The 72,089-nt window shown below is 36.6% G+C and overlaps 1 long non-coding RNA gene across 1 annotated transcript; it reads left to right on the top strand.

The window, feature by feature from the left end:
- The first annotated feature begins 34,240 nt into the window (after positions 1-34,240).
- Positions 34,241-55,931, top strand: LOC145292835 (uncharacterized). The gene is made up of 2 exons (XR_013869604.1): positions 34,241-34,371; positions 54,890-55,931. It is a non-coding gene; the product is annotated as an uncharacterized LOC145292835 (long non-coding RNA).
- The last annotated feature ends 16,158 nt before the right edge of the window (positions 55,932-72,089 follow it).

Below are 72,089 nucleotides of genomic sequence, written 5' to 3'. Positions count from 1 at the left end.
AGAACTCTTCTCAGTCTGTGGGAGACTGGTGGGACACTATCCAATCGCCGGCTGGCTCAGGATAGCAGGCAGCTTTATTAAACGAAAAATGAGCACTAATGGCTGGGAGGGCCGTGTGACGAAGAAGGTCACGAACATACTACAAGAAATTATCACAATAGTGATGAAAGAAGACCCAGTGAAGGGGGAATGATATTTTTATTTTTATTTTTTTTTTTTTTACACAGTGATCACCACTTATCAAGGCCCGGAAGCCACTCAGGGATAAGGGTTATTGTAAGTACATCACGTTAGTGAGGAGATTTAATGAAGTGTTTAATTAGGGGGGCGGTTCATTAGGAATTTGTTAACATTAGACTTGAAGACATCAAAGTTGTAGTCCGGAGGGAAGCAGGCAGACGGAACAGAGTTCCACAGGCGTGCAGTTCTAAGAAAGAAGATTTGCTCATGAAATCCGCGTTTTGATTTAGGCACAGATATAGAGTGGGGGAAATTTTTCACAGTGGATTCAGCTAGACGGGTGTTTTTCGTGAAAGATTGGCGAGGGGGGACCAGGGATTGGAGTTCAGACGAGCACCTGCCATGAAAATAACGATAAAACAACAGTGGAGACACGGGGGGGGGATGATTTGGTGCGATGCCAGCAGTTTGACATTGGGCATCGTATTAGAGGTGGGAGGTGTAACTGTGGAAAATGTGGGATGGCTAAGAAAGAAAAATGACTAATCCCATATCAACATAACCGAACTGGAGGCCATTATGAAAGGAATCAATCTGGCCCTGAAGTGGGGATTGAAAACAATTGAAATCAAATCCAATTCGGCAACAGTAGTTTCATGGATCAGGTCAGCAGTAACTGGCGATAAGAGAGTTAGGACCAGAGGTGCTGCAGAAATGCTGATCAAGTATAGGCTCGGAGCACTCACAAATTTAATAGTGGAATTCCAGTTGAGGGCATCTGTAGTACTGGTCCCATCGGAAAAGAACAAGGCAGATTCGATGACATGGGTAAAGAAGGCCTGGTTGCAAAAGGGAAAGGAGGTTTCCTCGGTATGCTGTAAAGGGGAGTAAGTTAAAGAGTTACATGAAATGCACCACTTTAGTCGAGAATGGACGTTATTCCTAGCAAGAGAGGTTTACCCAGAAACCACCAATGAGGAGGTCAAGGAGGTAGTGGAACACTGTCAGGAGTGCCAATCAATAGACTCCCGAACCGTCCAGACACAAAGCAAGAGAGTTACACATTGTGGAGGACTGGAAGCGATTGGCCATTGATGTGACCCATTATCGCCATAAGCTGTATCTGTCAATGGTCGACTGTAGACCGGGAAAGTTTGCCATCTGGAGGGAGATCAGGGTAGAAGCTGCATGGGCGATCGGAGGGGTCATCGAAGAAATATTTTTGAAGAGAGGGCCAGTGTAGGAACTGTTAATGGACAATGGCCCCGCTTTCTGATCAGAAGCCTTTAAAGAGGTGTGTGATAAGTGGGGAGTAAGCCAATTTTTTAGGGCAGTGTATCGGCCGAGTGGCAATGGGATAGTAGAGAGGAATCATTGCACCATGAAAGCTGCTGCAGAAAAAAAGCAACATTTCACCCATGGATGCGGTGTTTTGGTACAACATCTCACCGAAAACCAGACAAGATGAGACAACTGTGCCTCATAGAGCCATCTTCACATATAAATGGTGGCATCCATGCAACAAAACAGTAGGAATTGAAGGTGAAGAAGCTACCATTAAAGTGGGTGAGGTGCAGGTGAAGCCCCCAATGCAAAACGTACCACTCACTGGGGGAGGTGGGATTGTAACGGGAATGCAGTTGAAGAACAAAATGATGCTGAATGGCGTTCCCCGGCATATTCTAGACCTGCATCGTGTGACTCTGCTGGTGGGCAGTGATGGCAGTGAAGAGGAGGAAGTTGAGATCCACTGAGAAGCTAATGATGTACCCCAATTAAACAGCCTCACATTGCAGTTCTTTATAACTGGACGAGAATGTCTGTAGTGAACCTGAAAACGTCAACCCCCAAGAAGTTGTCCCCCAGAGGCCTCAACGTGAGAGGAGAAGGCCTGCTTGGATGAAGGATTATGAAGTGTCTAATTGATCTCGAAGATCAGGGGGACATATGAGGTATATGCAAAAGGAAAAAAAAGGTACCGTTTAAGGCTAGGTTATGGTTAGAAACAAAAACAAAACAAAAAAATAAGTAATATACGACATACCGGGCCTATCTGCATCACTCTTTGGGAAAGAAGGAAAGGATGGCTAGCTCATTTCTATATTTGAAGGGCATGATGGGAAAAGCTATTTTTGTTTCTTGTCTCTTCCTTTTTTTTTTGATAGGAGGATATAAAAGCTGGGAAAAATTCTCTGGAAGTCAAAAAAGAAAAGAGTTGTGAACATCTTCTCTTGAAAAGTATTTTGTGTTGCTGACGTTCAGATTGTGTGGTGTGACATTAGTGGCGAGAGGCCAGGTGTGGTTGATTGGAAAAGAAGAGGGCAGAAATGTGCTGTTGTCGAGCGAGTGACTCACGTCTTCCTGAACCCCAGAACCGAATCCTGATTGTAACCTTAGATATTTACAAATGTTTTTTTAAACCTGCATATAATGTGTTCTTGTAACAACTAAATTTTACAGAATAAAAAAAAATGTTTACATGTTTTCTATAAACAAACAGGAAAAAAACATTTTATTTTGAAAATACATTTTAGTTAGAAATCTTTTTAACTTTTTAGAGATAAAAAATAGCATTTCTTTGCCTCTCATGTGGACAATGTTAAAAGTTTTACATTTTGAAAAAGCTTTTTTTTTTATTAAAATGTGTTTGTAAGTAAGAGACTGTTTTTATAATTCTACATTTTAAAAATTCACATTAAATTTATTAGCAGATGGGGCAGATAATACGCATTAAAAGAATTAAGTAATAAGAAATCCTTCTGAGGCAATTTTAATTTTTGTTGTTGTTGTATTATTCGGTTTTATTTGTTAGGACGAATAAGTAAATATAAAGGAGAGATCACGACAAGATGTCTTTAGAGCAGAAGAAGCCATTTTTATTATATTCCAAGGGACGTAACTCGTACAGTTAAAATTACAAAACAAGATGAGATAACCTATATCTTGACACTTCCTTCCCTCTCTTGATCGCTGTACTCTGAACAAGACTGGTGCATGTCCCACAGCTCTACACAAGTGCACCTCCTACTAGATAATGCATAACAAGAACTACTACACGCATCGTTTCCCAGCACACACACATTTCTGAACTAAATGCAAGGTATGGACAAACTTTATAAACTTGTATTTCTCTCCTGTAAATAAATGTATATAACTACAAATCTCATAACTCGGCGATTTCCTGTGTATTATTTCACTGTAGGACGCTTGTCACCAGTGTCCCCTACACGTAAATATGCAGCAACTGTGATTTCAAAAAGGGTCTGCCATGACCTTTCAGTGGTTCCATTTTAGGGCAGTAAATTAGACGCTGATTTTTTTGTTTAATTCTATGGTTAATTAATAAAATTCCAAAGTTTTTATTAGTAAATTCCGTTCACTTGTCTAAGCAAATACATTTTACTGTTCCATAAGGGGCGATATCAGCTGTATTTTAGTTGCTAGCAGAGTATAAAACAGATAATTATTAAACCAGAATAATGGTCTACAAAATTCAATGCATACCTGAAGTTTTCTCTGCCCATCACTCGCATGGGACCATTTAAGTTACAAGGCACTAGTGAGCAGATTTTTGTAGCCTTTTTCTGGCATCTTATTTTGATACTTCACCATTTTTCTTGTATACAAACAATTCACAGTTTTTTAAGCATTTAGACATTTTCATTCCGTCAACCACTTTCAGTAAGTTTGTGATATCTGGAATATTGAAGTGTTTAAGGATTTTACACCGAGTTTCTAAATCGCCTCTCTTCAAACAATATCTTTTACTGCCATCGCATTATTCCACAAAGTGACTGAGGATTAAAGCTTGAATAAAAATGTATAAAATGATTGCATGTGCAGTGGTCCCACAATCGACCAGTAAGTTCTTACTGTTCGTTGAAGTGTCAAATATACATTACAATAAAAATGTATATTTACTAGTGTAGCTCTCCACATTTTTGATGAAGTCCCCTTTAAAAATTTTATCTACATTTGAACTCTTGTGGTTGAGTTACCCACAATAATCATTGTATGTTGAAGGGGACAAATCCCGGTATTTAGAGAAAACAGTAATTAGGGGCGAATATAATTATTATTAAAAGAGAATGCTGGAATTATCAAAAGTTAAGATGTATACATTATTGTTATTTAGATACGATTCCAGGAATGCAATGAATTATCCATTGTAGTTAGAAATAACTATACAACAAAGTTAGGTCAGAGCAAGAATAATGGGATAATGAAATTAAGGAATGTCCTTTGTGATGCCAGGATGCATGTTGGAAGCATATGCATGTACATGAGCATCCCATGAATATATTTGGCTACGTTCTGACGTTACAAAGAAATATAGAATCAATATATACAGTTAAGCTTGACTATAGTTCAGTCAGAGTTGAGTTCGAATTCAGTTAGAGTTGAGTTGGCAAGAGAGTTAACCTAAGCTCTTTTAGGAAGTGAAGGAGGGGGGATGAGACAATTTAGCCAGGCATTGAAATCTAATTCTCATCACTAGCTGGAAAATAAATGTCTTCATATTGTTATGCAAGCCGTTGTCTTCATTCATCATTTCAGCCAAGGTAATGTGTTTTCTACTTTTAAGTTTATATGTATCATCATGCAGTCCCATTGTATTTTAAAATGAACGATATGTGATGCCCCTTCCAAAGTGTTGACTATATCCCCCTTCAATAATGCACTTCACCCCTGTTAAAAAGAACTATTCATTAACACTTCTCTCTTACATCTCTCAAACTTCTATTATAATCATCTTGTCCTTATGAACTCACCATCCTCGCAGTATGACATAATAGCAAATAATGTTCGCCTATTTCTGGAAAAGTTACAGTTTTTATTTGTGGTAAAGGTATAAATTGATTTTGTTAGTTTTTGGTGGGCACTTTTTAATTTCATACTTGTCAATTCCTTATTTTCACTTATCATTTTTCCACTTCTTCGTAGCTTTTACATCTATTTTGAGTCGATCTAATTTCAGGTTGTGTCTGAATCATGAGCATGAATAAATAGTGGAAAATGTTTCGGATAATTAATCCAATGAGGTATTTTCATATTTTATTGATAATATACGAACATGTAAACTCTATCTAATTATTAGCAATTCTATACATACACAGCTGATGAGCAGATATGTGTTAAGACATCTTGTATTATTATAAGTCTGCATGGTCTAAATGAAATCTCTCCTGTGGTTAATATGATTTCTTTATAATTTACATTGATATCCTTAATTTAAGGATTGGTGTTATTCTCTTTAAATCTATAATTTACTAAGTTCTAAGACATGAAGTAACCCTCTCAACTTAATTTTGTATAGTTTACATGTCAAGGTACTTTTTGATGTGTTTAGTATAGCAATTACTTCTTTGACAACTGATATATTTTTAATTCTCTCCTTTTTGTGATTGCATATTTTTTGTGGAAAAGTTTTGTGGCATATCTACAAAATCAAAAATTTATCTGTTCACTTTTCTGTTGCTAGTAGTCTTTTACAATTTAATGTCTGAGTCAGTATATATGTTCATTCGGTAAAATGAAAGAGAACATCCAATCATCCTAGAGGTGATGGATGACACACGCTGGTAGTTTGTTTAAAGTTAAGCTACTTTGCGCAGAATCAATCACACCCTTGCATCAAAACCAGCCTGATCCAGTTGCAGGACAGGCACAAAATGTTGATGTCCTCTTGCATAGAATGCATCATATTCCCAAGTGGTCACCCATCTTGTACTTTCTTAATTTTGGTGATCTAATAAGAATTGGTGTATAAATATATTGTATGCCAGAGTATAGCCATGCCTATCAGCACACATTTCAATAATGTGGTTTAGCTAATGTGTGCATTTATACATAAAAAAATTATATGAAAATGCAATTCGGTAAAATTCCTGTTACAATGTAAAGTAATGCTTAAGAAATTTTATTCTTTATCATTTTTGCTTTGTTATCTTTCACAGATGAAGGCGTCTCTCTATTATGCTGATACTTGATTTCCTTCAGTTATCTTTATCTGATGCTAATACATTAAGGAAATCTAAGAATTTTGAATATTCAGTAAAAGTTAACTTTTAGGGTGAGATATTCACAACAGGGTCCCCTAATAATATCTCTGTGCAAAAAGACCATGATGTTCAGTATGCAATTTTCATTCCTGTGTGTTTGTAATATTTTAGGTGTGTATTTTGCATAAATGCATCTCCACAGACAAGACCGCATATGACTTTCTATATTTTCTTCCAGTTATTTTTCCAATTAAGGCGCATTTTCCTTATACTTACTCGAAATATGATGTTTAAATTTACACTCCATGAAAATGCAGATAAAAAACATGGCAAAAATTTATTTTTCTCTTGGTTTTAAGCATTTTAATCAGTTATTCTGAAGCTAAGATTTGATTCTGCTAAGCATTTTAATTATACCTGAGGACTTTTTTGAGAAAAGAGGAGGGCTGCTATAAATACTTGACTGCAGCTCAGTCTTTCAATGATTCCTTCTAAATATTTTTATATTTCATTTCATTAAACCAGTTGCCCTCTCACAACCGGTATAATGATTTTCTCTCAATAACAATGCTATTTTTAAGTCATTAAGCTCTATTAATGAGATTTTTATGCAGTAAGCTCTATTAATGGCATAGTCATTCGGGATGATGAAGGCAGCCTTTTAGATTTATGGCAGATGACAATATTAGACCTATGTGTGCATTTATGGATACAATTCTAAAATGCAAATCAATAAAATCGAGATTATAGTTTTCTTTTAGATAAAGATTTTCTTTTTTTAGTGCTAATACTTGATTTCGCCATAGTTAATGCAAAACAATATCGATATCTTATTTTGGCTTCAAACTCAGAGAGACCAAGGACAATAGTGTCTAGTATGCAATCAATTCTTCTTGTGTGTTCTCACATGAAATTTTCAATGAGAATTATGTGCAAAAGCAGATCCTCAATCTTGACAAGATTATGAGTGTTAAGCTGGGTTTGTTTGCATGGTCAGAATTCTATGAAAATGCTGATGGATATTCTATAAGTAATGTATCTGACATTATTTTATTCTGTGTCATCTGAAGTTTCCAATGTGTATTTCTGTGTGTTTTTCAAACTGTACTTCCATGAAGACGTATATCCACAAAATATATGACTATTATTTTTCTCTTTTATGTTTTAATTTTCTTATCACTTTGTATTTACAGGAAATGGGCATTCTACCGGATGCCAGACACTCACCCATTAATTTAGTTACTTCAACTGAGAGATCATTTTAAGATTTTAACCATTCCGTTAAGTGTAATTGTTTGTATTTCTCTTGCACTTGGTTCACCGGGTATATTCGCCAGATCGTTCAGTGTGTGTTAGCATATGGTTTTGAAGATTGGTTCGATTTGGAAATGCAGAACCACATACTTCACAAGAATATGGTTTTTCTCCTGTGTGAATTCGCATGTGTATTTTTAGATTACCATTTTGTGAAAAAGAAATCCCACAAATCTGACAAGAATGTGGTTTCTCTCCTGTATGTTTTCGCATGTGATGTTTTAGGGAATAATTCCCTGAAAATGCAGATCCACAAACTTGACAAATATATGGTTTCTCGCCTGTGTGTGTTCGCACATGAGTCTTTAGGGCAGAATTCTGTGAAAATGCTAACCCACATTTCTGACAAGAATATGGTCGCTCACCTGTGTGTGTTCTCATGTGATATTTTAGATGAGTTGAATTTTGAAATGCAAATTGGCAAACTTGACAAACATATGGTTTCTCGCCTGTGTGTGTTCGCACATGAGTTTTTAGGGCATAATTCTGTGAAAATGCTGACCCACAAATCTGACAAGAATATGGTCGCTCACCTGTGTGTGTTCTCATGTGATCTTTTAGATGAGTTGAATTTTGAAATGCAAATTTACAAATTTGACAATTATAGTGTCTCTCTGAAGTATGGCTTCTTATGTGTCTTCTCAGGTTAGAATTATCTGTAAATGCTGCTCCACAAATCTGACAAGAATATGGTTTTTCTCCTGTATGTATCCGTTCATGAATTTTTAAGACAGAATTACGAGAAAAAGAAGCTCCACAAATTTGACAAGAATATGGTTTTTCGCCGGTGTGTATTCGGTTGTGACTTTTGAGATGACCCTTTTGTGAAAAAGTAGCACCACAAATTTGACAATAATATGATTTTTCAACCGTATATTTTTCCATGTTTATATTAAGCTTATTAGTTGCAAAAATGGGGATTCGACACTTACAACAATAAGCATACTCTCTTCTCTGTTTGAATGTAGGTTTAAAGATTTTTTTACAATAGTCAGTAAAACTTTTAAACTATATTTTGTCTTCTATACGTTTCATAATTAGAAAACAAATTCTATGGCTTCATTGCAGCAACTGAGCAATGTTTTTCACAGAAAAATTATCTAAAATAGATCCTAATCTTTTTCTAATCTTTGTATCCATATAAACTCATTTGCTATCAGAGTTTCTGTCTGCAAATAAAGAAAAAGAAATATATTGTAAACAGAAATACAAATAAAAAATGATACTATAAACAAGAATGCAAATAAAGAAAGATGTTATAAACAGTAATATAAATAAAGAAAAAGAAAGGTGCTTTAAATTAATACAAATAAAGAAAAAAGTGCTATAAATAGAAATGCAAATAAAGAAAATTATTTTATTTTTAGTAAATTGTGAACAATGTCATAGATTATATAGTTTATGATAGATAAATTGTACACTTACAATAATATAGAATAAATATTTTCCAAATGTATGTCGTATGTTAACATATATAATGTGGCTTTTCTTTATTGTGAAAGCAAATGCTATGGAAAAAATGAAATCATGGTAAGATGAGTTTCTTTGGTAAAATTTAAAAAGTTATGTAATAATCCAAATAAAAATACAAAATTAATACATTTATTATTTCGCATTTTATGTCACAAGAAATAAAAAAAATACATATAATGTTCGCAATTAATCTGTAAATAATATCTATAAAACAAAATCTTAAACATTGTTTACTTTTCATCTTAAAATTAAACAAGATTGTAGTAATGTTCCAATGTTTATCTACTGTGAATAAACAGCACACTTATATTTCGTTTCTTGACACATAAAGTGAGAAGAAATAAAATATCCTCATAAAATCACGGCCTGAATTAAAGCAAGTATATGAAAAAGGTCAACTCGTACAAGCTCAAACAGATATTAATTAAGTAATTCGCAAATGTATTTTTCTGTCCCCACAGTAATATTTTACAAAGGTTTAAAATTATCAATTTTAAAACATTTTATTGTCTAACTACATCTTTCGATCACATAAATGATAATCGTTTACAATGATTAACTACAGGAGTATATTGTCAATATTTTTAGGACAGAACCTAGCAGAGTTTACCTCTTACAAAGAAATGCCGAAAGTCCAAGATGGCAGTATAAAAAGACATATTTTGTTTGACAGAATTCTTTTGGTTTTGGGATTCTGACGTGTTTACATGTGATTTCATTGTTGTTTAGAAAAAAAAAGGGGGACTGCCCCATGCTGCTGCTTCAGTGTTTATCATGGCAAAAAGAAAGAACAAAAAAATCTAAGTCGAGTGTTTTCTTTTTAACTCTAAAGATTTTATTGCTTAACGAGCAAGTAAATTATAATCTTTCATAATGATTATTCACTTCCAGTTAAGATAGAGTTTTTAAATACATATAACCATTTTTGAAGGGAATAAATTTAGTGTGTGTATTACAGTTTTTGGACGGAGTAAAATTATTGGTCAAATTTTTATGCTGAAATGTAGCATGTATCAAATATCTTACTTTTGATCACTTAAACAAGTAGATATTATTATAAAAATATTATTTTACCAAAGATAAACAACAAAAGACAATAAAAAGAATAGGTGTGTCTATACATTCAAAACAACATGCATGTCAAGACTAAAATTTTAAAAATAGATTTTTATTAAGAATAGCATTTATTTTTTTATTTGAAAATAATTAAAAAAATATTTATACTCTTCCTCAGTCCTAAGTCCATCCGGCAATACAAAAATTAAATTTACAAAGATGGAAAAATTTTGCATTAAATTTATATGCAAGATTTATTATCAACTTTAAAGTGTGAAGCATTTTTTGTGTTTATTGATTTTCACCAACAAATTCTTTAACTTGATGGCATGTAACTAACCATCTTTATAAAAAGCAGAATCTTATATTTCTTTCCCCCTTATTATGCTAAATAAGTAGGTGGGTGCCCGACCTTGCCGGTCATAAAATATACTTTGATATATTTTAATTCATCCAGACTTTGTATTTATTATTACAGATACAATTCCTTATTGAATATATATATATATATATATATATATATATATATATATATATATATATATATTCCAATCCAATTATTAATACTTTTCTAAATTACGGATTTCAATATAATTACTGATTTCGATTCTAATAACAAAAGTGCCCCCCCAAAAAAATACACACCTACAGCATACGTATTATAGACCCCCACTGCCTCTATCGAAAGAGTTCATTAAATGGCATCAATTTAACTTGGTTTATAAAAAAATGTTCCGATATTTGGAGCTTTACTTATAAATAAACAATGAGTTTAAGAGATAAATATACCAAATTTATTTTTTAAATATCAAACAATTTTTTTTTTACATCTGTTATTTTCTTTCTCTAAGCCACTCAGGGATAAGGGTTATTTCAAGTACATTACGTTAGTGCGGAGATTTGATGAAGTGTTTACTTAAGGGGGCGGTTCATTAGGAATTTGTTAACGTTGGACTTGAAGACATCCAAGTTGTAGTCTGATGGGAAGCAGGCAGACGGAACAGAGTTCCATGGGCATGCAGTTCTAAGAAAGAAGCTTTATTCATGGAATCCGCATTTTGATTTAGGCACAGATATAGAGTAGGGGAAATTTTCACAGTGGATTCAGCTAGACGGGTGTTTTTCGTGAAAGATTGGCGAGGGGGGACAAGAGATTGGAGTTCAGACGAGTACCTGCCATGGAAATAACGATAAAACAAGGATATGCTCGCAATGTCTCTTCTGTGGGAGAGAGATTGCAAGGTAGAGAAAAGGGCATCCCCCACTAAGCCACGAAGTCTATTTTGTACTCTGTCAAGGCAGGATAGGCTGTTTTTAGCAGCTCCTGCCCAGATATGGCAACAGTATTCCATCCTTGGACGTACTTGGCTTTTATATAGATAGAGAATTGCATCAGTAGTGAGATATCTTCTGGAGCGGTAGAAGGATCCCACCATCTTTCCAGCGACCTTGGCAACAGACTTTATATACGTGTTCCATTTCAGATCAAGAGTAAAGGTCAAAACCAGAAGCTTGTCAAAACACGGGGCCTCACCCAGACAAGAGCCATCCATCACAATTGATGCCAGATGGGGATCAGAGCGTTGATGATGTAAGGATAGGTGCTTGGTTTTAGATGCATTAAAGGTAACCAGCCACGTCTTCCCCCACTGAACCACGCGCTCGAAATCAGAGGAGAGAGAATCAGAGAGAACTTTGTCATTTACAGCCTTTGATGTGTTGCCGTAGATGGTCGTGTCATCAGCATAGATGCCAATGAATGATTTAAGTATGTGTTTAGGGAGGTCATTGATGTAGATCAGAAAGAGAGTTGGGCCCAGGATTGACACCTGAGGGACTCCAGCATTTATATTGCAGGTCTCCGATTTTTGTCCATCTACCACTACTCTTATGAGCCTATCGGAGAGAAATGATTTAATGATTGAGAAAACATTTCCAGTTATACCATAGCTGGAAATCTTGTGAAGTAGATCCTTATGCCATACCTTGTCGAAGGCCTTTGATATGTCAAGAGCAGTGCCCTAGAAAGGAAGCCTTTGTCAAGAGATTCACTAATCCTGTGGGATATAACCGTCAGCACATCTGCTGTTGATCTTGCAGAGCGGAAACCATATTGTGTGCACTAAGAAGGTTGTTCCTGCTGAGGTGGTTGACTATTTCTCTATTTAATATGGATTCCAGCAACTTACTCATAACACACAGGAGACTTATTGGTCTGTACTGAGAGGGAGATGACTTATCACCTGAATTCTTAAATACAGGGCAAACTGATGAGGTCTTCCCTTTATATAGGCCTGGATGTAACTTTTCCGCCTAGCTCTCATGCTAAATAAACGTCAATTTACTCGCTCCTCGGTTCGGCTCTACTTCCTATAAATAGCACTCCAATAAGTAACACTCCATGGTGGCTAGCGGTGGGATTAAATAGCCATAAATAAATATATACAGAAAGAACAGCACTATGAAGGCAACAAAGAAAGTGGACTCACTGACAAGGAAAAGAAGCCACCGGAACACCTGTGGAATTTCTTCAAAAGTCAACTCCAGGTGAATGTAAACTTCTGAATTCACAGATTCCATCTAATGCAGTACTGTCAGAAACAAAACGAGATGCTGAACAACTTCGTTCCACGAGCCTGAACCATAGCACATAAATGTGATTTTACAGACAAGGAGCTGAGCGAGAGATTAATAGAGCCCATTATTTTCCCAACAGCATACGAAGCCTTCAGAAATGAGCTCTATAGCAAAGCAAAGGGTTATAGAATAGCCAACGTGCTAACCGAAGGCTGGAAGCCCTCACCACTGGGAATGAGCAACTAAACCAAGGGACATTGGGCAAGATGCTGCAGAAAGGCAGAAACCAAAGCTCACAGAACAAAAGGCAAGCATCGCAGCAATTCTCGCAGACACCGAAACCAAACCCCAAAGAGAACCAAAGGCAGGGCATATGGGAAAAGTTTTGATCATATAGATACCGGCAGTGATGATGATGCTTACCTGCAGCACTTCCACTCCATCACCATTAGTGCAAAATGCATGGACAGCATCATTAAGAGACCTAGGGATGAGGCCTGCACAACCCTGAACATCAGGTCACCCCACCTAAAGTGTAAAATGCACCACACCCTACAAATAAAAACCAACTCTGGGGCATCAGGCAACACTCTGCCACTCCAAACTCTCCAGCAAATGTATGGCAAATCTCAAGAAGCCCTGTCTATCTTAAAACCCTGTCCACATGTTAAACTGACCTCATACGGAGGCGAGCACATCCAATGCCTGGGAACTATTAGCTTTCCATGTCAACACAAGGACTCGGAGTGGATGAACACATTGTTCTACATTGTAGAAGTATCAGGATCTGCAGTTGTGGGGCTCCCAACATGTGAAAGGCTGAGGCTTACCACAATTCATGTCGACACCCTCAAAAGATACCCAGCTGCACCCATCATGTCCATCACCCAACTGATGTCCAATTTCCCAAATCAGTTTAACAGGATAGAAAATTTTAGTGGGACTGCTAAACTCCTACTGAAGGAAGGTGCCGAGCATTTCATTGACCCTCCACGGAAATGCAGCATCCACCTCAAAGATAAAATAAAGGAGGAAATCATTGAGAAAGATGTGTTCATGAAGGTCGAAGAACACACAGATTGGTGCTGCAGCCTCGTGTAGAGCACAAAGAAAGATGGGTCGCTCCAAATATGCATGGATCCACAGAAGCTTAACGCAAGTCTCAAGAGGTGCCTACTCATAATACGCACCATGGACGAACTGAACCCAGCTTTTGCAAAAGCCAAAATATTCAGCAAACTCGATGCTAAGGCTGGATACTGGTTGATACACCTGGATGAAGAGTCACAGCTCTTGATAACCTGCAGGACACCTTTTGGACAGGTATGCTGGAAACACTTACCATTTGGCCTTAACATCTACCAGGATATTTTCCAAGCAAAAATGGACCAAATCCAGTATTGCTGATGATGTGGCAGTATTTGGCCAGAACGACAAAGACCACGATATCAATCTACGCAAACGCATGACCGAAGCAGCCGAAACGGATCTCGTTTTTAACAACCAGAAATGCTTTATAAAACAGCCCACCATATCTTTTTTGGGGAACATCTACATCCCTAATGGAATAAAGCCAGACCCAGACAAGGTACATGATATAAAGAAGATGCCAAACCCACAAAACAAGGGGGAACTGCAACGCTTCTTGGATATGTTGAACTACTACTTATTCCCATACATTCCCAACTATGTTGAGAAGGCACACCCACTGCACTGTCTTCTTAAATCCCAAGCACCATGGGTTTGGGACCTTGGACACCAAAGGTGCTACGACCAGCTTAATAAGATGATCTCCCAGGACACATGCCTGTTGTAATACAATCAGGCCAAGCCTATAACGCTCGAGGTGGACGCTTCGCAGAAGGGCCTGGGAGGAGCCCTGATCCAGAATGACAAACCAATTGCATTTGGATCAAAGACGCTTACCAATGCCCAAACCCGGTACAGAAACATTGAACAAGAAATATTGGCCATGGTGCATGGTATTCAATGGTACCATACATACCTTCACGGTAAAGCCTTTTCTGTCATCACGGACCATAAGCCACTAGTAACAATCTGCGCCAAGCCACTGCATTCAGCGCCACATCAGTTACAGCGCATGCTGCTAAATATCCAGGGGTGCAGCTACAACATCATGTATAGACCGGGCAGTGAAGTGATCCTCGCTGACACCCTAAGCCGGCTACCCAACCCTGACAACAACAAACCAATTGAGCTGGACGAGAAGGTTGACAACCTAAACACAGAGGTCACCAAAGACCAAACCATCTAAACCATCAACTTCCCACAGGAAAAGCAGAAGATGCTACGGATGGAAACTATCAGAGACCCAACCATGAATCTCATCAAGGAGGTCATACACCAAGGATGGCCTGACAACATCCGTGATTTACCTACAGGGATCCACCCATACTGGTCTTTCCGTGATGCACTTGTTGTCAAATCGGGAATTTTATTTAAAGGCAGACAAGTTCTCATCCCAGAAACCATGAGAGGAGACATTCTCCACCAGCTCCACCAAGGCATTGAAAAAACATGCCGATTTGCCAGAGAATGTGTGTACTGGATCAATATCAATAAGGACATTAAAAGGATGTGCAGATCATGCACACTATGCCAAGAGTACCAGGATGCACACAGGCACGAACCACTGCTCCCACATGCACACAAATATACACAATGAACTAAACAGGGGAATGTTGTAATAATACACTAAACCAATTACCTCCCTTTGTATAGGCCCGGACGTAACTTTACCAGCTTAGCTCTCATGCTAAATAAACGTTGATTTACTCGCTCCTCTGTTCGGCTCTATTTCTTATAAATAGCACTCCAATAAGTAACACTTCAGTACCTGTGACGGAAAGAAAATATTGTACACAGAAAATTACGTTAATTGATTAAGTAGTGTTATTTTCATTTTATTTAATTTTTTTTTATAAAAAAAAATCATTTTTAAGCGAATCGGTATTTTCCAATATCTCCTTGTGTAAAGAATAATTTTATAAAATATAGTAGGTTTGCATTATTTAAAATTATATACCTTGTTCCTTCAATTTGTTTCAAAATAGCGTCCTAGACAATCGCTCCTTGATTAGATATAAAATTTAATTTTTTATTTGAAAAGAAAAACTACTTGAGAAATTTAAGTGATTTTTGGAAGATGATATTTTCTTTCTCTCACGTATATGTATATCATACAAATCTTTCTTTTTTTACGCGAGAAATGGATTCAGGACAAGTACTTTTTTTTTTATGGTGGCTGCTCCTATTACATGTCATCCACATTGACTATTTTATTTTAATAGATAGTATGATAAGAGTAGGCACCACAAAAAATGGCCGAAAAATCAAGTTGTTGTTGTTTTTTAAAACGAAATTACGTTTATTAAAATCCATTATTTCTGAGTAACTTTTTTTTTCCAGAAAGATAAAACCCTGAATTTTATCATATAGAAAACAGAATAATGTAAAACTTTTTCTACTATTTTTAATTAAATTTTAAATGTTAAATTTTCCCAAAAAGTTAACAATTGACATTTTTATCTTGCACAAAAAAACGTACATAAATATTAAAAAAAAAAAAAGAAGGTTTTTGAAATAATTAATTTATTTATTTGTTGTCTAACTAAGATTTAGGATGATTTTCTAAGAGAATATGCAAAAATATTATAATATAAGTACCCGGATTTCAAATAATTCCATTTATTCATATAGGCAACCAGTTATTTCGCGTCGAGTCTAGATCGACACTGTTTACGTTTGCATTTGATAAAAAGCAAACTATGGAAGACCAAAACGGCCAAAAAAAACTTATTTTTCAGTGACGAAACTTTCAATGTATTATTAAGCTGAGGCTGGCCAGTACCAAATGGGTGACCATTTGCATGAGTTTGGTTTTTAATGTGTATGTGTGTGGGGGCCAGGCTCCCCAAAATGGGGGGGGGCAATTTAAAGCAGAATAAAAAAAATTATTTCAGCACGTTTGGTCCACCGTAGTCGAAAGGCGGCAAACGTTTTCATACGGGATCGAAAAAAATGATGCTATTTTTAACACAAAGGGCACAATATTTATCAAATTTTTTTTTTGTATCGATTCTTCAAAGCATGCCCTGTTTAATAATGGTCATGCATTATTCGGCTCGCTAAAAAAAAATTGTTAATTTATTTATCAAAGATTTTAAAATGGCTTTTTTCGTATAAATATTAAAAAAAAAATTTTTTTGTTTTGCTTAACTTAAATTAATCATTTTGCTTAACATATTCACCGAATTTCACACTTCAAAACTTCAAAGCGGGATAATTAAACACAATCGAAGTTTTGATATTCAGACGTCAAAATAAGGTATGCAAACAATTTTTTTTTTTTTAATCTATAATTCTGTCCCTTACAACAACACAATATGCTGTGTTCAGTTTCAGATGATTATTTTAAGCATATTTGTTCCCACTTCAAAACAAGGGGGGTTGTAAGCAAATATATATATATATATAATATCGTTTATGAAAAATAAGTACACTGTTATAAAGTTCATTCTTCTCTTAATAATCGCTGAAAATTTCGTATTGATTGGATAATTACCTGATTTTTGGTAGATTTTTAAAAAGACGGTCCGTCAAAAAGTACTGACCTCTGCCCCTCCCCCCAGTTTTGGCGGTGCCTAGATAAGAGACAGAATAAAAAATAATGGGGTTGTATTACTGTACACATAGATTCGAAAAAGTTGTCAAAAAACAAATATATAACAAATAAATGTTATCAAAGACAATATAAGTTACTTTTCTACCAAACTGGATATATTTTTCATGTTTTTTATTCAATTTAACATGTTTATTCAGCTCGAAAACCATACAGTGTTTACCGATGTATTGGAAAATTCAAGATGGCGTCTGACTTCCTCTTTAACACGGTAAGTTTGGGAAAAGGTGTTATAAATAAAAAAAACTGGATAAAATACTGTTAAAAACTCGCTCAATATATGTTACCGTGACATAGGTTGACATATATTCGGCAGGTTTTTAATAGTATTTTGTCTAGTTTTTTATTTATAACAACTTTTCCCAAACTTGTTAAAGAGGGAGTGGGGCGCGCCATCTTGAATTTTCCAATACATCGGTAAACACTGTATGTTTTTCGAGCTGAATAAACATGTTACATTGAATAAAAACACGACAAATATATCCAGTTACGTAGAAAAGTAACTTATTTTGCCTTTGATAACATTTATTTGTTATATATTTGTTTTTTGACAACTTTTTCGAATCTATGTGTACAGTAATACAAACCCAAAATAATTATATTAAAGTTTCGGGGCAAATCACGTTTATATAAATATTATAATTAATATCAGATATTTTTTCTCAAATTTAATGATTGTTAGAAATATTTTTATCGCATTAAACTTATCCAGTTAGGTAGAAAAGTAACTTATCTCGCCTTTGATAACATTTATTTATAATATACTTCGAATCTATGTGTATAGTAAAACAAACTCACATTTTCCTCTAATAAATTTGCTACACCTCGTCAGAAAACAAAACAATCTAATACAAAAATAATGAAGAAATTTGAATAACATCATACTTACTTGCACACAATTGTATTTCGTATTATTTATCAGCTTTAAAGAAAGGAATGATAACAACAATAACTCGATTGTATTTGCGAATTAAAAGATACGACGTACATTTACATAAGTATAGAATACAAGGAAGTGGCGAAAATTCAAAGAGCAGCTCTGCAGTCAACTAAGATGTTAAAAAAAATAATAACCATTTCACCAACAATGTCAATCTTTTTCGAAATGAAAGAATAATTAAATTCAGTTTTACTCATTTCAATATTTAACTATTTTTATTAATATTGGTACTTCTTTGTATATAAAGCCATTCGACAGAAGTGACATCAGAAAATTTTTTATGTACGGATGGTCGGATGACCAAAGCTGTATATAATCTATATATATATTTTTTTGTTAATGCTAATATGAAAATAGAAGTTTTATTCAAACAGTCTTTGTTTGGAATTTGATAACAAAATTATAGCATTTATAATAAGCATATATTTATGAACTATTTTTTTTTTTCAGTATGTATGAACTGTGTTGTGTTTTTTGTTTTACTTTTACAATCAAAATATATTATGGCCTATTTTTTTAAGATCAGAGGTGTTAGTATTATTTATTTGTTTTACCTCAAACATTAAAAAAAAAACAAAAAAAAACTTATGAACAAAATATTTATGAACTGTTTTGTTTAATATATTGATCCTCTTGCAGTTTAAGGAAAACGAAAATATGATGAAGAACATGGGACATTAGTCGTGTTACACCGGTACGAAGAATGCCACTTGATTGGATAGTGAAATTGGCGTCATTTTATAAATAAAATGAAATATTGAAATTGATAATATTAGAAAACAATATTTTATTTATTAAATAATTTTTATTAAATACAAGAATTTTTTTTAATGATTTTTGGAAATTTAGATCGTTTTTTTTTTTTAATCACTTCCGCGTAAATTTATAAATAAAATGACAAACGTGTCATTGTGTTTTATTTCTTTTTTTTAAATTATTATTTTGTTTGGGGCAGAGGAATTTAATTTCTCTTAAGTTTCTTTTCCCTACACATTTTATTTATAAACTTACACGGAAGTGATGATTCAATAAAAAAGATCTAAACTGCTAAAATAATTTTTTTTAATTCCTGTATTTAATAAAACTTATTTAATAAAAACTATATTGTTTTCTAATATTGCCAATTTCAATATTTCATTTTATTTTTAAAATGACGCCAATTTCACTATCCAATCAAGTGTTATTCTACCTACCGGTGTTACACGACTTATGTCCCATTTTCTTTCTTCATATTTTATTTTCCTTGAACTGCAAGAGGGCCAATATATTTATGAACTGTTTTGTTTTTTTTTAATAGTGCTTATAAACTGTTTTTATTGGGGCCCGGAAAACTCGTCTCGGGAAAACCCGTCTCGGGAAAACTCGTCTCCTGAAAACTCGTCCCCTTTCGCTAGGTAGGAAAACTGGTCCCGTATTGAATAAATATCGATTGAAAACACATTTTATGATCGTTCTTGAAGGAGATATTGTTTTTTAAAATAGACTATAGCCCCCCCCCCCCCCCATAATATTTAAAAAAAATATTTTTACTTGTTTATGTTTTTTTTTTTAAAATAAAATTGATTTTCCAAGTGTCCATTTTCTATCTAACTGGCTAAGTTCTTAGTGGTTTCACTTATTTTAAAGCGTTTATTATGTTCATACAAAGTTAATTACAAATTTTTTTGTTCTTATTTTAACGATGTTTTTTGGAGTCATAAAAACAATACAAGCAAAACAAAAAATTAAAAAACAGGGAGCGATTCGATTCTTCGTTACTTTTTTTGTTTTTGTTTTTTTAATTATGATAGTTTTTTTGTTGTTGTTATGTTTTTGTTTTCTCTCATACCAAATGCACTCATGCGTTATTTAAAATTATAATTTTATCAATTATCAACATTTATTGTCGTTCTGTCAAATTTTGCAAAAATTAACTAATAAATTAAAAGCGAAATATTTTTTTGGCGCGAGAGATGCCATGTGGGTGCTAACAATCTCTCGTTAACTCATTTTTAATTTTTACTTCAAAATTCTAAAATCAATCATTAAGAGAAAAAGTAATCACTAAATAAATTTATTAATCAATTTTATTGAAAACTCCGCTATCGTTTATCAAGAATCTTTTTAATGTCATTTTTTGTTGGTTGTTTTTCGGAGGGAGATATAGTTTTTTACCCCCCCCCTCTCTCAAAATTATATTTTAAAAAATATTAAAATTTATTATTTTCTTTTTAAAACCAAATCTCCCTTAGTAATTTCTTTAATTTTCTATTTTTTAGCGATTATCAAGACCCCTAAGATGTGATACCGGACATTATTTCTCGTTCTCACGTAACACTTTTGTTTGTTTTCTGTGTGTTTTTTTTTCTTTACCGAATAAACGATTCCAAATAAATTAAACAACAGTAAATAAGTAAATTCTTTTTTATATTAATATTTAAAAAAATATGCGGTCTCGTTTATGAACATAATAAACGCTTTAAAATAAGTGAAACCACTCAGAACTTAGCCAGTTAGGTAGAAAACGGACACTTAGAAAATCGATTTTATTTAAAAAAAAAAAACAAAACAAAAAAACATTAAACAAGTAAAAATATTTTTTTTTAAATATTAGGGGGGGGGGCTATAGTCTATTTTAAAAAAACAATATCTCCTTCAAGAACGATAATAAAATGTGTTTTCAATCGATATTTATTCAATACGGGACCAGTTTTCCTACCTAGCGAAAGGGGACGAGTTTTCCGGAGTCGAGTTTTACGGAGACGAGTTTTCCCGGGACGAGTTTTCCTAAATTCGTTTTATTATAATCAAACATGAAAACAGAACTTTTATAATAAAATATATATCATGGACTATTTTTCAAACAGCATGAAAACAGAACTTTTATAATAAAATATATATCATGGACTATTTTTCAAACAACATGAAAACAGAACTTTTATAATAAAATATATATCATGGACTATTTTTCAAACAACATGAAAACAGAACTTTTATAATGAAATATATATCATGGACTATTTTTCAAACATGAAAACAGAACTTTTATAATAAAATATATATCATGGACTATTTTTCAAACAACATGAAAACAGAACTTTTATAATAAAATATATATCATGGACTATGTTTTAAACAACATGAAAACAGAACTTTTATAATAAAATATTTATCATGGACTATTTTTCAAACAACATGAAAATAGAACTTTTCTAATAAAATATATATCATGGACTATTTTTCAAACAACATGAAAATAGAAAAAAAAAAGAACTTTTATAATAAAATATATATGATAAACTGTTTTTCAAACAACAGAGATGGAGTAGCTGCAGGAGAGAGCTGGAGTGGCTAGAAGCTACAGGAGTAAGCTGGAGTCGCTGGAAGCTGCAGAGGTAAGCCAGAGTTGTTAGACGCTGCAGGAATGAGCTGGAGGCGGTGTAGGGGTAAGCTGGAGTCACTGGAATCTGCAGAAACTAGTGTGGCAGACTGTAAGGGGAAGACCCGGAAGGCAGGCAGCAATAGAGAGTGCAACAACGTCGACTTTACTCTCGTCAAGTTGGCGTTGTTCCTAGCTCCCGAGCTGAACTGGATTTGATTAATCCTCTCCCACTGCAAGAACTTAGGCATCAAGGTCAGAAAGTAAGATTGAGAAGTCAATGCCCAAGATGAGAGGCACTCAGATCTGCAAAAAAGTGCCTGGACAGCCCATCTGTATTCCCAGAATGCGTGTCAGGCAATTAGCAATAAACTAACTCCTTCTCAAAGAGGAAGCGCAAAGCATGGGAGGATGAACTCCCTAGAACTGCAGAGAACTTGACTCCCACCGCAAAATTAACAGGGACCAGATCATTATTGGAATGGTCTAATCTCTGTTTATTTGAGGGAATTAGAATAAAAATCCTGAAAGCCGCTAGCTGTATGGAGAGACATTCGTGCTATAGGCTCCACAGCCATGGATAGTGTTGCTAAACAACTAATGACTATCATTAATTCCACAGCATATTATAGTTGAAATTGGCTTTATTTTAATCTAGATTTGAAATAATACAGGAAAAAGAAAAAGCAAGATGGCGTCTGTGATATTTAACAGAAACGGTCTTGTGTAATCTCACAAGATTTATGTGGATGAATGTAATATAAAGCCGGTCGCTTGGAGGTGTGTTGGGAGAGATTTGGCTGTTCAAACGCTAAACAGGTGACGTTACAAGACAGACGGTTACTCTACATTGGAACAAGTGAAGGAGGTTCCAGTTCTACAAGCTATTTCGTCTTTATATTACAGGTGAGATGTTGATACGAAGACGGCTCACCACCTTGGTTGATACAATCAAAGAGTACAGCCTGACTGTAGACGTAACATTGATCAGGTCTGCAAACAACAAAGCAGATGCACTGACATGAGTACCACAATGGTGGCTGCTGATACCTGGGTAGGTTCTGAAATGCTGCAACAACCGTGTGCAGCCTTCATGTGTAATATGGATGCGAATCATATCAGTGAGATTTATCAGCAATGCAGACACCCAGGGGTTAAGCGGACACTATATTTTGCCAAGATGGTTGACCCAGAAGTAAGAATGACAGATGGCAAAACAGCAGTGGAAAGTTGCGAGGCATGTCAATCAATCAACTCGGCTCCAATACAGTGGAAAAAAGGACAATTGGGTGTGAGCGGCACGTGACAAAGAGTGGGCATGGATATCAAACATTATGGTGGCAATTCTTGACCTGCACAGGGCTTACCTGCAGATACGCATTGAAAAAGAGCTGTGGCCATTTCAGACTGTGGAAATTAAAGGAGCCTGCTATTGTCTGACCAGGCTAGTGTTCGGTCTCAACGTTGCACCAGGCATTATGACGGCAATTATGCACACAATCTGGCAGCAAGATGAGGCTATGTGCCAGGCAACATCGTCTTACATTAAGGATATCTTTGTAAATGAGAGCCTCATATCTGCCCAGTCAGTCAAAGAGCACTCCAAGAACTTTGGACTGACATGCAAGGAACCGGAGCGTCTGCAAAATGGGGCAAAAGTACTTGGCCTGCACGTGAGCAGTAGCAAAGAAGGGCTCTACTAGAGGAGAAGTGGTGACGTTTCGGAAGTCCCATCCAACATCACTCGTCGGAGCATTTTTTTCTGTTTGCGGAAAGCTGGTGGGCCACTTTCCTGTGTGTAGTTGGATCAGGGTGGCAGTGGCAGCCATAAAACGTCATGCCACATCTGTATCATTGGGATGGGATGATAAAGTGCATGATGCCACGCTCCTGAGCATGCTGACAGAAACTGTGGCCAGGGTGACTTGTGACGACCCTGTGCGAGAGAACTGGTGCATTAACAGGAACAAGTCCATGGTCTGGATGGATGCTAGTTCACTAGCCCTTGGAGTTCCCCTTGCGGCTGATGAAGGTATTATTAAAGATGCCTGTTGGTTTCGTCCAGAGAATGATTCTAGGCACATAAACCTGGCCAAACTTGATGCCACATTGAAAGGCGCTTTAGTAGCAAGCCAGGGTACTACATAATATCACAGACTCTGTGTGCACTCATCGGCGGATTACCGATGCACTGACTGGAAGAGCATGGCTAACCACACAGGCAGCAAGTGAGATGTTGATACAAAGAGGGCTCACCACTTTGATTGATACAATCAAAGAGTACAACCTGACTGTAGACGTAACATTGATCAGGCCTGCAAGCAACGGAGCCGGTGCTCTGACATGAGTACCACAACAGTGGCTGCTGGCTGATGCCCGGGGAGGTTCTGAAATGCTGCAACAGCCATGTGCAGTTGTCATGTGTAATATGGATGCGAATCATATCAGTGAAATTCATCAGCAATGCAGACACCCAGAGATTAAGCGGACACTATATTTTGCCAAGATGGTTGACCCAGAAGTAAGAATAACAGATGTAAAGAGAACAATGGAAAGTTGTGAGGCATGTCAATCAATCGACCCGGCTCCAATACAGTGGAAAAAAGGGAAATTGGGTGTGAGCGGCATGTGACAGAGAATGGGCATGAATATCAAACATTACGATAGCAATCACTTCCTCACCCTCATCGATTGTGGACCTATGCGCTTCACAGTCTAGAAACTACTCAGGCACCAGGACTCCTCCTACATTATACGCCAGCTGTCATCTGTGTTCTTTGAAAGAGGCGCGCCTGAAGAGGTGCTGACAGACAATGACCCAGCCTTCTGCAGCTAGCAGGTCAGGCAGTTCCTGAAGGAGTAGAGAGTGCAGCTGCAACTGCGGTGTGCTTATGTGCCATCTGGCAATGATATTTCTGAGAAGAGCCATCACAGTATCAAAAGAATCACAACCAGGAAGTAATGCACCTTTTGAAGATGGTGTCTCTCCAGGAACAGCGCCTGCAAATGCAATATACCAATACCGAGTCCGAGAAAAGGGAATCTACTCCAACAAAGTTGCCAACAAGAAAGGACGGGTCATACGCACCAGGGGATCCTGTCTGGGTGAAGCCGCTGGGAAGACGGTGCACTGACAGATATACACGGGGCTGAGTGACCGATGTGGTGAGTCAGTTGTCGGTCATGGTTGATGGGTTATGTTAGGGACTTGAGGCTGGCGACACAGTTGCAACCACCATTGGATGACGGGAGCGACTCTGGGTCTGAGACCAATGGGCCATCGCTCTGGTTTGCACCATCCTCATCCTCATCAAGCAGCGAATCCGATATTAGTAGCCTCTCAGGGGAGGCAGTGTTCTTCGACCCTCAGACTGCAGATGAGTGCAAGTGAACAAGAGGCCTGCACAGTCCCTCTTCGAAGAAACACTCGACGGAAGAGAGCGCTACCTCCCTGCCATCTCTGTAATCATGAGATCAGGGGTGGGGATGTGGAGAAAATAGAAATGGACATACACATGATGTACCTGTGAAGCACCCACATGTCTTTTTTTTTTTTACACAGTGGTCACCACTTATCAAGGCCCGGAAGCCACTCAGGGATAAGGGTTATTGCAAGTACATTACGTTAGTGTGGAGATTTGATGAAGTGTTTACTTAAGGGGGCGGTTCATTAGGAATTTGTTAATGTTGGACATGAACACATCCAAGTTGTAGTCAGGTGGGAAGCAGGCAGACGGAACAGAGTTCCACAGGCGTGCAGTTCTAAGAAAGAAGCTTCGTTCATGAAATCCACGTTTTGATTTAGGCACAGATAAAGAGTGGGGGAAATTTTTCACAGTGGATTCGGCTAGACGGGTGTTTTTCGTGAAAGATTGGCGAGGGGGGACCAGATATTGGAGTTCAGACGAGCACCTGCCATGGAAATAACGATAAAACATGCTTGTCATGCACATTGGACAGAAAAAAGAAAAAGCAAGATGGCGTCTGTGATATTTAACAGAAATGGTCTTGTGTAATTTCTCGAGATTCACGTGGATGAATGTAATACAAAGCTGGTCGCTTGGAGGTGTGTTGAGAGAGATTTGGCTGTTCAGACGCTAAACAGGTGACATTACAAGACAGACGGTTACTCAGTGCATTGGGACGAGTGAAGGAGGTTTCAGTTCTACACCTTTTCTTTTTTTTTGTTTTGTTTAATTTGTTAAAGATGAAGGTTTTGTGCGTTCTCTTTTGTTTGAAAATGGTCGTTTCTATTTATAACAGATGTGGTCGGGGTATATTTCCAGGAGTGTCGAGTTTCAGACGATGACATGTTTTTGTTTGCTTTGTTCTAATTGTAAACAAAGGAGCAGTAATTTGATCACAACAAGGACCTCTCCCTGGATAATTGATTGTTATCAATTACCATAAAAACAAATATGGCGGACAGTTGTATCAAGTATTCATGTGCGAGATTGTCGAATTGATGAGTTCAATGGGTTTGCACAGTTCGGTCATGTACTTGCTCTGCACGGTTTGTTGAAATTGATGATTGAGTGCGAGAGTGCAAGAGAGTCTGCACTGGTTGATTGCATCGTTCATGTTGTGGAGTGAATTGTTGAGATTGGTGGAGCATTATGGCCAGTCAGTTGCATGAGGTTTGCAAGTGAGTTTTCAGAGCTAAGTCCAAGTGAGTCTTTAGGGTTAGAGCTTTTGGGGCACAACCTAAGAAAATAAATAATTCAAAACACGCTACTGAAACAACGAACATAACAACTTCAATAAACATAACAAAGAAAAGAAGGTTTATTCTGGCGAATGTTCACAGAGAGATATTATTCTGGGTCAAAGCTGAACTCTGGCCACCTGGTGCTCTCACGTTAGTTATTCCCAGTGGGAATCGTCGATACCGGATGAGATGACACAGAGATGGAGAGAGTGAGGAAAAGGGTCCAATCTTCTTGGCGTCTCTCTCGGTTAGGAGTTTTTTTCCTTCAAACCGGAAGTTGTCCTAGTTCCTTCGGTGGGAGAAAGAATCAATGTGTCACAACCCTGATTGGTCAGTCTGTGACCAAATCACACAGAGGAGAGGTATTGATTTGCAAAAGAAAAGGTTCTATTTGTTTCTGCTACATAACCCTCTGCTTAGGCTGAAAGCCGACAGAGAAAAAAGTAGCATAACAAATAGCGAAAAATAAAAATGTCAATTTATTTTATGTGTTTTTTTTTGGGGGGGGTTTATAAAAATAAAAAAATGTTCTTACTTTTCTGTGAAAAGTTGGGAAATATATGCATCTTTTTTTCGGAATAAAACATTCTTTTTTTGTGGAAAGAAGGGAAAAAGGAAAAAAATTTTTTTTAAGGGAAATACAAAGGTTTACACAGTCTCTTCAGCCAATGTACCTGTCGACCACTACATGTAGTGTGACATAATTATCTTCACATGGAGCATTTACTTCAAGTGTATGCGTATATTGATGCTGTTCGAACATGTTTTTCTCCTCATACACACCCACATGTACGCACGCACATATGCACAGACACGTACATATACTCACGTTCATGTATATACACTCACATTCACGTGCACACACACGCTAACGTACACACATATACGCACACATACATGCACAAGTACACACACATGCGAAGCGTCACTTCCTTTAAAGTGAAAGCCAGACATGCACAGTCAGAACACTAACTCCAGTATAAAAGTCAACAAAACCTGTTAACTTCCCTTTTTCGTCTTGACCAGCGTTTGACCTGTTGAGTCGACGAACTGACTACACATTCTAACGTCGCTTTCCTACTACTGTAATGTGGGGCAAGCGCAAGCACACTTAATACGCTTTCTCTCTCCATGAACTGGATTGACTTACTCACTCTATCTCCCCTTCGCTTTGGCCCATTGACACAGACATGTGCGCGACGTTCAACTGAGCTTAACCCTTTCTTTCTACAGACAGCTTGCCACTTCGTGTTTCCCTATTGTATTCCCTTTCCTTCCATGTGTGTAGTAGTCAATGGCTGAATGAACATGTGTACACCGAAGACTTTCATTTCTCAACAGAAAATAAACGACATGTTTATTTTATTCCAGCATTTGAGTTCTCTGTTTCCTTCATTCAATTCGTTTCATTATTTTTTCTTGTAGCGAGTTAGGGTATTTTATATCCTGGTCCGCAACAATGCTGTGTATAAGTAGGGCGAATGTGTGGCTCATGTATTTTTGTGTCTAGAAAGGCTTTTTTTACTCTGTCAATAGAGACAGTTTCTCTTTTACCAATGATATCTAGAGTGAAAAGTTTATTAGTATGTGAAAGCACGCGATAAGGGTCAGTATAAGGTGAAGTAATGGGAGCTTTCACAGTGTCCTTTCTGAGAAAAACGTGAGTCCAAGATGAAATGTCCTTTGGGACAGATGGTCTTATGGTCTCTTCCCTAGTGTGCCTTGATGGCAGATTACTAAAATAAGCTCGCAGTCTATCAACATACAAAGCTGAATTGGTTGTTGTTAACTCTATCGGGCTCAGAATTTGGCCTGGCAATGATAGAAGTACTCCATAGACAAGTTCAGCTGGAGAGTATCCTAGGCCCTCTTTGATAGCAACACAACAGCCAAGAAGGACAACTGGTACATATTCACTCCATTGTTGTTGGTCAGGGTAAGCCCGTAATGCTGCTTTCAATTGGCAATGGAAGTGTTCTATCATCCCATTAGAAGCAGGGTGATAACTTGTAGTATAAATACGTTGGATTCCTAGAATCCTGGACAGTTCCTGGAAGAGGTAGGATTCAAACTATATGCCATGATCAATGGTGATGGTGGTGGGAACTCTGTAACGCAATATCCAGCCTGATACGGACTCAGCCGAAATGTCTGTGAGGGGAGGGGAATGGCTTCAGACCACCATGTGAAACAGTCTATGCAGGTCAGGAGATAAGTAGATCCCTGACTGACCAGCCAAGGTCCAACTAGATCGATGTGAACATGGCTATGACTGCCATGCTGAAGACGGTGCTGCGTAAAGACTGTACAGTGGACAAGGCCACTAGTTTGTACATTGACAACATTCTCATGGAGGAAGCAGAGATGACAGCGGAGAAAGTGAGAGGCCATGTTGCAAGGTATGGGTTGACTGCAAAACCGGCAGAGCTCCTGGATGGAGGAGCGACATTGAGGTTGAAATTATGCCGAGATAGCAAAGGAAGCCTTGTCTTGAGACGAGGGAATGCAATACACGAAATCAGAACTGACCTGAAAAAAAGAACTCTTCTCGGTCTGCGGGAGACTGCTGGCACACTATCCAATCACCGGATGGCTACGGATAGTGTAGAGCTTTATCAAACGACAAATGAGCACTGTGGCTGGGAGGGCAATGTGACGAAGGAGATCATGAATATACTACAAGAAATCATCGCGAGAGTGACGAAAGAAAACCCAGTAAAGGAGGTCTGGTACGTCAGCCGTGGAGATGCAGGGGTGATTTGGTGCAATGCCAGCAGCCTGGCATTGGGCGTCGTATTAGAGATGGGAGGTGCAACTGTGGCGTGGCTAAGAAAGAAAAACGACTATTCCCATATCAACGTAGCCGAACTGGAAGCCGCTATGAAAGGAATCAATCTGGCCCTGAAATGGGGATTGAAAACAATTAAAATCAAATTCAATTCGGCAACAGTAGTTTCATGGATCAGGTCGACAGTGACTGGCGATAAGAGAGTAAGGACCAGAGGTGCTGCAGAAATGCTGATCAAGTGCAGGCTCGGAGCACTCGCAGATTTGATAGCAAAATTCCAGTTGAGGGTATCTGTAGTGCAATTTGGTCCCATCAGAAAAGAATAAGGCGGATTTGATGATATGGATAAAGAAGGCCTGGCTGCAAGAGAGAAAGTAGGTTTTCTCAGTATGCTGTGCAGGGGAGGAAGTTAAAAAGTCACATGAAATGCACCACTTTAGTCAAGAACGGATGTTATTTCTGGCAAGAGAGGTTTACCTGGAAACCACCGAGAAGGAGGTCAGGGAGGTAGTGGAATGCTGTCAGGAGTGCCAATCGATAGACCCCGGACCGTCCAGATACGAAGCAGGAGAGTTACACATTGTGGAGGACTGGAAGTAATTGGCCATTGATGTGACCCAATATCGCCATAAGCTGTATCTGTCGATGGTCGACTGTGGACCGGGGAAGTTTGCCATATGGAGAGAGATCAGGGCAGTAGCTGCAAGAGTGATCAGAGGGGTCATCGAAGAAATATTTTTGAGAGAGGGCCAGTTAAGGAACTGTTAATGGACAATGGCCCTGCTTTCCGATCAGAAGCCGTTAAAGAGGTGTGTGATAAATGGGGAGCAAGGCAATTTTTTAGGGCAGTGTATCGGCCGAGTGGCAATGGGATAGTGGAGAGGAATCATCACACCATCAAGGCTGCTGCGGAAAAAGCAACATTTCACCCATGGATGTGGTGTTTTGGTACAACATCTCACCGAAAACCAGACAAGATGAGATAACTGTGCCTCAAAGAGCCATCTTCGCATATAAGTGACGGCATCCGTGCACCAAAACGGTAGGAATTAAGGCTGAAGAAGCTACCATTAAAGTGGGTGAGGAGTTGTGGGTGAAGCCCCCCAATGCAAAATGTACCACTCGCTGGGGGAGGAGGGTCGTAACGGGAACACAGTCAAAGAACAACGTGATGGTGAATGGCGTTCCCCGGCATATCCTAGACCTGCGTCGTGTAACCCTGCCAATGCACAGTGATGGCAGTGAGGAGGAGGAAGTTGAGATCCACCAAGAAGCTAACAATGCACCCCAATTCGACTTAGCCCCACATTGTGGTTCTTTACAACTGGACGCAAATGTCTGTAGTGAACCTGAAAACGTCAACCCCCAAGAAGTTGTCCCCCAGAGGCCTCAACGTGAGAGGAGGAGGCCTGCTTGGATGAAGGATTATGAAGTGTCTTATTGATTCTTGAAGATCAGGGCGGGCATGTGGGGTATATGGTTAGAAAAAAAGTAAGCTGAAAAGTCGTTGGAGTTAACTGAGAGCGTTGCAGAGGAGATCTGGAAGCTGCAGTAGTGGGTTGTAAGCTGCAAGAATGAGCTGGGGTCATTGGAAGCTGAAGGAGTAAGCTGGAGTCGATGAAAACTTCAGAGTAAGCTGTTGATGAAAGCTTCAGAAACTGGTGTAGACCCAGGAGGAAGGTAGCAGTAGAGAGTACAGTGTGCATCGTGTTCTGCCATCCCTTGCCCAACGGCGACAACGCTGACTTGATTCTCGTCAAGTTGAAATGGTAGTGTTCATAGGACCCAAGCTGAATTGAAGATTTGTTATGAAAGCCACTAGCTTTATGGGGAGCCATTCGTGCTACAGACTGTAGGGGACCAGAAATTTAAGTAAAATTAAATTTCCTCGACCCAAACAATATAATTAAAAAAAAAAAATGAAACAAAACGACACCTCCTTCTGATTTAAATGCACCGCATTTATTTTTTAACAAAAACAATAAGGTGATTACACAAAGGTCCAACTGGTGAAAGTTCTTTCGAAGTTATTGTAATTAAAAATGTTAGGTGAAAGTCCTTGGTGGAATTAATGAGTTTTGAAGGTTAAAGTCCTGTGTGAAAGTAATAAAATGAATTTAAAGTTTGTCTTTATCTGGCGAAGGTCACCTTGCTTAAAAAGTCCCATGAGGAAAGTAATTTGAGAAGAGAGTGATTTGTTGTTATTAATTTAAAAGATGTGCTGGATGAATGTGTGTGCGCACAAGTGATTTTTGAATGTCCACATGGTGTGTGTATGGCGGGGTTGATGGTATTGGTGGTGACGGTGTTGTGAACGCGAGAGGCATATTCTCGTTGAGTCGTCAAGGCGAACTGAGAGAGAAATTGAAATCTCTCAGTAGACAACTGTTTTATCCATTTTTGGCCGGCTCCAGAACGCGAACGCTTTTGCTGATATTTTGGCTTTTGAAAAATCGTTAAAAAGATTATCTTGTTAATTTTCTCATTGGCTACTTGTGTCACGTGATGATGCTTTCAACTACGTGCACCAAAAATATGTTATTTTTATTTTTTTTGTTTGAGAAAAGTGTGTGAGCATATTTGAAATTGTGCCATTGCTGATAAAACACATTTTTTTTTTTTGCAAAATGTGCAGAGAAAATTGAAATGAATCAAGGTTCATTTATTTGCGCACGTGCGCCAGTGACTGAACAAGACTTCACAGCCAGACTAAACAACTAATGAGTATAATTAATTTTACACTATATTACTTATACTAAAATGTCTTCAATGTTTATTAACTGTATTTATTTTAATCTAGGTTCGAAATAATAGTCCTTTGTTTTTGTTTAGTTTGTGAAAGATGAAGTTTTTGTGTTATCGCTGTTGTTTGAAAACGGACATTGTTAATTTAGCCGACCATGTCCTGGTGTATTTCTGGGAGTGTCGTATTTCAGCTGATAGCGTAGTTTGTTTGGTTCATTCTGATTATAAACAAAAAATGGTAACATGTGATCTCGACAAATTGTGTAAAAAATTGCGAACAGACGGGCTTACCTGACAAACGCTCGAGGTGTGCACTCTGCAAAACGGGCACGTCCAAAGAAAAATGGCAAGATGACGGCGGCCGGTTAATATTGCCAAGTAATCACGCAAAATCTCGTGTTCTCTCGCACACACGAGTGTTCAACTTAGCATAAAAACGGGTCACTGTGAGCAAGAAGGGAGAAGGAAAAACGTAGTCAAGACAAAGACGACGCTTCTGACGACTGAGAAGAAAAAAGAAGAAAAAGAGCAAGAAGTAGAAGAGGAAGAAGAGAACGATACATGAGAAGACGAGGTGTGTGCGGTTTTGAGTAAATCGAAACAGACAGAAAAAAAAAACTCTGATTACACAAATGAAACAATTTGTTGCACGTGTTCATCTCCTTAGTACCTCATCTTCTAACTCAACCTCTAATCCCCCCCCCCAACGCTCCTTTTATGTACTGGGATCGTCTTATTTGCATAGAGACGTTGACAGTCCGAGTTACTCATGGGTGATAGGCCAGCACGAGCACGATAGCAACTATAAAGAGACGTATTATTGATGGTATTTGAATATTCATTCAAATATTATAGACTCTTGTCGTAGTTTCAAAATCGCCGTCTTCATTTTATTTTGTTTTTCTTTCTTCACCCCTGTTGTTTTCTCTTTGTCTTCCTTTCCTTAAATAAAGGACGCAAAAAGCTAATGACCCCTAAACGTTGAACAACATCCGGTTTCAGTGAACACGTTTGCCTTCCCTTTCTTTCCGTCTTTGACTCCTTTACGCACGGGGGAATTCAAATGTATTAAGCTTAACGTTTATAATTCAAACAATTGACTTTTTTTACTTTTAGACGAAATTAATTCCAGTAGAATAAACAAACTTCTAAGCTACATTTGATTGCAAATATTTTGTTCTGGAATTAATTGAAGCCGTTTGTTTGTCGTGTGATAGTGACACCTCTAACATCTAACATCATTCTGCCTAAATGAATACAACCTGCATCGGCTGAGTTAGATCAGATCTGGCCCGGGGCGAGGAGAAGGCTCCCGAAGTGCAACTGATGCTACCAGTTACGTCGATGTTTGGTGCTTATGTTTTTGTAAACCGCTCGTGAAAACTTTGTCTAAAATGCATTAAAAACTAGGTAAGACAAAAAAAAAGAAAAAAAAATCCTCACAAAAAATACTATAATGTATATATTTTTTTAAATTTTGTTTTAGACAACTTTTTCTTCGAATTTTAAATTTTCCGCCAAAAAAAAAAAAAAATTTTTTTAATTCTGTTCTGAAAAAAAAAAATGTCTTTCCGACATTATCCTCCCCCACTTGGAGTGCTTTTCTTCTTTTTCATATAATTTTAAATGTTCCACAAAAGATTCGTACGCCATGTGAAAAGGCAGTTTGCTACGTCGTGAAGGCACATTCAACTGCCGTCGTTTCTGTTACCGCGCGCTCGCGCGTAGCGTAAAAGCAAGCTGTAAAATGGCGGAAAGTAGTTCGTGGGTTCAGGGGTTAATATCATGCAAACGGTAAATTTGCGACGGGTTTGATTATCAAATTCATTGTCAGCGACGTCGATTACTTCTAAAAAAAAAAAAAAAAAATTAGAGTTGTCGGTGTTCTGTTGTACCTATTTACAATGCCTCCCCACAGGACAGAGTTAGACACCAGCAGGGTCGTTTTTTAATGTGGAGAAAAGGTACAAAAATAAAAAATTGTCTCAGTCGTGAAGGACTGACCGAAAGAGAACAAGAAATGGAAGTGTGTAGCATCTGAAGAACAGATACTACACTTTGATCTTGGCCAAAGGGCCAATATTTTTTTTGTTTTTTTTTTTTTTTTCATTTATTTAAGAGTTTCTTTGTCCTTTTTAATTCCTTATTTCTTGCGCTACATCAGAACAAGAACACACACCGACCACTCTAATTTGTGGTTTAGGGGTATTCGAGAAAATATTGAAATAAATAAAATTAAATGTAAATCTTTCATTTCGAAAAAGATTGACATTGTTATCGAGATGATGCTTTATTTATTTATTCAAAGTTGCTTCTTTTTTTTTTTTTTTTTTTTTTTGTATTTTTTAACTTTCGTCGTTATCTGCGGAGCTGCTTTCTGGACACCATATTCGATTTCCAATGCGACTTCCTTTTATAATCATCATGTAAATGTATGTCGTATCTTTGAATTGCCAAATGCAATCAAGTTATTATTGTTATTACTTAATTTCTTTAAAACTGATAACACGAAATACGTTTGTATGCAAGTAAGTATCATGTTACTCATGTTTCTTTATTATTTTTCTATTGTTTTGTTATATTATTATCTGACGTGTTACCAATTTCTTAAAGGAAGTATTTTATTTTCATTGTATCTAAACAAAATTAATGTGGTCATATAGATTGTTGTAAACCATAAACAAAAGGGTAACTTTTTCGTTTACCGACCCTTTGGCATTCATCTTTAATTTGTCGACCTAATAGGTTTTCGGGTACGTTGAGGACGAATATTGCATCCATTTTTTGCGCAAAGAAGTAGTTATCCGTATTTGAAGACATTCAGTATCATTTTTAATGGCGGCCATCTTGTTTTCCAATAACGAAAACACACCAAAAAAAGGCAAAAAAAAAAAAAAAAGTTTCTTGGAGGGGGGGGTAGATTCCAAGAAATCTTGAGCGAAAGGAAAGAACGTTAAGACAAGACCACAAATGAAAAGCAGTATTTAGAGTAATATTTATTAAAATAAATTAAAAGGTAAATATTACCTTTTGCTACAACAGAACACCGACCACTAATTTTTTTTTTTTTTTTTATGTATATTCGATGTTGCTGGCCACAATCTGATGATCAAATCCGTCGCAAATTTACAGTTTGCATGGTATTAACCCCTTTTAATTGATCTAATAAAAAAAAATTAAGTTTTCACAAGCGGTTTACAAAAGCATATTTTATGGTTTTTGTTCTTTTTTTTTGGGGGGGGGTATTCAATTAGAGAATCTATGTAGTTTAACAGGTGTTTCTGCAGTTTAATTAACCGTTTTTCCATAAGTAACGCTGTGTTTACATTTGGGGGAGGCGGTGGAGTGGAGGAGGGGCAGGTGTGTTACACACCTGCTCTTGCCACCCTTAACGTTTGTTTTTAATTTTAGGTGTAATGAAGTGATCGGAGGCACCGAATTGGTAAAAGGGAAAATTATTCCCAAGTAGCAATTGGGGGGGGGATGCTCTTCTGTATAAATAATTTAAATCGTTCCAAAGTATTGAAAACTTAAATAAACAAATAACATGTGTAGTGAACTAACAAAGTATTTTATTGTCGCTTCTGCTCTTCCGTAGATATCAAAAAAGTCACGTAACATTTTTATATTATGTTTTCTACCCCCACTGAAAAAAACAAACAAATTTTACTTAATTATTTCTAAGGATAATGATGTATCTTTTTTATATTTCGATAAATCAATCTTTAAGTAAATTATTTGAATGTAAAATAAAATCCTATTAAATTAAATTACAGTAGTAAATAATAGTTAATAAAAATCGTTCGCCATGGCTCGCATCAAGCACATCAATTGATGACGTCACCAGATCATGTGTACATTTTGGAAAAGTTCACATAAAAATGATAGTGCCTATATGATCGTTCAAAGTTCATCAGAAAGTTGAAAATTTGCTACCATGGTCCAGAAGTCAAATTTCATAGTATATAACTAAAACTGCAAGCTACTAACAAGTGAAAAATCCTTATAAATGTAATGTCATCTTCTGGTAAATGAAAATTAATACTAATGAAAGCAATAATTATTAGATGAAACCAACCTAAACACTAGGCAAAATCCCACTACCAATGGGGAAAAAAATGCAAATATGACACGGAATTGCAACTTTGACTGTTCATATCAATTTCATTTCAATAGCTAATGTATTTTTTTTTTTTTACATGGGTGTCACCACTTATCAAGGCCCAGAGGCCACTCGAGGATAAGGGTTAATAGGTATACATTAGTCATTGTGATTTTAGCATAGTAAACATTAGTGGGAATTTTGTAACTTGGATTACTTAGGGGGACGGTTCAATTAGAACTTGTTCACATTGGACTTTTTTTCTTTTTTTTTTACATAGGCATCAACACATTATCAAGGCCAAGAGGCCACTCAAGGATTAGGGTTAAAGAGTGTACAGTAGAAATTGGACAATATAATAATCATTAGTAATGAAAATTTGTTAAATTTGATAACTTATATGGAACGGCTCATCAAGAACTTATTTACGTTATTCAATATGTATTGAATCTTCTTAGTATGATTCATAACACATTAGAGATCAAGATAATTTTTTCTTTTAATTATAAATTGATAAAACCACTTAATAGTGGGCCATGTAAAAGCAGTCAAACAGACAATTTGGTAAAAAGGGCAAAAAAGGGTTAAAAAATGAGTCAAAAGTATGTTATTGAAATTACTGTAAAAATGTAACCATTAGAGGTAGAAGCTTGAAACTTTGCATCTTTGCTAATTTTTGGGTGGAATTCAAAAAAATGTTTGCCTTGTTTCTAATAATAAAATTTTTTGCCACAGAAATATTTTTACTTTAGGGAATTTAAACTAACCAAAAAAGGACCGACAACAATTTGATTTAGAAATTTGTTATACAAAAAGTCACAAGTCATTTTTTTCAAGCATTGAAAAACTTTCAACTTAAGACAAGTAAACAAGTAAGACATTCCTTTCCTTATTGATTTTCTCTCAGAATTCTTTCATAGACTTGCGCTATGATAGATATATCAAGAAAACTCCAAATCCCACCATCACTTGAAACTGGCATTACATCAAAACCCCATCTGTAAGCAAATGCTGACTCTACCTGTACAATGTCATCTGACAAATGCCATCGAAAAAAATCTTTTCTACCTTTGATTTGTGATAAAAATTTTATTACAATGCTGGATGCAGATATAACCTCAATGACTTGGCCAATGTAAAAGTTGGTGTCATAGTAGACAGAAACCCATTGTCCTTGATGCTCATAACTGAAGATATCCTAAGATGGTTCTTCATCACAACTGCAGGAGTTATCTGATTGTTCAGCAGATTCAGCAAGTGTTGTGAGGAACCACCCTCCAAATGGACTATTCCATCGTCCATATAAACTTTACCCATATCCTAAGCAGGGATCTAATTTCAGAATGGCTTTCGCATGCTCGGTGAAGTACCTACACTGTTCGTTTGTAACCTTTCCTTTGTAACCTTTCCGTTTTTCATGTAATACATATTTAAACTGTTCTCCATTGTTGTGTTCTTCTTTGTGGCTACTTGCAAGCCATAACACTGGCGACATTGGATTTGAGATACATACTCACATCTAAACAGTGTTCCCATAAGTCATGTCTAAAATAATGTTCTGAAAACATTAACGACATTGAACTCAAATGTTTATCGCTCTTAAGAAACTGTAGCATAACACTTGCGACTGAAGGACTCTCGGAAATAAAATACGATTATCAACTGTTAATTGACCTTAAAAAATCCGGATAATTACGGAACGAAAAGGAGTTGGAAAAAAAGTTTGTCGCTACTAAAAAGGTACTTTGAAAAAAAAAAAGTTTGTCACTGTTTTTCTCTACTAAATAGTAAATCGTTGCTTTATCTTTTTTTTCAAAGGGAAATATACACTTTTTTTTTTGGTTTGAACGATTAACTGTTTGTAAAGTTGAATGTAATAATCAAAGAGGAAAGCGCCCCTGTGTGTGTGTGTCGTGCGGATGGGATCTGAAAGAAAGAGAAATTAAAGATGGCAGCCATATGTACTAAGTGGCAATGGCAAAGCAGAGCCGTGCCATCGAAGCGTGAAGAGGATCGCAGCAAGAAAGCAATGCATGATCACAGAGGCGGTCTATAGATATAATGCAACTCCAAAGGATGGCATGACTGCTGCAACCGCATCCAGTAATCCAATCCATTGCTATCGAATGCGCATCAAGGACATTGACGCCCATCTGCCTGATCAGCAGGAAACCCAAGGGCTGTATGAGTTAGGGGACACTGTTTGGGTGAAGCCTCCCAATGATCGATGCACCAGCAGCTTTCAAAGAGAGCGAATCACTGGCATCATCAGTGAGCAAGACGTGCTAGTCAATAATACTCCACGCCATGTGAAGGATATCCGGCCTGCCCTGAATACGAACCAGTTGGCAAGTAGCAGTGATGGTGAATCATCCAACGATGACCTGTGGATCCATCCTATTCCCCGCGATGGTACAACTGTGAACCCCAACGCTGACGCCGATAGTTCCAGCACCCCTTCTGAGAGCTCCGATGAAGATGAAGAAGTCCAGCCTGATGGTATGACTACGCCCTAACGCTGATGCTAATGGTTCCAACATATCTTCTGAAAACTCCAATGAAGATGAAGTAGTCCAGCCAATCCCCCTTTTGTAGGAGTGCCCGCAACAAATGACCACGTCCACCATGCCAAATGTGGCATCTCGAGACCAGGAGGGAGTGTAGAGTTGAATGTAATAATCAAAGAGGAAAGCGCCCCCGTGTGTGTGTGTCATGCAGTCATACAACTTACCTTCAGATGGGATCTGAGAGAAAAAGAAATTAAAGATGGCAGCCATGGATTTATAAGGTGTAGTCTCGTGGAATCTCACGCGATCTCATCTTCCACTGCACACGTATGCAAATGGAATGGGGTCAGTTTTCTGATAAAATGTCTGTTGGCAGAGGCAATGGGGAGAGACGTGCTGGAAGTTGAGAGAGAAAGTTGTCAGTGACAAATTCTAGCTGGACTTTTGTGTATTGTATTTGATTTATTTTGTTTTGCTGTTTACCAGCCCATTTAACGTCGTTGTTTCCCTAGATTAATATGTATCTTTTTTTTATCGTTTTGTTAAGTCCAACCAGACAAATGTTTTTCTAACCAAACAACGAACGTTTTAAAATTGCTAACTCAAACCAGACAAAATGGACGAACTAAAATTAGTATTGGCACATTTGACTAAGTTGCAAATTGAAGCAGCCGACGTCAACAACAAACAGACGACCATCAAAAGGAATTACAAAAATAAGCAGCTGAAGCTCAGCCGAGTTACACAAACAATTGGCAGAATGCCAACAACGTACAGATGAACTATTTGCAGAACATCAATTATGAACAGAAGAATTACTTGCAGAAATCGCAAAGAATAACACGCACTCTGAAAGCGTTTTAGCTTTTTCTCAAAATACAATATGGTCCGCAATAGATAATTTTAAGTATGAGGAAGATGAAAAATCATTTGCAGCTTATTTCAGGAGATATGCAGACTTTTCAATATCAACTGCGGTAACTGGTCTAACCAGAAGAAGACCAGACAGCTGCTGTGAAAACTTGAAATGGCTGAACATGACAAATTCGTGGATTACATCTTGCCATGGAAAACTGTAAATTTATCGTTCAATGAGATGGTAAATCTGTTAACAGAACTGTTCTCCCCGAAAATGTCTCTTTTTCATAAGCGATGGAGATGTTTGGATGTGATCAAAGATGATGATGACGACTTTGCCATGTATGCAGCAGTAGTGAAAAGCATTATGATGACTTAAAGTTGTCTGAATTAGCAGCAGACAATTTTAAATGCCTTGTTTTTGCACAAGGTTTAACCTTGGGAAAAGATGCGGAAATCAGGTGCAGAGTTCTTACGAAGTTAGAAAACAAACTGAACTTAACACTGCAAAAATTGACTGAAGATTGTCAAAAAGTTGAAATAATAAAAAAGATGTGAGAAATATCGAAGTAGGCATCGCAAATATAAAAAAAAATAAGGAAGAAAAAAACGTCGAGAGAGTACACATAGAATTATCCCCAAAAATCGGAAAAATCAAAAGCACTGAGCCCTTGCTTTAGATGTGGTAGAAAACACTGGGTAAAGGATTGCTTATTTTTAACAAAAAGATGTCTGATATGTAATAAAATCAGACATAAAAGCTCTCACTGCAGGAAAAATCAGAACAAAAGCCGGCTACGTCAAACAATAATTAGAGACGTCATAAATATGTAACGGTCAACATTCTCAGCAAGGATATCAAATTTTAATTAGACAGTGAGTCGGATCTTTCAATTATAAATTTCAAAACATGGAAGAAATTACAAAAGCTGACTATGCTAAGAACCAATAACTGACATTATTTTTTAAATTGTAAATTTTCATTTCTTTTATTGACGCACTAAAAACATTATTTTAAACAATAACTTTCTATAACTTTTAAATAAACAAAAACAAACTCACTTAAGAACTTTGATATATCTAGAGTGAAACAAGTTTGTTTACATTTTCGTTCGGTCGTGCAGCTTGTTTTTGCTGACAGTTGATTTTCATGATGATACTTCGTACTTCACTTCGGTCACTTGGCATTAAGTTGTAAATCTCGATGTGTAGGTACATTCATTTTTATTAGTCGCACTCCTTGATTTATGAGCGTAGTAATATGACACCAACAGATTACTAAAGAGGAGATATTTCTCGACAAAACGGTGCCATTTTCGGAATTTTTTCAGTTGAATTTCTTTCATATTTCTTTCACTGAAGTTTTCAAGTTGGATTTTTTTGTGAAAAACAACTTAAATCCCTTTTTTAAGCTTACCATATTGATAAGTGACCTTTTTCTTTAAAATGGTACTATTTTTTTATACATAGAAACTCACAATATCGCGCACACCAAATTTGAAAAATACCAACATTTTTTGTGTAAAAAATAAAGCGGCGTTCACCAAAATTAGTGACATAACTTGAAAAAACTATTAAAAACACAAGAAAAAGAAATATATCTATAAAGCAAAAAGATTAAATTTTATTTAAATCAAAACTTTATCAAAATAACTCAAAAAATAAATGAGATATCGCAAGTGGAAATTAAGGGAAATGTAACTTTATTTACCAGTTTTCGCATCCTAAACTAGGCTAGTTTAGGATACCTACTTAAAGGAAAATGTGGGTACTTGTAATAATGCAGTTGACATTGATTTTTTTTTTTTTTCAAATATGTCGTTCAAGCAAAAACATTATTACGCACTTAGGTACAGTCAACAAATGGATAAAACCAACAAGTAATTGTTTTTAAAATCTATTAAAATCCATTATTCTTGAGCAACTTTTTCCAGAAAGATAAAAGGCTGAATTTTATCATATGAAAAGCAGATTAATATAAAACTGTTTCTACTATTTTTAATAGAATTTTAAATTAAAAATTTTGCAAAATAACACCATTCACCGCCATTTTCTCTCGATCACTAATACATTGAATTATTTTTTTAAAGGGTTTTTGAGGCAAATATTATTATTTTTGTGGAGAAAAAAGTGGCTTACCATTAAAGCGGCTACGCGTTTGTGCCTGCAGAGCGCAAATTGAAAATCAAGATGGCGCCCACAGGCTTTTATGTGGAAAAAAGTCTCGTGGAATCTTGGGTAATCTCGGAGAATCTCGTACCCTGGTTCCATAAATAACGAGGAAAGGAAAGCGGGAGGACAGACGATTTTTAGTCACTAAAGCCAATGGACGTGTGTAAAAGAAGAGGTAGAAGAAAAGAGTGTGGTGAACGAAACAAACAACGACTCGGTTGAAAGTAAAGTTGTAACGAACACAAGCTATTTCGTCATGACGTCAGGATTTGACCCCAAGCTAATTCCCCTGTTTGATGGCAGTAGCACTGATCACTCAGTGCAGGAATGGGTGGAAAAAGCAGAATTAATATGTCAGCTCAGTGGGGTGAAGCGTATGGAATGTGTGGTCCCAATGCGCCTCACTGGGGGAGCATATGCAGTATACCAGCAGTTGGCTGATGAGAAGAAAACATTTTGCCTGCATCAAGCACGCCCTTTTTACAGCATTTGTGTTAGATCCAGTTACTGCATGGAAGGAATTCATGGCCCGAAAATTACATCCCAGGGAAACGGTGGATGTGTATCTGGCTGAACTAAAAAGCTATCGGTCCTTTTTGGAGGGATGTCAGACAAAGGCTTGGTGTGCGCCTTTGTTGCAGGATTACCTAAGAGTGTGGAAGATCTGCTCATGCCTCATCCCAAGTGAACGAGATGGACATATTGGAAGTATTGGCACGGGCACGAGCAATACTAAAGAAAAGCCCTAACACTATAGACCAAGCGGTAGCTGTACAACCATCACAGGTTGGATTGCAGGACCTGGGCACAGCTACAACCTGCTATAAGTGTGGAGGACCCAACCATTTGGCCCGTGATTGTCTTTCGTCACGTTAACCAACTCGGAAACTTGACGGGCCGCAGTGCTACAAGTGCAAAAAACGTGGACACCTGGCCCGCACCTGTCCGGGAAACAGGCAAGGGGAAGAAGCTACAGCGCCAGTCTTCTCCCCAGATCGTCATTGAGCAGGGCACTACCCACTATAAGCATACACATGAATGGAAGTGAGCGCCTCGCGCTTGTGGACACTGTGTGCACCCAGATTTCATGAGCAAGATATGCTGTGCCACTTTGAAAGCAGAGAGAATTCCAGTACTAACTGTAGGCGGAGGTTCACTAGCCTCTTGTGGGGTGAGCATTATCCAAGCAAGCATCAACGACGGGCCTGCAGTAGCCGTGCGAGCCCTGGTTGTGGAGGGAGAGGTTCTCGGGTATGACATACTCCTGGGTATGGACTTGATTACACAACTGGGTGGAATTACTGTGGACAGACCCGGCAAGATACAGTTCTCCCGATGTGAGGAACACATTTGTGCTGCCATAACTCTCGACGAGCCTGACTTTCATACAGAGTATGATAGAAACACCAATGCATGGACGGCGTCTTGGAAGTTGTCAAATGATCAGCCACCAATATCCTTGCGGAACCGGTTATCGGAATATCCCCCACCCATGTGGCTAAGGGAACAGTATGAAGAAGAACTGCAGACATGGATCGACAATGGCTGGCTTCTTCCATACCCAGAGGATGAGCTTGGCCCCCCGCGAGGGCTGATTCATTGATGGCCGTCGTACAAGAGACCAAACATAAGGTCCGCCCCGTCCTAGACTACCGTGAGCTCAATGAGCATGTCGACCCATATACGGCAAGGGCTGATGTGTGTGCACTCAAATTAAGGGAGTGGCGACAGCAGGGATCGAATGTGGCAACTCTGGACCTACGCAGGGCCTATCTGGAAATACGCATTGAGAGGAAATTGTGGCCATTTCAGACTGTGGAAATTGGAGGAACCCGATATTGTCTAACCAGGCTAGGGTTCGGTCTAAATGTGGCACCAGGCATTATGACAGCAATCATGCATGCTATCCGGCAGCAAGATGAGGCAGTGCAACAGGCAACATCCTCATACATCGATGATATATTCGTCAATGAGAGCCTCATGTTAGCGCAATCGGTTAGAATGCACTTTGAGAGCTTTGGACTGACATGTAAGGAACCAGAGCATCTGTGCGATGCAGCAAAAGTTCTCAGCTTGCATGTGCGCAATAGCAAGGAGGGACTTTGCTGGAGAAGAGGAAGTCACGTCCCCAAGGTTCCATCAAACATCACTCGACGAACAGTGTTTTCACTTTGTGGAAAGATGGTAGGCCATTTCCCTGTGTGCGGTTGGCTCAGTGTGGCCGTGGTGGCCATAAAAAGACGTGCAACAGCCGTGTCGTCGGGATGGGACGATGCAGTACACGATGTCACCCTAAGGAGCATGCTGACAGAGACTGTGTCCAGGATGACCAGTGATGACCCCGTTCAGGGAAAGTGGTGCATCAGCGGGAATGAGTTCACGGTCTGGGTGGATGCTAGTTCACTGGCCCTTGGAGTTGCCCTTGCAGTTAATGATTCCGTTATTAAAGATGCCTGTTGGCTTTGGCTAGAGAATGAATCGAGGCACATAAACCTGGCCGAACTTTATGCCACATTGAAGGGCATTAACTTGGCGCTTCAATGGCAACCCAAGGTTCTACATATCATGACTGACTCGGCATGCGCTCATCGGTGGATAACCGATGCATTAAGTGGAAGAGCACGGCTGACGACACGAGCATTGAGTGAGATGTTAATTCGGAGACGGCTTGCCACCTTGGTCGACATCATCACTGAGTACGACCTGACCGTGGACGTAGTGTTGATCAGATCTGCGCTCAACAGAGCAGATGCTCTGACAAGAGCCCCTCAACGATGGCTTCTGTCTGGTGCTCGGAGAGATTCTGATAATCTGCAAAACACATGTGCAGCAGTTGTGTGTAATGTGGATGCAGCGCGCATCATGGACATTCATCGACAGTGTGGACATGCTGGCATCAAGCAGACACTGTACTTTGTCAAGATGATTGATCCAGGAGTAGAAAAAAAAGATATCCGGAGAGTGGTGGAAAGTTGCGAGGCCTGCCAATCCATCGACCCAGCTTAAGCACGATGGAAGAAAGGGGAGTTAGGAATGAGTGGTAAGTGGCAGAGAGTGGGCATGGACATCACACACTACGGTGACAACCACTTCCTTACCCTCATCGATTGTGGGCCTACGCGTTTCGCGGTCTGGAGACTCCTCAGGCGCCAGGACTCTTGCAACATTATTTGCCAGCTGTCATTCGTGTTCTGTAAAAGAGGTGCACCCGATGAAGTGCTGACGGACAATGACCCAGCCTTTTGCAGCCATCAGATGAGGCAGTTCTTACAAGAATGGGGTGTGCGGCTGCGGCTTAGATGCGCTTATGTGCCTTCTGGCAATGGTATAGCTGAGAAAAGCCATCGCAGCATCAAAACAATTGCAGCCAGAAAGCAGTGCACCATCGCAGAAGCTGTGTACTGGTATAATTTCATGCTGAAGGATGGCGTCTTTCCAGGAACGGCGCCTGCAAATGCAATCTATCAGTACCGTGTCCGAGGAAAAGGAATCCACTCCGATACAACTGTGGCCACTGAGATAGAACGGAATCATATGCCAAAAGGGATGTTGTTTGGGTGAAGCCGCAAGGAAACCGATGTACTGACAAGTATAAACCGGGCACAGTGACTGATGTGGTGAGTCAGCAGTGTGTCCAGGTTGATGGCGTACCCCGTCACGTTAGGGACCTACGGCCGGCAACACATGTACCACCTCCAGTGGACGATGAGAGTTACTCTGAGACGAGTGGGCCATCGCTTTGGTTTGCACCATCCCTATCAAGCAGTGACTCTGATATCAGTAGCCTCCACGGAGATGAAGCCTTCCCTGACCATCAGGCGGTGGATGAGAGCGCACGTGAAGACGAGAGCAGCACTGTCCCCCTTCGCAAAAGCACCCGATGGCGGCGATCGTCACCCCCCTGCCGTCTCTGTGATAATGAGATCAGGGGGGAGTGTGGAGAAAGAAGTGGCTTACCATTAAAGCGGCTGTGCGTTTGTGCCTGCAGAGCACAAATTGAGAATCAAGATGGTGCCCGCAGGTTTTTATGTGGAAAAAAGTCTTGTGGAATCTTGGGTAATCTCGGAGAATCTCGTACCTTGGTTCCATAAATAACGAGGAAAGGAAAGCGGGAGGACAGACGATTTTTAGTCACTAAAGCGAACGGACGTGTGTAAAAGAAGAGGTGGAAGAAAAGAGTGTGGTGAACGAAACAAACAACAACTCGGTTGAAAGTAGAGTTGTAACGAACACAATTTTTTTTTGTCTAAATAAGATTTAGGATGATTTGCCATAAGAACATGCAAAAATATTGTAATATAAGTACCTGAATTTCAAATAATTTCAACTTTTTACATCAGTCTATAGATTTGCATGGCGAAGTTAAAAGAAAAGAAAATTTAATGATAGCTTAAAATTAACTACGGAGGCCTGGATAGGAAATAAACTATATTTAGCTGTGTATTTTTAATGTCTAATTTGATGATTAAGTGAAGGGTTTAATTCATTTTTCATAAGATACATACATATATATATATATATATATATATATATATATATATAGGCCAGGACCAGATGGGTCACCCTTTTGGGAATGCTAGGCATCGTATGTATTGAAAACAACTCATGCATCTAATATCACAGTTGGGCCACCATATGTAAATAAACAAAAAATTGCTGAAAGAAATTATTGTATTTTTAACAAAATGCACGGTTATCGATTTTTTTTTTCTTTTTTGGTATCGATTCTTCAAAGCATTTCCTATTTAATGGTATATTAGAAATATTGGGCTCACTAAAAGAAAATTATTAATTTATTTTTCAAAGATTTAAAAGTTGTGTTTTTCGCAAAAATAATGAAAATATATACGGTTTTTTTTTTCTAATCTGAAAGGTAATTATTATTAACATATTCAATGAATTTCACATTTCAAAACACAAAAGATGAAAAATAAAACACATTCAAAATTCGGATTTTAAATCATAAAATTTGATATGTGCGCAGTTGGGGTTTCTTTTTTGTTGTTTTATTTACAATCTTCATCCTTCTCACAATACAATATATTTTGCTCAGTTTCGGCTAATTATTTTAAGCATACTTGTACCCACAAATAAAGAAGGGGGTTGCAGGCAATATATATATATATATATATATATATATATATATATATATATATATAGAGATTATGGAAAAAAGTATACCATTATAAATTTCATTCTTCACTTAATAATCAGTGAAAATTTGGTATTGATTAGATAATTACTTGATTTTTAGTAGATTTTTAAAGAGGGACTCTGTCAAAAAATACTTACTCCCTCCTTTCGTTTTAGCCGTGCCTATACTTAGTTATCATGCTGAAAATAGTAATATAACGAACAATTACGAAAATTCATAGAGTAGAAAATTGTTTATAGGTAAAAGTAATTTTATGGAAAATTGGGTAAAATAGTATTTTTCTTAGATGCTATAAAGTAGACGGTAGTTGTCTAAACGCAAGAGACATAACTCCAAAAGAATATTTATTTACTTGATTAATGGCTGCAATATTTGTTGTCGATAGCGATAGATATTTTTTTTTATTAATAAAAACACAATATTAGTTTTTCTACACCATGAATTTTGTGATTTTGGGATGTTTTACTATTTTCGACATGACAATTAAGTATGTATAATATTGTTTTTTCTTAAAACTATATTTAAAAAACGATTTGTCAACTTATACTTAACAAGCACCCAAATGTGATTAAAATATTTCTAATCATTAAAATTAAGATAAAAAGTTTGGTATTAATTATATAAACGTGATTTATTCTGAAACTTTAATATAAATATTGTTGATTGTTATCCAGTCTCTTATCATGTTATCATGCTATTTAATAAAGTCTTTAATGTGGTTGAAAATTAATATCACACACTGTAGGAAAATATGGTCTATTTTTTTTATGACCAAACCCAGTGTAGTTTATCTCCTAAAAAGAAATCAAGATCTACTTTTTTTGGCCAATACATTAGAATGGTCTTTAAAGATAATATGAAAGAAGGAATTATTTTTAAATAATAAAAATTTAACATTTTAGAGTGTAACCCCAAACGTGTGGCTCCCTCATCAGATCGTCGACTCCCAACGTCGTGTACCGTGGATTTTTCATTTGACTATTCCTCTATTCCTCTTATGGCTGGATCATCCTTTTCCCGTTGGCGACTGTCGATGAGAACACATGCGGTTCACAAAATAGAAATATGAATAAAGAAATGAACAACACAAACGCCAATGTTCACAGATAAATTGACTGTTGAACTTGTGAGTATGTGTGTGTCTTCTCCTTGTCCCATTGATGTTGCATTCATCTATCTGTTTCACAGTCAACTCTAAAAATTGTCCACGACTCTATTTCACAGTCAACTCTATAACTGTACAACTGTAGTCGTTATCAACTCCTATCCGTCATCTAGCGCATCTAGATCTCAACTGACTGTCTCCTCTGTCTTCGTCTTTCAGGTCGCCCACCCCACCCTGGCTACCAGAAGCTGCCCTTCCCTGTTTTATCAGTAGGTTTCTATTATTGTTTGCTATTTCCTATCTATTGTTGATTTTAGGATATTCCCGATTTCTTTGTTTATTCTAAGCTATTTCCTATCTATTGTTGATTGTAGGATATTTCCGATTTCTTTGTTTATTCTAAGCTATTTCCTCTTCCTTTGTCTATTTCTCCCCCCTCTCAGCACGTAGTGGCTCAAATCCACCCCAGGGCCACTTCATAGTATCACACACCTCCCATGCCCAACTTGTCATTTATTACATAAATTACAAAAACACAAAATCATATCAACATAAATTACATAAAATTCATACATATTACATCCATAATGAAACACCAGAGATATGTCCTTCACTTAAAAAACAGAAATAAAAAAAAACAGAAATTCGGCTTTTCATTTCCAAACCAGGACTACAGGTGTGCACCCAACTCTCTCTGTATTCCAGGGGTATTTGAATACCCTTAAAAAAACTCTTCAAAGCAATTCCTTTTTTGACTGGCTCCAGACAACTGGTACAGCTTTTCATACCAGAGAGGGAAATCAACCTCGCCCCTCTATCGAGGTAGAAAAAAAAAACAGGAGGAATTTCAACCACCTCCACAATATTTCGCCCCAGCCTCCCAAAAATAATTAGGAGGAATTTTAACCACCTTCAAAATAACAGGCATTCCACCATTTCGCCCCAACCTCCCAAAAATAGACAAGAGGAATTTTAACCACCTCCACAATATCAGGCATTCCGCCATTTCGCCATTTCGCCCCACCCTCCCAAAAATAAACAGGAGGAATTTTAAGCACCTCCAAAATAACAGGCATTTCGCTATTTCACCCCACCCTCCCAAAAATAAACAGGAGGAATTTTAACCACCTCTAAAATATTTCGCCCCACCCCTCTTAAAAATAAAAACAAAATCATGAGGAATTTTAATTACCTCAACTGTAACAGGCATAGTGCCACTCTCCCCCCCCCTTAAAAAATCAGGAGGATTTTTTTTTCACCTCCCACCGGGAAAACCTTGTGCACACACCCCTGACCCTGTCTGGTCTCTTGTCATTTTTTTTTTCAATAAGAAGGACGATCTTATACATTTTACTTAAATAACACAACTGCAAGATTATTAAAAAAACAAGTAACATTTTAATAAAACAAAATTGCTTCTCTACTGTTTCTGTTTTCAACAACATTAAAACAATATAATTTAACACAATAAAACCTACAACCTGAAAATAGTATCTAACAATTATAAGTCTCTGTTTTTTCAAATTTTTCTCATTTCTTGTACTAATCGATTAAGAAGTCCCTGTGCAATTTTACAAGCAAGAAACATATGTAATCTTCATCATTAGAAATACATAAAAATTCACGTAAGCATTTCTTTTTTTTTTCTTTTTCTTTCGCATGACTAAAATGTTTTTCCTTAAAATCAAGATAAGTCTCTTTTTTTTTCTCCTATTCTTTTTAACAACTATTAAAATATAAAGTTTGTATGCATGTGTACAGAAAAATTTGTTTAAACAGTCTATATTTTTTCTATAAACAACAATTTTAATAAAAAGAAATTTTCATTGTGACTGTCTATTTTTTTTCTTTTCCTTATTTATTATTTTTTTTTTCAAGTGAAGGGCCTTTTCTCCTCCCCTCTGCACAGATCGTCGGCCTGCATCTCCTAATTTTACCCCTCCCCCCATGAATCGTGAACAGTGATAAAAATAACATTAAAATTCTTGACTGACCTCACCCTAATCACTCATCGCGTCAACCGTGATCTTTACCAGTAATTTATTCTCCAAACATTAAACTTTCATTTATCCACGTTCTTGACGTATGTTAAATACATCCAATCTCTAAATCCAATTTCTCAATGATTCCTTATCTGCCACCGGATCATAGAACCGACGTACTCCACATGCCAGTGTGTCATATCCCTAACTATCCAAATTTCTGGATGCTTCTTTTCCTGCATCCCACAAAAACTCATGCTTCGTTTTCTGCCAACAAGCTGGCCAAGTCGAATCACCATGATTAATTTCTTTCTAACTATCACTCCAACCCCCTGTCACCTATCACCTAGCACGCGACATAAGACAAATCCCTATTCCCACAATGGACAAAGTTTTCAGGAAATTCCTTAAGTCAACAAACATCTCTCATAAAATGTGTTATGCTGCTAGAAGTCCTCGTAAACCGTGAGTGAAAAGACGGGAGAACACCGCATTGCCACAAATATAGAAGACCTCTATATGGACAAAAATAGAAATGCTTTGCAATTCCTATTCTAGGCTTACATTTCCACAAAGTAACAAAATGACGCACTGCCATGCCTTCCGATGCCACTTTAGCACCAAGTGAATGCAATCCATGCATCAGGAATTGATGCATGTGGCCACATATAATGTTCCTAGTCAACACGTGGGGAGAAAAGACTTCACAATATGTGAATTGCTCCCCTCACTTTTAAAATCCTTCAATACAAATCACTATCTACTATCAAAATTTCCCGAAATAATTATCACCTCTTAAACTCCCCTTATTCATGGGAGATCTCCACACCAACGGGTTGACCCCCCGTCCCTGCTCTCACCCCCACCTGGAGGGACCTTCCAACAAAGAGAAAAAAAATCAATCCTAACAACAAAAGGAAAAAAATGATCAGCACAATAAAAAAACATGTATACAAAAAAGAACAACATTGTTTCTGTCTTTCTTTTAAAAAAAACAGTACAGTTTCTCCTATCTCTTTGAGTATAAATGTAAAAAATATAGAAAAACTGCGACAAATCCCACTATATTAAAAAAAAAATCAAATTTCTGCTCACACAGATGTGCACGACCCCCACACTCACCCTACATCTTTTTTTTCGACTACCCTCTTTCCCATTGACTAAGCTTCCCAACTTTTCATTGTAGTCGTCAACCTCTGACACCCCTATCTCTTTTCTTCTATCTCGGCTGACTTCCCCCACCCCGTCACTCCCTTTCTTTCATTATCCAGTCGCTCCTTCCTGATTTCCACACTGTCTTCTTCAAACGCACCGCTGCTACGATGCCCCTCTCTCTTTCTCTCTCACTTTCCCAATGAATCACACATGGAAAAACCTGTATTCGCACATTTTTCTATGAGGCAAGTTCTACACATGCTAACAAAACTAAACAAAAAGCTAGAAAAATATTTCATCAAAATGGAAAAATTGATAGGCCTAAAATTGCCAAGTTTTTTCTGTACAGAGCCAAAAAACAAGAGAAAGCCACTCACTGTGTGTCTATTTTGTCATCTCGAATTTTCCTTGTTTCTCGATTTTCCTTTTTTTTTTCATCCTTCTTTCTTCTCGGTTGCTTTGCGTGATTTTGTTTTTCTTAATTTTTTTGTCCCGTTTTTTGTTTTCGTCTGTTTTTTTTTCAGCCGTTTTAATTTTTTCTGCGTCTCTCTCTCTCTCTCTCTCTCTCTCTCTCTCTCTCCAAAGTTTGTAATGAGAGCGCTCTCATGTTTTTTCACTCCTTTTTTTGTGTTCGTGATTTTTTTGTTGTTTGTTTAGTTGATTTATTTTTCGAAATGGATTCGGCCGTTTCAATTTTTTTTCTGTGTGTCCCTTTTCGTCATGAAATCGCCAGAAGGTCGATCTAAGGTCTAACGACACCATTGTAACCCCTCTCAGCACTTAGTGGCTCAAATCCACCCCAGGGCCACTTTATAGTATCACACACTTCCCATGCCCAATTATTACATAAATTACAAAAACACAAAATCATATGGGGGGGATCATTTTTCTATATATATTTCACCTATAATGACCATTTCTACAAGTTTGGTCGCAGTGAGGGAGCGAGAGCGGGGGGTTATCAGTTCCAAATATTGTAAAAACAGGTAGAAATACTTCAAACATTGGTAGGGCTTAAAATGTAAAATTCCACAATTTCCACTTTTTTATAAGATTTGACATGACAAGGTCTTACAGTTAAATATTAATTCATTAATTATTATTTCCTAATATTTTTAAGGCTGTTAACACAAAAAGCTAGGATGGACCTATACAATACCCCTTACCTTGCATTTTTTCTTTTCATCTTTTTTAACAGATTATTGAACTGGTGCTGGATTTATTGATTAGCATTCCACACACGTCTGTATAGTTAACTTGCCTTTTGTTTTTGTTATCACTGGGCAAACTTTTTTGGTGAAATAAATGAAATATGTCACATTCCTTGGTGTACACTGCTTTGTGAATCACCATGATCTTGACTGCATGCTGCTCAGCTACATTTAAAGCACCAATAAGCAGCTAGGATCTCCCATCTTCCTTCACTGCATTGAATCACCACTGTGGAATTCATGTCAATTGGTCGACTATAATTTGAGTGGATGCTGGCTAGATTTGAGTGGAGTAAATATAATATTGTAGTTACCTGTTTGTTAGGGTGTTTATTTCTAATTTGGAAAAATTTCCATAAAAGTTGATGTCAATATATCCGTTTCTTGTATTTTTTATTTCATTCCATTTACTACATTGGGTAGTTTTGCCATGTAATCATAGTTACAGTGGCCAAGTATTTTATGTCACATGTGAATATCATAGCTGTCTTCAGTAATATCATCTTCCACAGTCATTAGGTAGTATAGTCTTTTGATTATATTTTAAATTTTGTACCATTTTTATGTTTGAGTTAATTTTCATTTTCTTTAAAAATAACCGTTGCTCCATTTTTGTTTGCAATGTTTACAGAAAATATGTCTGGTCGGTAAGCGGTATTAGTGTTACATAGTGGGTGTGAATATTTATCGTGTGTATATATTTCAGAATGTTTATCTTGTATACATATATGGCAGTGTATATCGCCGAGTGTGTATGATTCTTCTGTTGATAACCGCATACATTTTATAAGAAGAGCATTTATAACAGAGGCTTAGAGATATGATGTATACAGTTCTTTTTACATCAAATAGAGGGGAGATACTTCTTTATGATGATAGGGACACATTACTTGGAAGGAGTTATACAAAGTTCATTTAAGATGATAGACAAAACACATTTACCTTTTCCTTTTGATGGAATGGCGACAGACAAAGACAACAGTTTACAAATATAGACGATTCTTTATTCATACCAGCTGGTGATGGTCAGGGATTACAGCCTTTACGGTTACATTGTTGTATCTCCCCCGCCTCTCACCTCCATGAGAGGGTCAACTCCCCTGTCTCTGACTGTCTCTAACTTCGAACACTGTCTCAATATGTTGGAACTTTTCTTTCTTGATGACATCAGAGGCATGGTTTGCCACGTGAAATTTATTCACATGGATTTTACCCATGTATGTCCAAACACACTTTTGGCAAGCAAAGAATTCCTCAATTGTATTGTATCATTTAACCTATTTGTTAATCATTATTTCTAAACTCATATTGTCTATTTATTTAACTGACATATTTAATATCCAGTTATTTCTAAAAGAATGAACAATCAACTGCATTCCTAAATTAAATATCTATCTTTACATAAATACTATTTAGTTATTTGCAAGAACAATGACAATCGTTCTGCATTCTCAGGATTTCAATATGTATACTTTTTAAACTTTTCTTACTGGGTTCGATTCTAACCTTTTCCACATATTTTCAAACTTATCTAGTTTGCTTTCTGGCTGGGGTTTCTCCCTTTTCATAATATTAGTACTGCCATTTAAGGATAACTTTGATACAGTTTCTATTCATGTCTAGTAGGCGTATTTTGGCGTCTCCTCTTCTTAATGTTTTACCAATAGTTTTCATTCCATTAACCAACTTCAATAGTGTTTTTCTAACTGGAATATTTCATCAGATTTCTTTGCATCTGTAATGATATGGACGATGGCTCCTGCATCGACTGGTAAGTCCATGGATGATATCGACTTTCATATGTAGCAGTCATCCATTTTAAATGCAAATGTATTTCCTTCAATATTTGCAACCTTTTTCATAATATCTCTTCATTTGTAGTAGCAGGACTCTCTCTTGTATGTGGTGCTTTTGCAATAGTTACACCACGAGTTTTGTCTTTTCTCATTGTTTGGACAGTTTTTGAATAGATTCCCTTTTTAATTATGTATAAAACATGAGTAGTTGCACCCATTACTATTATTGTTCATCACAGTAGTCCTTAAAAAAGAGGAAGTGAATTTCATGACATCATTACTGCTCGACTTGTCTTTGTTGTAACATTTCTTCAAAGCTTTGAAGTTCGGTTTAATTTTCTGTGAAAAGCAAGTTCCTTATTGCTGTGGGTTACATAGATAGAAAACAGGTTGAAGTTTCTAGGTAGTCTTTTTAATGTCGTCACAATGACCAAGGCATTTCTCCAGCATTTTTGAGAGCTGTTAAAATAGTTTCTGTCCTTGTTATATATTCTGTGAAACTTTCATCAACTTCCTTTTTGAAAGATGTTAGTTGGTATTAAAAAAATAGCCCTTGGCTTTCGTTTTCTTGCATAATTTTTGCATAATATTTCAAGGGTATTTTTTTTCTCTCATTATCAGAGATAGGCTACTACTAGTGTCTGCTAACCATTATATAAAATACAATGTTAATATTCTCACAGGGGAAATATCATGACTTAATGCGAGACTATACACTGTCTAAAGAACAGTCGGAAATATTAGCAACCTTTGTTTGTATTTACTTTTTTGGTATAGGATATTGTTTTTATCAAAACCCAGTTGTACACATCTTTCTTAATACCCTCTTTTCTTATTTTTTTTATTTGTACTCCTGTTTATAGCTTATTCTTTTTTCCTTTTTTATTTCTATAACATTTTTTTCTTTTTCTATTTACAACATTTTTCATTTGTATTTTTATTTATAGCATTTTCTTTATTTATATCTGTGTTTATAGCATCTTTCTTTCTTATTTATTTGCAGATATAAACTCGGATAGCAAATGATTTTCCAGGTCAGCAAATATTGAAAATAATCTTTGATCTGTTTGGATAAGTGTTGCCATATTTTTATGTAAAACATATTGCTTGTTTTTTTTTCCAAAGAAGAAAAATAATATATACTTAAATAGCTTTACTGGTTTATATTCAAAACCAAATTAATTCTAAATCAGCATTCAAGTACAGAAAAACGTATTCATGCCAATTTGTGCATTTAGAAAATTTATATCACAGAGCAGAAAGCTTGTTCCTGTACGTATTAGAATTCCAATTTTCTGCAAATGATAAGTCTTCATATAAACATGGAAAAACATGCGGTCGAAAAACAATATTCTTGTCAAGTTTGTGGGTCAGTATTTTACAAGACTTCTCATCTGAAATCTCATATGAGAACTCATACAGGTGAGCGACCATATTTTTGTCAGGTGTGTGGGGTATCTTTTTCTCAACATGGTACTCTAAGGAAGCATATACGAACACATACAGGAGAGAAACCATATTCTTGTCAAGTTTGTGGCACTTGTTTCTCACAAAGTAGTAATTTAAAAGCACATCTGAGAATACATACAAGAGAAAAACCATATTTTTGTCAAGTTTGTGGAACCTCTTTTTCACAAAATGGTGATCTAAAAATTCACCAACGAATTCACACTGGTGAAAAACCATATTCTTGTCAGATCTGTGGAGCTGGATTTACAAATAATTCTAACCTAAAAAGACACATAAGAAGCCATACTTCGGAGAAACCATATATTTGTCAAGTTTGTGAATTTGCATTTCAAAATTCTTCTCATCTAAAAAGACACATGCGAACACACAATAGTCAGCAAATAAATAAACATATATAAAATAAATCATCTTCAAAGTAATATATCATTCGGTATGGACCCGATGATGGAAGACCAGATAAAATGAAATAACTTTGATATATAAAACTAAGAAGTCTAACCCTGATCACTATATCAGGACCGTGGTGCAGTGGATAAAAATGTTAAGTTTACAATTCCATTTTTTTTTTTTTTTTTTTTTTACAAAGTGGTCACAACTTATCAAGGCCACTTAGGGATAAGGGTTATTGTAAGTACAGTATGTTAGTGTGGATATTTAAAGTGTCTACTTAAGGGGGCAGTTCTTCAGGAATTTGTTTACGTTGGACTTGAAGACATCCAAGTTGTAGTCAGGAGGGAAGCAGGCAGACGGAACAGAGTTCCACAGGCATGCAGTTCTAAGAAAGAAGCTTTGTTCATGGAATCTACATTTTGATTTAGGCATAGAAAAAGAGTGGGAAAAGTTTTTGACAGTGGAATCAGCTAGACGACCAGAGAATGGAGTTCAGACAAGCACCTGCCATGGAGATAATGATAAAACAGAGATAGGCTTGCAACGTCTCTTGTGTGAGAGAGAGGTTGCAGGGAAGAGAAAAGGCATCCCCCACTAAGCCACGAAGTCTATTTTGTACTCTGTCAAGGCAGGAGAGACTGTTTTTAGCAGCTCCTGCCCAGATATGGCAGCAGTATTCCATCCTTGGACGTACTTGGCTTTTATATAGATAGACAATTGCATCAATAGTGAGATATCTACTGGAGTGGTAGAAATATCCCACCATCTTTCCAGTGACCTTGGCAACAGATTTGATGTATGTGTTCCATTTCAGATCAGGAGTGAAGGTCAAGCCCAGAAGCTTGTCAAAACATGGGGCTGCTCCTAGACGAGAGCCATCCATTTCAATTGATGCCAGATGGGGATCAGAGCGTTGATGATGTAAAGATAGGAGTTTGGTTTTAGATGCATTAAAGGTAACCAGCCATGTCTTCCCACACTTAACCATTCGTTCAAAATCAGAGGAGAGAGAATCAGAGAGAGCTTTGTCATTTACAGCCTTTGATGTGTTGCCGTAGATGATTGTGTCATCAGCATAGATGTCAACGAATGATTTAAGTATGTGTTTAGGGAGATCATTAATGTAGATCAGGAAGAGAGTTTGGCCCAGAATGGACCCTTGAGGGACTCCAGCATTAATACTGCAGGCCTCTGATTTTTGTCCATCAACCACTACTCTTATGAGCTTATCAGAGAGAAATGATTTGATAATAGAGAGAATATTTCCAGTTATACCGTAGCTGGAGATCTTGTGAAGTAGACCCTTATGCCATACCTTGTTTAAGGCTTTTGATATGTCAAGAGTAATTGCCCTAGAAAGGAAGCCTTTATCAAGAGATTCACTAATCCTATGAGATATAACCGTTAGCACATCTGCTGTAGGTCTTGCAGAACAGAAACCATAGTGTGTCACTATTTCTCTATTTAATATGGATTCCAGCAACTTACTCATGGCACAGAGGAGACTTATTGGTCTGTACTGAGAGAGAGATGACTTATCACCTGAGTTCTTATATATAGTGCATACTGATGAGGTTTTCCAGGGTGTTGGAAAGCACTTCTTAAGGCAACGTTTAAACAGTTTCGTAAGCATGGGAGCAAGTTCTGGTTGAAGCGTTTTTAACACTATAATTGGGATGCCATCAGGGCCAGTAGTTTTACTGAAATCAAAGTTCTTGATTAGCTTGGCAACCTCATGCACAGATATTTGTATGTTACCTAGCTTGTTCTGTGTTATAGGAGGAAATACGGGGAGTTGATGGCCTTCATCGCATAGGGTAGAATTAGCTGCAAAGTTCTTGGCAAATAGTTTGGCCTTGTCTGAAGCTGACGAAATGACCTCTGATCCGTTGATAATGATTTCGATAGGACGCACACTTCTGTTCAGGATCCTATTTGTTATTTGCCAAAACTGGTGGAAACCAAGCCGCTGCTCAACTACTTTGGATTTAACAGACTGGGCATATAGCTCTCTTGCATTTTTTATTACTCTTGTACAGTGGTTGCTGGCGTTCCTGAAAGCAGCTTTAGTCTCAGTGTATCTATTACATTGGTAGCCATGGAAAAAGGGATTTCTGTGCACAATGGCAGCAGCACATTCTGGGGAGAACCATGGCTGGCTGTTAGGTTTTTGTTGGAATCTTTTAGATGGTATGAATCGGTCTATGCCTACAATTAACCATTCAGTCAGGTCTGATACTATAGAGGTGAGCACTATCTGAAGATAGCAAGTTCAGTTCTACCCAAAGCCAACTAGTTGGCTAAAATATGGTGAGACAACAACTACTGAGGATAAAGTTTAGAGACTCAGCATGTGAAGTAACAACACAACCCCTCCCCCCGGAAATAGCAAATACACACAATTTAAAAACAAGAATCCATGTTACAATCTAAGAAATTGAAAGAGCAAAATGTTGCAAATAATCTCTGAATTATAAAAGAAAATATTTTATGTTGGTGGAAAAAATAATGTGACTATTGTTTAAAATTGTGTGAATTGTTGAGGTTTTGTGCTTACAGTCTTCATAACAGAATTGACGTGTTACTGTTATGAGTTAGAAGATTGTTTAAAAATTTGTTGCCATAAAATGAGATGTTTAAAATTATGATGTATAAAAATAACATACTTTCGTTTATATCAGAGTTGTATATTGAACTTTTTAGCTTTTTGCAAGAGGAACAGTTGAACTTTGGCTCTATGTGTAATGTCCTAACATGATGTGAAAATTTTGTGTTTCAGTTTTTAACAGAACTTATTTTTTAAAGGCTGAAAAGTTTTCGTTGTTAATTATGTAATGCTTATTGGAAAATGTAATGGTAATTTTATATATTTATTGTCTCGAGTTGGCACACTGTATATTAAAAGAATAAAAAAAATCAGTGAAAGATTTACATTAAAAACAAAAAAAATAGTAAATTTAGTGTATAATTGAGGTTAATAGACATAAGGAACAGTTACGTGGCAGAAAATTATTTTATTATTTTCAGAAGTGATCTGCATGAATTTTTTGTAAAATTGCATTTGGAGGATGTTTTTCACAACAAGTAGGGTTAGTGTGAGGCAAACAGAAATCCAGGTTTTTCTGTGGAACTATAGGCTGGGAAATGCTGATTGCAACTGTGAGTAGGGAGTGCGAAAATGATCCTTCTCCACGTAGTGTAAGGATGCGAATGAAGCTGCCTGTGGGCTTTTGACTTGTTGCAAATGTGCAATTTTGAAGGATACAGAATATCCGTTTGGCACAGAATGCAGACAATTATAATAGCAAAATGGGGAGCCATTATGTTGCAAATCACTCAAGATAGATGAGAAAAATGAAGAATAAAGTAAAAAGGCTGTCAAGACATAAGTAAATATGGCCCCAAACAAAAAAATATAGAGATCAATATTAGATAGATGAGTTATTTTGATAGACAAAAGAGGGTGTCTTATTGGTGGAACCATTGTAGGCAAGGGTTTTCTGTTTTGATCCCCAAACATAGTCTGTATAAATGAACGGAAATAATTGATGTGATAGATGGTTATAATACAATGTGTCTAGTTGTTAGTAACTTCTCTGGGAAAGAGAGGTTAAGAAAAAAAAACAATACTCGAGAGAATCGTTGAGTATTGATGAAAGGCAAAAGAGGAGCCTCTATTTGTATTGTGGCAAAAGGGTGGCTGGAAATAAACAGCTGAGATCAGTAATAGGTAGAGTAACCTTCAACCAATAGAAATGCTGTAAGACTGAAACAAGATTTTACTAAATAAAAATAGGAGGGGTCAGCAGAAAAGAGAAAAAATAAGGAGTCTGACCCTTGTCTTAGATGTAGGATATGGAAAGTCTAAGAATCGTGTAAACAATAAGTAAGATGTGTGTATAGAAAAATGTATGTCATACATTTTTGATAAAATAAGTGGGAAGAAGTGTTATGTTGTTAGTCTACTGGAAAACATTGGAAATTATTTAAATGGTCGATAATTATGATGAAATTATAATACTTGATTATTATGATTAGTAAAGTATAATTGTTGGATAGAAAAATTCTATGGATTTGATGCTAATTTGATAGATAGAATTAAAGCTAAGCATAATATAAACAAAGATACATGACAAAATCCCATCAAGGATCTTTAGGCTATGTTTAGTGATGACATAATGAAATAGATAGATTTTGAGGTGTAGAGTTTTAGTTATGAGAGAGATCACTTCGATTTGCAACATATAAGCGAACAGAAAAGGTTTTTGGACAAAACACCCGTGAAAATCAGAATAGTGACTTGACATGCTTTGTATAAGACTATATTTTGCTAACTTTGAAAAGAAACCCAGCAAAGAATAAATGATTACATCAAAATATAATTCACACCTGAACATTTTAAATTTTTAAAAACAGTACCTTTAATTTCTGGACGCATGTAAGAAAGATTAGAAGTATATGTTTTTGCTAGTGTTCCAACCAATAATGATGTCAGTCTCTTGATTACACTATATTGATAAACTGTCAATATATGTATACACACATCAATACACAATAGAGAATAGTAGATAATCATGTAATCATAGACAAATTACCAGTCACTCATCATATTACGGTGAACCCGGACATAAAATCAGTTGTCAATCCTCCAAGGAATATACCATTTGGTATGATACCAAAATTAAAAAAGGAATTAGAAAAAAATGACAAAAATGGGAATAATAAAACCCATTCAGAAACCAAGAGATTAGGTAAATTCTCTCGTAATATTTAAGAAATAGAATAGTAGGCTAAGACTGTTTTGATGCCAGAGATCTGAACATTCGCCATTTTATTGTTATTCATTTAATCACCTACTCTGTGGGATACATAGTGCATCGGAAGTTTTTTTTAAGTAGTAAATATAATAGAAAGTATAAAAGGAACAAAGAATTCTCAAGATGATATAATAATATGGTCAGAAACCTTGGAAGAACATATAAGAATTCTCAAAGAGGTATTCAGTCAACTATGTAAAACTTGTTTGAAATTAAATAAATCAAAATGCAAATTTGCAGCAAAGCGACTGATATACTTAGGTCACCTAATCACTCATCAAGGAATAAAGCCAGACCCTTCTAAAATAATCTCCATTACACAAATGCATTTCCTAGAGAATAAAAAAGACATTCAACAATTTTGGGGAATTAGGAACTAGTGTAAATTCACACTGAATTACTCAGAATTAACTACACCATTAAGAGAATGCATTCACAATGAAACACTGATAAAAGCAGTGGAGAAATTGAAACAAATAATAAGTTCACCAATTATATAATTTTATGATCTAAATATAAAAATAAAAATCACCACTGATGCTAATAAAAAAAGATTTAGGCGCAGTCTAGCAACAAACACATGGAGACATGGTTACCAGTAATATATGCATAATGTTCACTGACTCCTGCAAAACAGAATTATTGTCCTATTGAACAGGAAACACTTAGTATAGTGTTTTTCTGTAAAGAATTTCACCATTTCGTTTATGGGAGACATTTTCCAATTGAAAATGATCATAAACCGTTGAGGCAGAGTTTTAAAAAAAACAATTACGAAAAGCCCTTCAAGAATATAAAGATTTTTTGCAGTGCAGAAATATGAATTTGAGGTGATATATATCCCTGGTCGTAAATCAGTAATTGTAGACACATTGTCTCATGCATATCTAAAGGATATACAACACGAGATAACAGATACAGAGATGGATAAATATATTCATATAATTTGGAAACAGTATCCAATGAGTGATCAAAAACTCAATGTATACCGAGAAGAAATTGGAAAAGATCCAACACTAAAGATGCTGATCAAAATACAAAATCTACTTGGCCAGAAAACAAAGATGTGCCACTTAAAATAGTGTCATACATGCCAATTTGTGGTGAGATATCTGTTGTGAAGGGATTAGTATTAAAAGATACAAATCGCAGTCACAAACTCTTTAAGAGACTCTACAAAATATCCATATTGGACATCTAAGGATAGAAAGTGCATTACAAAGGCGAAGGAAGGTTTATATTGGCCCAATATAAACAATCATATAAAAGATATACTGCAGACCAGGATATAAATACCCTAACTCACTACAAGAAAAAATAATGAAACGAATTGAATAAAAGAAACAAAGAACTCAAATGCTGGAATAAAATAAACATGTCGTTTATTTTCTGTTGAGAAATGAAAATCTTGGGTGTACATGTGTTCATTCGGCCGTTGACGACAACGCGCATGGAAGGAAAGGGGAATGCAATAGAGAAACGCGAAGTGGCAAGCCGGCCTGTAGAAAGAGAGGGTTAAGCTCAGTAGAGAGTCGCGCACATGTCTATGTTGATGGACCAAAACCGAAGGGGAGATAAAAAGGGAAGTTGACAGGTTTTGTTGACTTTTATACTGGAGTTAGAGTTCTGGGTGCACATGTCTGGTTTTCACTTAAAAGGAAGTGACGTCACAGCTCGGGTGTGTGTATGTGCATGAATGTGAGTGTGTGTATGAGGTTGTGTATATGCGTGTGTGTGCATATGTGCGTGCGTACATGTGGGTGTGTATATGTGAAGAAAAACATGTTCGAACAAGACTCCCCCTCCTGGAGAGAAAAAATATATATATATAAGAAACGTATTTCGTTTTTGTTTTTTATGTATATATATTTTTTAAAGAGTTATATATTGTTTGAAATGTTTTGGCCAATGAACTTTTCAACCAGTTTTTGTTGTTTGTGGTGTGTTGTTTTTTGTAATTTTTTTGTCCGTTTCTGAGTGTGTATGTTCTTGTATTGGAGTAGGAGAAACGTGAAATTGTTCATCTATGAATGCAGGTTTAAGTCTGTCTATTGCTATAGTGTCTTTTTTTCTCTTTTTAATATCGTAAAATACTTTTTACTCCTGTCGAGAACTAAATAAGGTCCGGAATAATTTGGACATAGTGGTTTTTTGTACCATGTGGAGTGGTGATGACCAAGCACTTTTCGAGGGCCGTATTATTCCCATGTGGAGTAGGTTTTGAAACTCGGATTTTGCCAATTTGTATTTATCCGGTTTCAAGCGTCTGGGGGGTTGAATAGACGGGCAGTCCTGTTGTCTTAATATAGTGCTTAGCGCTGTATTTGATGGGGTCCGTGTTTTTAAACGGCTGGGAAAGTTGAGGAAATTTTTGGAGTAACGGCGGACGTGTAAATTTTCGGGTAAAGCAGTGCTGATTCCGGTGGTTAAAAATTTCGAGGTAGTTCCTCTCACCGAAATCTTCGTTTCGTTGTCTGTTAATGTCGACAGACAGGTTGAAATTGGCTAAAAAGTTTGCCCCCAAAATTGGAGTGGTCACGCTGGCTATGGTGAAATTCCATAAAAAATTCCTCCGCATTCCAAGGTTTAAATTTAAAGTTTTTTTTCGCCAAAAGTGGGCATTTTTGTACCGTTGGCGGCTTGTAAGTTGAAAAATTGGGTCCCTGTTGGGTGGCCATGCGGTGTCGGTATGATGCTGACTTCCACTCCAGTGTCTATTAAAAAGTTATATCCATGAATTTTGTCACGGATATAAAACAGACAACCTTTTTTTTGTGCTCCAGCCACAGTCCGTCGTCGTTACTGGCTGGAAGGTTCGTTTCCCTGTGCCAGTTTTTTGAACGTGCAGGGTGTAGTGTATCTTCTCGCGTCGACGCCGAATCTCTTGTGGTAGAAACAAACATCTTGTTTATCTTGATACGTGGACCGGTTCCTGCTTGAACTTCTTTGCCTGTAATTTTGCCGCGTGTTATTGTTGTTTACGGGATAATGTTGACACGTTTGAAGTACGTCGGCTAGCTGCTTCAAAAGCTTTTCAATGGCAGACTTTAATTCTGCTAATTCCTCGTCTCAGTTTTAGTCAGGTTGCCATTCATGGGCGTATACTTGTAGGCTCCGGGAACTTTCGTGAATTCTGTCGGCTATGTCCACGAGCTTTTCTGTTGCCGTCTTCTCTGGCATCGGAGCGAGGATTTGTTTGGTAGTTGGGAGTAATTTACCCAACCATAGACTCTTCATAATGTTGAAGTTCCATTTTGTTTTGTGTTGAAATTTTTATATTTCAGTTTCTTGTGCGCGGTTTGAAAATGTTCCTCCTCGTGGTCGACAAGTTTGCTTGTTTGTTAGAGAAAAATTATTTTTCATGCATGCTGTGAATTTGTGTGGAAGGGTTTAGCTTACACCGTGTGTTTCGTTCACTCTCATTCATTTCATTTTAAATAAAGGGGTCACCATTTCATGTTGCAGATTGGATATAAATACCCTAACTCGCTACAAGAAAAAATAATGAAACGAATTGAATGAAGGAAACAAAGAACTCAAATGCTGGAATAAAATAAACATGTCATTTATTTTCTGTTGAGAAATGAAAGTCTTGGGTGTACACATGTTCATTTGACCGTTGACGACTATGCACGTGGAAGGAAAGGGGAATGCAATAGAGAAACACGAAGTGGCAAGCCAGCCTGTAGAAAGAGAGGATTAAGCTCAGTAGAGAGTTGCACACATGTCTGTGTTGATGGACCAAAACCGAAGGGGAGATAGAGTGAGAAAGTCAATCCAGTTCATGGAGAGAGGAAGCATATAAAGTGTACGTGCACTTATCCCACATTACAGTAGCAGGGAAAGTGACGTTAGGGTGCGCGGTCGGTTCGTTGACTCAACAGGTCGAACGCTGGTCCAGACGAAAAAGGGAAGTTGACAGGTTTTGTTAACTTTTATACTGGAGTTAGAGTTCTGTGTGCGCATGTCTGGTTTTCACTTAAAAGGAAGTGACATCACAGCTCGGGTGTGTGTATGCGCATGAATGTGAGTGTGTGTATGAGGCTGTGTATATGCGTGTGTGTGCGCACATGTGGATGTGTATATGCGAAGAAAAACATGTTCGCACAGATATAATAAACATATGCACATATTGTTTAAACCATAGAAATCAGCAACCATCAAAATCGTTAATACACTAATAAATGCTTGTAACGCCATGGATGAAAGTTGCGATAAATATTTTTTATCTTTATAACAAGGCATATGTGGTAATCATAGACTATCCACAAGATATTTTGATATCCCTACACTAGACAACTGTATGCTGTTATGTGGGGGGGGGTAATCCGACAGGTTGGTTAAGAAAGAACAAGAGCTAAAGAATACAGGATTTATTTACAAAAGACGCCATTATAGTGTCTAAGAGAAGTAACTCTACCTAACTTCTGATTTGTCCAAGGGACTTAACTAACACGACATCTCCATTTTCAATTGAGAATGAGCTCACCTAATTATTTTATTTATTTATTTATTATTATTTATAGTTTGTGGGAGAAAATGGTATTATGTAATAGTGTGATGGGCTCTATAGGTCTAGTTTCTGTGGAGCCTTTATACATCTGTGGGATCTTCCTGGCTCAAGGGTAGATATCCAAGATCCATTCTTCTGGCTAAGGTCTGGAGATGAACTGATCTTATGTGCGTGTGGTGTTGGGATACTACTGATGTGCAGTTCCCTTTGTGATGCACTTACTTCAAATGAATGCAGTTGGTCAGATCTGCCCTCAAGCATCAAGCTTCTTTTAGCTTGTTTAATGAATTGTCTATCCTTTCAGTAGATGTTACCACTTTGTGACTCAACTATGTATGACCTTGGTGTTACGGCAGGATGCAGAATGATTCCAGGCTCCCACAGCTTTGTTTTCTTGTACTAGACATAGATTTTCTGCCTTGCATGTAGTGGTGCTTCTCAACCGTATCCAACCAAAGACTGAAGAAGTGCTCAGGAAGAACCAAAATGGATTTCGAAAAAATCACTCTACTACTAGTCAAATACTTACTATTAGGAGACTAACTGAAGGAGTCAAAGCCAAAAACATTGAGGCAGTCATGATCTTTGTAGATTTCTCCAAAGCATTTGACTCTGTACATAGAGAAAAAATGGCCAGCATATTAAAAGCATATGACATTCCAAATGAAGTCATTAATGCTATCATGATGCTATATGAGCACACTTGAGCAATTGTCACGTTGCCAGATGGGGTCACTGAATTTTTCGACATCCACACTGGGGTTCTACAAGGAGATACTCTTGGCCCTTTTCTTTTCATTGTCTGTCTTGACTTTATACTTCGCACCTCTGTTGATATACACAACACGCTAGGCTTCACCCTAAATGAATCCAGAAACAGACGTCATCAATCAGCACACATAACTGATGCAGATTACACGGACGATATTGCTTTGTCCACGAACAACACTGCTGATGTGCAAACAGTTACATAAGCTAGAAAAGTCTGCAAATGACATTGGTCTCCACATTAATGTGGATAAGACAAAGTTTATGACTTTCAATGTGAAAGGAGAGATCAGGGCTCTGGTTGAATCAGCACTGAAAGAAGTCGCTGAGTTTATGTAACTGGGCAGCAACATAGCTTCCACAGAGAGAGATATCGAAATTCGCATCTCAAAAGTGTGGGCCGCATTGGATGGGCTGTGTTCAGTATGGACTTTGGGACTAACTAACAAAAATTGTATGTATATACATATATATATATATATATATATATATATTAGTTATGGCATATATATATATATATATATATATATATATATATATATATATATATATATATATATATATATACTAGCTGTACCCTGCCACGCGTTGCTGTGGCTCAATTTGGTGTAATGGAAAATTCTAATAAAAAGAGAAAATGCATGTTTCTTATATTCTTAGTACAGCAATCCACTCTAAAAAAAAAACATGAAACAAATGGTACGCTTGCAGAATTGGATCCTGATCCTAAGGATTACCGTCAATCATGGCTTGGGCTCGACCAACAATCAGTGGATAAAGCTAACGTTGAAACACTAAATCTTTTTTCCTTTTTTCTTTCTTTCTTTTCTTTTCTGTATACAAAAATGTGAGTTAGTAATTAATATTTGAGTGATGAGGGGGGGGTACTATACACAGATTCGAAAAAGCTGTCCAAAAACAAATGAAAGCAAAGGTAAGGTAAGTTACATTTCTACCTAACTGGATAATTGTTTAGTGTTTTTATGTAAGGTTAAATGTTTAATCGGCTGGAAAAACAGAAATGGTTGCAGACTGTTGAATACGTTAAGTTTGGGAAATTAAGTTGAAAACTAAAAACTATACAATACAGTGTCAAAAACCCACCGAATGTGTTACCATAACATAGGCTGACATAATCGGTGGGTTTGTGGCAGTATTTTGTATAGTTTTTTAGTTTTAACTCACTTTCTAAAACTTAACATAATCAACAGTGTCCGCCACCATTTGTATCTTTCAAATACACCGATAAACACTGTTTTTTTGAGCTGACTAAACGTTACATTAGATGAAAAGGGTTTGTATTAACAGATACAAAGAAGTTGTCAAAAAATGAATATATAACAAATAAATGTTATCAAAGGCAAGAAAAGTAAATGTTCTATCTAACTGAATAAGATTGTAGTGTTTTTATGTAATGTATAATGTTTAATCAGTTCAAAAACATGCAGTGTTTATCGGTATATTTGAAAAATACAAATGGCGGCAGACTGTATCGAACACGTTAAGTTTGGGGAAATTTTGGGAAAATGAGTTTAAACTAAAAAACTATACAAAATACTGTTAGGAACTCACTCAATATATGTTACTGTGATGTAGGCTGACATATAATCAGTGGTTTTAAATTTTGATCGATACAGGTAACGACTTTTAAGAGTCCCTTTTAGTGATTACCTGGTTTGAGGATATTATACAACTAAATGGCAAATCTGCCCCAAAAATCCGGTATTATTTTACTTTAAGGCCCGTCTCATGTTCGTATACAACTAAATATTTTATTGTAGATTTCGGTGTACTAAAAACGAATCTGCAAACCGTTTCCGTTGCAAAAAGAAAGTTTTCATGATATGAAGAAATTACTTTTTCGAAAAGTGGGTGATCACTTTCAATTTAAATTTAACTTAGAATGAGCACCCACTTTCTGGCCACCTGAGAGAGGGGCATTTTTCTGTGTGTGTGTGGGGGGGGGCGGCCGACCCCCCCGCCCCTCCAACCAATTTAAGCAGGTAATTTTAAAGGATTTTCCAAGGGTAGAAAGAAAGCCCCCACCCCAAAAATCATGGCCACAAAATGGGTGATCATTTTACGTTAAATTATTATGGAAAAGTGATCCTTCACTTTTTTAAACTAACATTTCTTCATATCTTGGAAACTACTCGTTTGCCTTAACTATAAAGGTTATTTTCGTTTTCAGCGACCCCGAAAACCTATAGGAGTGGTAATTTTAAAGGAATTTTCGAGGGTGGAGTAATTCCTCATATTTACCTTTTTTTTTTTTTTTTTTTTTTTTCCAATAACATAAGAAATTAAGAATTAGACAAATTTATGGTGCTAATGCACTTACCGATCCGTACTAGTTTTTAAATCGTATTTTCAAGTTTAATTAAAGTTTTTTTTTTTTATTCAATTGTATTCTAAATAATGTTAATACTGTTCCTTGTCTGCTTAAGTTTAATTTTTGTTTATTAAATTGTTAGGTGAAAGTCCAGAATAGTTACAAAACACCCTCTTCTCCCCATGTTAAGAATGGCTTTTTAAATAATAACGTTATTATTTCAGCACGGATCAATACGTGCACGAGTACCCAATTTCTTTAATAAAGAAAAAGCATTCATATTTTAGAATAGATGCAAAACTCCCTCCCCATGTTAAGAATAGCTTTCTAAATAATAGTATTATTTCAGCACGGTACCTTCTCTGCATAAATACTATCTTTTTGTTTATTAAATTGTTAGGTGAAAATATAAAATAGTTACAGAACACTCTCCCTTTCCCATGTTAAGAATGGCTTTCTTAATAGCGTTATTTCAGCACGGTACCTTCTCTGCATAAGTACCATCTTTTGTTTATTAAATTGTTCGGTGAAAGTATAGAATAGTAACAAAACGTCTTCCCCATGTTAAGAATGGCTTTCTAAATAACGTTATTATTCTATTATTATATTATTATGGTACTTTCTCTGTACCATGTTTTGTTTATTAAATTGTTAGGTGAAAGTACAGTACTCATGCAGAGAGTGATCCGTGTTGAAATAATAACGTTATTATTTTAAAAGCCATTCTTAACATGGGGGCGGGAGGGTGTTTTGTACCTAATCTGTATTTTAACCTTACAATTGAATAAAAACATATAATAAAACTTTAATTAAACCTGGAAATACGATTTTAAAAATAGCGCGGACCACTCTGCATTAGCATAGGCACCGCTAAAACTGGGGGGGGGGGCAGGTAAGTACTTTTTGATGGACCGTCTTTTTAAAAATCTACCAAAAATCAGGTAATTATCCGATCAATACGAAATTTTCAGCGATTATTAAGAGAAGAATGAACTTTATAACAGTGTACTTATTTTTCATAAACGATATTTTTATATATATATTTTTTGCTTACAAAACACCCCCTTGTTTTGAGGGGGTACAAATATGCTTAAAATAATCATCTGAAACTCAACACAACATATTATGTTGTTGTAAGGGACAGAATTATAGATTTAAAAAAAAAAAAAAAAAAATTGTTTGCATACCTTATTTTGACGTCTGAATATCAGAACTTCGCTTGTGTTTAATTATCCCGCTTTTGAGTTTTGAAGTGTGAAATTCAGTGAATATGTTAAGTAAAATAATTAATTTAAGTTAAGCAAAACAAAAAAAATTTTTTTTTGATATTTATACGAAAAAAGCCATTTTAAAATCTTTGATAAATAAATTAACAATTTTTTTTAGCGAGCCGAATAATGCATGACCATTATTAAACAGGGCATGCTTTGAAGAATCGATACAAAAAAAAAATTCGATAAATATTGTGCCCTTTGTGTTAAAAATAGCATCATTTTTTCGATCCTGTTTGAAAACGTTTGCCGCCTTTCGACTACGGTGGACCAAACGCACTGAAATAATTTTTTTTTATTCTGCTTTAAATTGCCCCCCCCCCCATTTTGGGGAGCCTGGCCCCCACACACATACACATTCAAAACCAAACTCATACAAATGGTCACCCATCTGGTACTGGCCAGCCTCAGCGTTAATAATACATTGAAATTTTCGTCACTGAAAAATAAGTTTTTTTTTTGCCTGTTTGGTCTTCCATAGTTTGCTTTTTATTAAACACAAACGTAAACATTATCGATCTAGACTCTAGATCGACACGAAGTAACTGGTTGCCTATATGAATAAGTGGAATTATTTGAAATCCAGGTACTTATATTATAATATTTTTGCATATTCTCATAGAAATTCATCCGAAATCTTAGTTAGACAACAAATAAATAAATTAATTATTTCAAAAACCTTTCTTTTTTTTTTAAATATTTATGTACGTTTTTTGTGCAAGACAAAAAATGTCAATTGTTAACTTTTGGGGAAAATTTAACATTTAAAATTGAATTAAAAATAGTAGAAAAAGTTTTACATTATTCTGTTTTCTATATGATAAAATTCAGGGTTTTATCTTTCTGGAAAAAAAAAAGTTACTCAGAAATAATGGATTTTAATAAATGTAATTTCGTTTTAAAAAACAACAACAACTTGATTTTTCGGCCATTTTTGGTGGTGCCTACACCAAATATTATTTAAACTGTACTTTTACCAACTAATCTTATATCGAAAAACAAAAAAAAACTCAAAAAGCAAGCGACAAACTTTTTTTTTGTCTTATATAATAAAGAAAAAATGTTTAAATTAAAAAATTTTGAAGATAAACAAATGAATTATGTTTTTTTTTGTCTTTTTTTACTTATCGAGTAAACAGAAAATGAAATCTTTCGTCAATTCATGGCTGTGAAATGAATCGAACCGGAAGTTCAGTTTTATCAGCAGAACAGATTCGCACTAATGGTTACGAAAATATATTTATTTTATTTAAAATTTTAATAATTCGAGATGTAAATTTATTTTAATAACATAAAAACATCCCTCGACTCTAAAGATGGGTTCTCTGAAAATTTCAAATAAATTGGTAACGTAGAAATATGGTTTTATTCACTTTTAACAAACTAAATTTACATTTTTATATATATAGATATATATATATATGATGAAAATAATGGAAATAGTATTCCGACAAAATAGAGAAAATAAAAAGGAACAAACCGTATTATGTGTTCATCAACGTTTCATCTTTATTTCATATTTGTATTTATTTTCATCCAGAGGAAGTCTCGAAATAAAGACGAAACATTGATGAACGCATAATACGGTTTGTTCCTTTTTATTTTTTTTTTCTCTCTCTCTCTCTCTCTCTCTCTCTCTCTATATATATATATACACTTGTGCCCGATATTATTCATACCCCCCTTGAAAATTGAGTTTATTAGGTGTAACTTTGTAAGAATTTATTGTTTACGTCCATATTGATACATATTCTTAATAAACCTCTTCTGATCATTTTCGTCATTTTAAAATCTCGGGATACTTGTAATAAAAGAAATATACAGCTATTTATAAAATCTGCAATGTTCAAAATTAATCATACCCCCTTATTTTTTCAGTATTAATCGAGTTTCTGACTGTTTGTTTCCTGTTTGATTCTTATTTTGAATGCTTTTATACAACCTTTGATTAATATCGTTTCGTTTTTTGCATTTTTCAGAAATTAAAATGATATCAACTGAAAACCAATAAAAGAATAAAAATTATTAGAATGGGGAACAAAAAAGAGCTTAGTAATGATCTTAGGACTAAAATTGTGAATTCACATAAGGATGGTTTAGGTTACAAGTCAATTTCCAAGAAATTTGAGGTCCCTACAGCAACAGTACAGAGCATCATCAAAAAATTCCAGAGCCACCACACAACAAACAACTTGATTGGTGGAGGAAGGAAAAGGAAACTGTCTGCTAGAGCCATCAGGAATATTGTAAGAAGTGTTAATGCAAATCTAACCACCATTACTAAGGACATTTTAGAAAATCTGGAGTTTTCTGGCATAAAAATATCAAGGCAAACATTGCAAAGGACTCTGCATGAAAATGGTCTGAAAGGAAGAAGACCAAGAAGGACTCCATTGTACACTGGAAAACACCTTGCAGCACGTCTAAAGTTTGCTAGGACCCATGTGAATTCTCCAGAGTCCGTTTTCTCAAGTATTTTGTGAACTGACGAAACAAAAATTGAATTGTTTGGCCATATGGATACTTCTTACGTTTGGAGGAAGAAAGGAGAAGCTTACAACCCAAAGAACACCATATCCACGGTGAAACATGGTGGTGGTAGCCTAATGTTTTGGGGCTCCTTTTCGGCTAGTGGTCCAGGT

This window comes from Euprymna scolopes, chromosome 14, assembly GCF_053919585.1.
Source record: "Euprymna scolopes isolate OS-2025 chromosome 14, ASM5391958v1, whole genome shotgun sequence".
NCBI classification, from domain to species: domain Eukaryota; kingdom Metazoa; phylum Mollusca; class Cephalopoda; order Sepiida; family Sepiolidae; genus Euprymna; species Euprymna scolopes.
The sequence above is the reverse complement of the archived record's forward strand: the minus strand, read 5'-3'. Positions and strand labels throughout refer to the sequence as shown.